Here is a 72,089-nt window from a genome sequence, read left to right on the forward strand (position 1 = left end):
TATCTTCCTTCAGAACTGTGGCCAAAACTTGAAGCAATTTTCTGGAGATCAATCCTCGGCCTCCCAAAATCGACACCCATCACACTAATCAGACGTGAACTCACCCTCTCATCATTAGAAACAACTATTGACTGTAACAGCGTCTTGTTATACCGGAAATGTATACAGAAAGACTCGCCTTACGCTTATCGCCTGATAAACGAAGAAATCCGGCTCTGCACTTGCCAAATGTTGATAAGATAGGAATCCAAGAATCTGTCCATCCTAAACTTAGTAGAAAGTAACGCGGACGAGTTTATAACTAACCCAGTTAGAGTCATCAAAAAGATCAGAGAGCTCGACTGGATTAAGAACATTGAAACCGCAAACAAATACAAATTTACCAGTAATCTTCCTCCGTTTTCCAAGAAATTTGACTTTTTACAACCCTACCTAAAACTTTTTCTGAGTAGGTCAGCGCGTAACTACTTCTTAAAAACCTGCCTGAACCTATTGGAAACAAATGAAGTCTTGGCTATCAGGAAATTATCTTCAACCAACTGTTGCCGAATCTGCTATTCCACCACTGTAAAGGAAACTATTTGTCATCTCCTCCTGAACTGTCCAGCGACGCGAGACATTCGTTTTAGATACCTGAAAGACAGTTTATCTATTTTCACCCTTCAAGATGAGGAAAACTGTTGGATCAAACTGATAGGAGGCGACAAACAGAAATGGCAGTTAGCCACAGTGAACATCATGCAACATATCCTCAAAGTGATGCTCCCCTCACAGATCCTAAATACCGTTTCACCTATACCAACGAACTAACCTTCCTCACTTTTTGTTGTTCTTATACATCAGCATGGCTGCCTTTTACAACTACTACAATTCTTTATTAAAAAATCTGTAAAGATTAAAAAAAAATAAAAAAAAAAAAATTAAAAAAGAAGTACATAACACTCTGTGGGCTTTGTGTTCATTATTTTTTTCAACACTCACCCTAACATTCAAATGTTTGCAACTTTGAACCATTTAAGCTGATATTTGCTCAACCACGGGATGTGGTTATGTTATGTTACTTGGCATTTACATAGCACCTTATATATCATTGGTATAACCTCAAAGCGCTGGTAGGTTGAACGCCCTTGGGAACCGTAGTTAAAGTCAGTAGAGAGAGATAGTGTCATATGGTGCATGGGTGCACTGGATATGTGTGCAGCTGGTGTAGTTGTTGGATGAAAGCTGCTTTCTAGCGATAGGTGTGGTGTTGATGGTATCAGTTGGATGTGTGCAGTCTGGTGGGTGGACACTCAGACTGGGTTCTGGCTGCGCTAGGCCTGAGGAACGCCTATGTGAACAGCTAGGCAGGAATGTGCTCAGCTAGCTGTGTTTTATTAGGGTGATGAGGTGTTCATAGGGTCGCGTTCGTAAGTGAACAGCCAGGCCGAATTATCAGGGTTATAGCTGTGTTCTAGTTGAATGATGGTGTATAGTAGAGAGTAAGCGTAGTGGTGTGATATGGTGGCACGTGGACAGGACAGTGGGGACATACATAGCGACATACGGATAAATAGTGACAGGGGTCAATACAGGTAAGGATAGAATGGCTGTGACATCCATAACTCCACCGGGGTTCAGAGGTTTTGATTTCTTTACCGATGCAGAATTTTCACCCATTTTAGGGTAAAGATGGTTGTGCACTTGCTTGGTTCCCAATACACAGACATCCTTAGAGACACTTTGCCTTTGCACTTTCTATTCCCTATCTGTTTATTTTTGGCAAAGAAGAAGATTCCATGCCCTACACCCCACAGCTGCATAAATGCTTCTGTGCTACCTCTGCAGCGAAATAACGCTAGTATATTGACCAAGGTATGTTGACCCAATTCCCCACCCTCTACATTTTCAGCAGCATGAACTGTACAACAAATGATGTAAATAGCGGAACCAAAGTAGTTGTAACTATCCTTCATTTCTGCAATTTTACTTTTGTCATTGCTACAAATACATATAAATTACAATAGGAAATATAAAAATATATGTTCATCCTTAATTTCCAGGCATTATACATTATTGCTGAATTACTTTTATGTTATAGTCTATGTTTGAAGGCAGGGGCAGGAAGCACGCCTTAATAATTGCATATGCTGCAAAGTTTTACATTGGGTACAATTCAAAATTATATTTGTTTGAAGATTGATATAGTGCACTAATAGGACCTCAGCAATTTCCTGCAATGAAGCTATTGTATGAACTGTACATACCAAACTCTCATCTAATACATAAAGCCAGCTGGGCTCCATAGGGATCTCCAGCATTTGCACCAATGTGAAAATGAATTGCTTGCGCAAATGCTGAGACATTTGCATGACGGAGAGGAAGAGAGGTGGCCGAAACACAAGTTGCCTTACGAAAGTGAGCGCCAAAGGCAAATAATCTGGGAAGAGGGATGCAAATAGGCCCAGGAGATTCGAAATCCAGAGTGGGAGATCTAGAGTCCCAGAGAGAATCCCAAACGCCTGCTGAGTGCTGCTACTCAGTTGCTGGGGAGGACCAACACCCCAGGAAGTAGTAGGGGCATTTGCATGCTGAATACCTTGACTCAGACCCTGATCCATGCAAGAGAGCAAAGGGATGCAATTGAGCTCCTTACAAGTTTACTGGGAGCCGCATCCAAGCCCCCGGCCAGAGTCAGAGACCAGACAAAGAGAGACTGAGCCTGTTTTGGGTTCAAGCCATTGAAAGCTAACCTTGCCTGATGGGTGATATTTCAGCCTGACAACATTTTACATCCAGGAGAGTTAATAATACCTTCAGTGTTTGTTAAGTCCCATCCTACTCACGGTAGCCCAAGGCACATAGGCCATCCTGTTTTCTTTCCAATAGCGACCCCTACACTCACAGGCATTTAAATATCCTAACCAGTTGTTTAATAAATGTGTTGAGCTATATTGTATGTGTGTTGTGTGTTCCGTTGGTCTCACATCATCACATTGGGGACAGGGAGGGGGAGTGCTAAGTACGCTGGCTGTGTGGCCAAAGTTGACATGGGAAACGAGAGAAGAGTGTTCATGGAGTCACAAAAAAGACTTTGGACCTGATCACGAGTTGGGTGGTATCCAGAGGGTAATTGCGTTAGCACCACCTGGTCCAGCACTATTAGCGTCGGATCACGGGTTGGGTGATAACGAGAAATCGCCATTTCCCATTGGGTCCATTGGCAGTATTAGCGTGCAGTAATTGCGCCGAAAATGCCCTACTGGCTATCCAATGGGGCATTTTCTGCACAATTACTGCACGCTAATACCGGTGACAGTAATTGTGCCGAAAACAGGGCGCTAAATGGTATTTTCACCTACAGCAAAACGCTGGAGGTAACACAGCCCTTTTAGCGTCCAACTCGTGATCAGGCCAGACCTAAAATGCAGCGGTATAAGCATTACCGCTGCATTTAAAGGCTACCGCCCAACTCATGATCAGGCTCTTTTAAAAGTAAGAAGACTCAACAACAATGACATTTCCATGATGTTTTGCAAAGCATATACATTTTCATTGTTATTTTGAAATATAAGTGCATGGAGAGGACAAAGCAGATGAGCACAGAGGATCAAGAGAAACAGAACAAACTGCTGTTTTCTGCCATTCAAGGTCAATTTCCCTGCCACATGCCAGCGCCACATGCCAGCTGGCCTATCAGAGTCATTGCACGGCCAATGAGCTTCTAGTTCATTCCGCCTCTGAGTTGACAACACACAAAAGGCCTCACCATTCTATGCTCTAGACCAGTGGTTTTCAAACTTTTTTATGTTAAGCTAAATGCTTATATTTTCTATTAAACACAGTCGCCGTAATCCCATTTTAAAGAGCTTTGCGCCCCCCACCTCGGGCATCCTCTGGGTCCCCCTAGAGGGGCCAACCCCACAGTTTGAAGACCACTGCTCTAGAGACTTCACATAGCTTCCCAAAGTCAGTTGCGCCAAAGCCTCTAATGGCTTCTGAGAGGTATATCCCCGCCCCCCATGCCAGCGGCTGTGGCGCGAGCTTGGAACAGAGGCTAGCGGCCGGGTACAGACTCTAAGCCCATCCTCCATCCCCAATACCATTAGCCAAGGCGGCAATCAAGCCATTTGCTCTTCCCGCTGGCATCTTTGGGCGCCCCTACGCGATCCGACTGCGGTCTGAGCGAAAGCATAGGGGAGGCAGACCAATCTATAACAACACATTTCCCTGGAAGCCCCTCCCCACCGGCAAGGTTATCCGGAATAAGCCGCTAATGGCAGTTTTAGCTTCCATTGTGCATTAAGCTTCTCGTATAAAATACCAGTCTCGGGGCCTCATTAGTAATTACTTTTTTTGTAATAAATACGGATGTTTGCTAGGAGTAAACGCTAATGTAATAAAAGCTTTTGCTTGATGTATAATTAATGAACAAGCAGCTTAATGTAAGAGAAAGCCGCGTCTCTGGGCAAAATAGGAGGCAGCCCTGCACGCTGCACCAGGAGGTCACGCGAGAGGTTGAACGACGGGGGGGACTTGGAGGAGTGGGGAACAGCAAGCACGGGCATAGGGAGGGCGAGGCCTTGGTGTTGGCAAATATTTATCATAGAGCTGCTCACGCAGACCAAACTGTGGGTTGTTGTAAGAAAGACACATTTTGCAAATTAGAACCACACACAGCGGCATGTTTATTTTTCTGGACTATTTCTGTGCCCCAACAATACTGCTTTATTAAAGTGGAACTCCAGCTAATGCTTGCGGGAGGCGAGGGGAATAGGTCAGGCCTGAAGTTGTCCCATCCAAAAATATGCCTAGATTCTTTTTTTTCAATACTCTTTATTGTTTTTTTCCTTTTAACAAAAATGAAACGGCGAAGAAGAAGAATCAAGCAATGTAATATAAAGCATACCCTTTCCTCTCCAAATAACTTTAGTTTTGAATATTAGGTGCCAGTAAACCACCACCTGTGCACCAAAATTATTGCTTTGGCTATTTACCCATACATTGACCTCCGATAGCCATGCAGGTTCCTATGGCTATTTCCACCCAATACCTGTCCGAAGCTCAACCTCTTGTGATTCCATTGAGCTAGCTCTATCATGCAGTAACATCAAACGTTGTGCTGTTTAAGGCCTCTAAGTGGTATGCGCAAGCAGTCTTAATGACTTCATGCAGGTGTAAATGAGCTATAAGGGCAACACACATATAACCAAGTGTGCATTTATCAACAATATGTCTGGCCAAACATCTGTTCTTTGAACTGGAGTCCTATTGAAAAAGAGGATTAAAGAAGGCAACTGTTTTGCCTTGTGTACAGCTAATAGATAGGCATTTTCCTGGCACTGACATCATATGCCCAGCTATTCACATCATTTTCAAGCTGTTGCCATTGTATGGCCAGTTAGTGCCATTATAGAAGGGCCTACCAAAAGACGCCTTTCCCATGCCTATACAAAAATAAAAACTATAGGCTTTGCCAATGGTTGTTGATTTTGGATTGCTACAGGGGCACACCAGGATACCTAGAGACGTACACTTACATCAGTAGAACCAACGCCTCCCTTACCTTCCTGAAGGCAAGTCCTGTTTACTTCACCCTATCCTCCACTGGTAAGGGGAAGGATACATTAAAGAGTGCAAGCCGACACTTTAAGTTTGGTGAATTGATTGTGCTTACATACATTGAACGTAACCCTATTTTATATTTTTATTTATTTTATTGTTTACAGCATGGCTCTTGCTCTAACGCAGCTTTACAGGATGTTGATAGCCAGCATCTTTTGACTGCCATCTTTCAACAGTACCAGAGTACTGCAGTTGTGTCCATTGGCATGAGTCCGTAGTCAAGTGTTGTTGAAAAAGCCACGTTTTGAGAGATTTGCAAAACTGCAGAATTGTGGGTGCCTTTCTAGCTGATACAGGGATGGAGTTCCAGTTGGTGGGTGCGTGATTAGCAAAGATTGTTTGCAGACTTTCTCTTTGCAGAGGAGTTGGGATTAGATCTGGTTGGTTGTTTGCTGTGCAAGGAGCTTGTGCCACCAGATATGTGGATCTTAGCCACCAGTTATGCTACTGTGCTACTTGTGACTGCCTTGTAGATGATACATACAGTCGTGAACAGTATCCGGCTTGGAGAGGAAGCCAATGGGGTTGATTCAGTCGAATTTCCGCACACCTGTAATAAGATGTGCTGCAGCATGGTGGACTGCTTTTAGAGGAGCTAAGTGAGCAGCTGGGGGCCCTGGCAGAAGGGCTTTCCCCCCATTAATGTGTGAGACCAAAAGCACAAGTGCTACAGTCTGGTAGTTCTATGAAGGGTTGAAGCATTTGATTTTACGAAGGGTGGAGATTTGGAGCTAGGCCGTTTGGGCCTTTTTGGCTATGTGTTTCTGAAAGGGCAGGTTGCTGTCAATGGTGAAGCCTAAGGATTTTGCTAATTCCGAGAACTGCGGATAAAATGCTTCTATGAGCACATCACTAGGCTGTTGTTGAACAGGTTGTTGTTTACCGGGGGACTGATGAATTTGGTCTCAGATGGGTTAAGTTTGCGGTAGGAAGTCAACATCCACGACTGGATGATGGCTAGATAATCACAGAGGCGAATGATGTCCTTTGGCTTTTAAGTCTTCAATACAACTGGTATCATCCATGTATTGTTAGATGGCTGATTCGGGATCTTTGAGGAGCATGTCTATTACCAGTTAGAATATGTTATTTGCATATTTCAAGTAACTTTGGGTCTCACCCTAAGTTACTAGGGGAATCCAGACGTGGACCCCTTGCTCACTGTTCTTAGAGAGGCACAGCTACACCCTACTGATGAGGTTCAACCAGACCGAAACACGTGTCTGGGGTTGCTGTTGGCAGTCTTGTTCAGAGGAAATTTGCCTAGCATTGTGGTGCTGGACTGCCCCAGGGCAGAACAAAGACTGATATGTTTAGAATATTTCTCCTCTGTGAAAGATAGTGAGCTAAAGACTCTGGGTAAGGCTCTTGTAACCAGGAGTCATGTCTGGCACAGAGTCTCCCAGGACCCCCCTTGTTATTTGCAGTCAGTTAGAACACATCACATTCATTTGGTTGGCCTGGTGTCTACCCAAGAGGTAGGAGGTAAACCAATTCAGGACAGTGCCAGAGAATCCCATTCTGTCAGTGAGGAGGAAAAGGAGAGTCTGGTGGTCGACGATGTCAAAGATGTCTAGGAGGACAAGGAGGTATGAGTCACCCTTACCCATAATTTGGAGGTCATCGTCCACCACCTGGATGGTGGCTGTCTCGATGCTACACTTGGGGTGGAACCCCGACTGAGAAAGTGTAGTTCTTTGATTCTGACAAGTAGTTGTGTAGCCACTACTTTTCCCAAAATTTTGCCAATAAATGAATGACCCATAATGGGCTGGTAGTTCACCAGGTCATCTGGGTCTAGGGTCGTGTTTTTCAAAAGAGATTGTATGAGACCTGTGTTGGGGATGTCCATGAATGAGCTGTTCTCTAGCACTTTGAAGCATCTCTTGTGCTAGATGGAATTACCAATAAAGATCTCAGACCAAATAACTGGACAGACTCAAAGAATATAGCAAAGGACTACTTTATTCTCAGTTTAATAACGCAGGGTCGACTATCAAATATCAGACGGATGCTTGCACACTCACACACAAACTTGATTACACAGAGGTCTTACACCACAATATGTGTCATCTATGGCGTCATCCCACATGGCAAACTATAAAACTTATTAGCGGGAGGGATTGGTTATTGAATCCAACATTGGAAAGATACACCACATGAATGTGGTTTTTGGGAGTGCAGCTCACACCCATGGGCCTAATTATAGGGCGGTACGGGGTATTTTGTCCCCTCCAATTTATGTGTCATGCCTTTTTGTCCCCCCCATCTTTTGGCAGGAGGGCGGGGGGCCGCATTGTGTCCGCCTGATACTTGATTGGACTTGATAATGAATGCGTAATTTGAGATGTGTGCGTATAAATGTGTTCTTTATAAATGCATTGTTCGGAACCTTTAATAAGCAGATTAGAAATCGCAGTGCGCTGCTTGTTTTTTTCCTTCATTGTATGTAATTGAGTCAGTGCATGTTACTGGTGACGCATCAGTCCTTAGTTTTATGATTAATAGGGAAACAAATTGGTGTTTCCTTGCAGAGAAAAACAGCAAGGGGAGTGCGTTTTCCATACTACCCGTGATAAACCCTAATCGGAGAAAAAACACGTCTGTGCTTGTTGGCCCTCTCTGAGCAGCAGCTGCACTCCATAAAGAAAGTTGCTGCAAACGATCAGTTTTACCCACTGAAGACTGGGAACAAAAGGATAGCTAGGTAAGGGGGGTTTGAGGTGCCGTGTGGAAGAGAAGACCAGGGGAAGGTGAGGTAATGGGAGACAGCGCAAGAGAAGCAGGCACTTGTTCAGAGGGGTGTGAGGTGAAGCGTTGTGATGTGCCACATGGGAGGGGAGACCGGGGGTAGATAGGTAGGTGTAGTGATGGAAGAGGGGCTTCGGTGGGAGGAAGCGAGTCATGGCTAGGGAAGTGTGGGGAATTGCGAGGGCGAGGTGCTGGGTGAAGTGTACGTTCAAATTTGGAAAGAAGGGGGCCGAGCTGCGATGGGGAGTGGGTACATCCATAGGAGAATCTGAGATGGGGCAGATCGGTACTTGAAGATTAGGGACATTCTATGGGGCATGTAAGGGGATAAGAGAAGGGCAGTGATATGCAGAACAGGAAAGCCCAGAGAAAACTAGTGGGCGAGGGTCTAGCGATGCCTCAGGGGTCATTCAGAAGGGGTGGGGGTTGATAAGACGGGTTTAGAGTTAGCAGAGGAGGCCTGCCCATGGTTCAGTGAGGTAATGGGGCAGGGGTTGGGTGAGCAGGGGAATTGCATGGCACAGGAAATGTCAGGTGGCACAGCTGAGTGAGGTGGGGCAGCTGAGTGAGCTCGTGGTGAGTCATGCGCAGGAGGGGGGTGGTAAGGTCAGAGACAGCACATTAAGTGATGTAAGAGAGTGTGGGCTGACCAGAAAGGGCATGCGGGCTGATGTTGGAGGGTCTGGGTGAAAAGCAGGGAGTCTGTAAATTCATAAGTGTCGTGCATTTAATGACCCCGCCCCGAGACTGAGGTGTTCCTGTTTAAGTTGTTGGAGTTTCCATAAGTATATTACGCCTGTTGCGGCACTCTCTCATCTATGCCCCACCCCCAAAACACCCAGAATTCGAGTGTTCTCATTTGGTAGACATGGGATGCGTGTATGTGGGGGGGCAGAGGCCATGTGTGGGGGAATCATGGGATTTGTGTGTGAGGAGGGTATGCATGCATGCATGTATTCGTTTTAATACAGCATGAACCTAGCCAGTGGTACAGATCATATACATGTTATGGATAATAACTATAAAATGGGTGAGTGGGGTGGTGCAGATAGGGCTGGTCCATTTAAAGCACTGGGTGAATGACGATTACCACCTGGTACTGCCCGTTGCGTTGGGGATTTGTCCCAAATTGTACAGTTTTTCTTAAGTTTGTAATATCCATCGTGATTGTTTCCTGGATCCTAATCAAGGTGTACCTTGATTAGGAAGGTAGAGTTCGTTGTCTGTCACCAAGCAGAAGTAGCCAATGGCAAATCAATGCAGTGATATGTTTGCAGCAATGGTTTGTGCACTGCACAAGTCACCACCCAGTTGGTTAATGGAGTCTATGTAGTGCTCCCTTATGTAACAGCACTGTTTTTTTCTGATGTGCCCAATGTCCATACAAGAGCAAACTGGAATTGTTTTGTGTATATGACTCCGACAAGCATGCCATACTGTGCCCACACTTAAACACATAAAGCAAATAAGTTGCCTCAAATTGTTCATCCACTAGGCCAAACACCCTTTCTACACTGCTGCACCAGGATTTTCACTAGCTCTGGGCCAGCACTAATAAGAGATGCTAATGCCAGCTCTGTTAGATAAAGCATGGGCCTGCTCTTTTTGCTGAAATAACCCCTGAGGCCTGCATAATAGTGGGGAGGTAGTGGCTGAGGAACTGTGGACCCTTTACCATGCATTAGAAGGCAGTTTTGTTCAAAACGCTTCATCAGCTTATTACTGGTAAGGCTAATGTTTGAAAAAGCAACCAGCCTTTCTATGAATTGTTTATTCGGTCTCTCTTGTGCAGTATCCTGCTCTGTATGTAGATATAATTCCCTAAAGGTGTTTCTGTATTGGGGTTGGGCATGCCCACATTGAGACCTTGTCCCTCCTCCTCTAAAATTCTTCAGAAGCAATAAGCAAAAGAGCCCTTGTACCCCATTTGAGTGGCTAACGTTGCAACCATTTTATACTTGCATCCCAAAACATAAGCTGTCCAAATAAGCATGCATGGTTCATGGTTACAAACATTTTATTGTTATGGTTTTGTGAACCGTGATGTACGTTTCAGAAGGCTGGCGTGTCTTTAGAATTTCCTTTACCTGTCAGATATGATGAAAGCATTTCTCATCCCAGAGGCTAATCCCGTGAGAGTTAATGGTGTGACTATTGGTTGGCTTGCCTATGCTGACGACCTGCTGTTATTGGATTACACTCCGGCGGGTCTTCAACATATGCTTGACTCCCTGGTCACTTATTCTTCTGAAAATGGATTGACCATTAATATTGACAAGAGTAAGATAATGGTCTTCTCAAATAAACGTAGAACTAAGAAACACTCGTGGAACCTAGCCCTTAAAAAAGTTGAACAGGTAAAATCTTACAAATATTTGGGTGTTATTATTGATGAAAGGTTGAATTGGGATGAACAGTGGTCTACAATCAAAAGCCGTTGCACCGTAGCCGCAAATGCTCTGAGTGTATTTATTGGTAGAAATTGTTGTTTCTCTGCCATTGCAGTTCTTAATATCTACTTGTCAAAAATCAGATCAATGCTCCTCTATGCTGTTGAAATATGGGGCCACAAGTTTGTCAAACGTGGCGTGGTTTTTGAATCCAAACTTTTAAGAAAACTCTTGCGTCTACCCCGAAATGTGAGTGTTGAATACCTATACTTGGAATTTAACATCAGAAGTTATTTGTATGCATATATTTGTCAATGCGTTTTGTCGTATGAGAAAGCTGTGACACTTTCCACTAATACAATTTTTGTCCCATATGTCAAGCCTACCTTAGTCTTGAAGGGAATGTGCTGATTGGTACAATTGGTATTATCCAAAGGCTCCATCGCATATGGTCTAATGGGTCTGTCCCAGGAACTATGTCTCTACTTGCCTTCAAAATGAGACTTAAGAAAAAAGTCCATGATTACTGCCATGAACTTAATACGGTAAATTTAGCATCTAAAAGGTTCAGTGGCTGGTTTTTAGATGAGTATTTGAGTAGAGTTTCGTCTCCTCAATACATTATAGCCTATCCAAACACAGGTACTTTTCGCACTTACCTTATGATGAAATTTAACTCGACTGTTGCATTAGAGACAAATTGTGTCAAAATGGGGTCTCCACCAACGTCAAAGTATTGTCGTCTATGTGGAGTAAATGTTGTTGAGTCCCTTCACCATCTCATTATGTGTTGTGAAAGCTTAAATGAACTACGAACCACGTGTTTTAAATCCTATAATAATGGCATTGTGTTGACTGACATATCTGATCAATGGATGCTTTTTATGAGAGGAAATGATATTAATCTGATATATTTTATTGTTGTTTTTTATCTGAAGATTGTGGCAATTTTAAAATGTATTGTATAGGATATATTGGAAATGCAATATGTTTTTAGATTTTGTGTATATATGTTGTCTGTTTATGTGTTATACAAAGCCTATTGGCTAGATGTATATCTAATTAATAAATAAATTTCATTTTAAAGAATCCCATCAGTCTTATGAAAGTTATATGCAAGCGCGTCAGCAATGGACTCTTGTCGTGTAGTAGTTTAGTCTTATCCATCAATGCAATGTCCGCCCACTCCACCCCGCCCCTTTCTTTCATTTGTCATGATGTCCCCCCCCCAACATTTTCAGCAAAGTTACTCCTCTTCCCAAACCGCTGGCTTCACGGCCAAGATCTCATCTTTGTTAAATCTACGGTGTTGCCTTTGTTGTGTGTGGGGGAGAGCACAATTTGGTCCATGGATTCGGTCAATACAAAAAGCATGCTTAGAATGTGGTTGTTGGCGCGAGACTCAGGGATGTTAAAATCTCTGAGAAAGACATTATTAGTGTGTGCTAATTTGGCAGCACCCCCCTTCCATGTGAAAGGGGGGTGGTGGATGCATCGTAAGCACGTATGAAAACTGGAGATCACAAGGTCTACGACTGACTACAATAAGGGTGCCTGGGACAGTGTTTTACTTGGTATTGAGGCTAATGCAGTAATAACAGTATTTTCTTCCTGCGACACAATATGTATTACTGCTCCATCACTCACCAAGTTAATGCCATTGTCTCCTGGGCCGTCCACACCACAAGACTTATCAATGCCTGCAGACCACTCCTCTCCTAGGAAAGCTGCCTTACCATTGCCCGAGCGATCATTGGCTGAAAACTGGATTACTGCAATGCAGTCTTAACAGGCACCTCAATGCACAATATCCAAAAGATGCTAATCATCCCGAACAATGCTCTCCGTACAACCCTCAACATTGACAGACAAGACCACATCTCTAAAGCAATATGAAATGCCCACTGGCTACCAATATGACGATTGCCTTCAAAACATTGTCTATCACACACAGATACCTCTCGAATACCGCCCCCCTTACCTCACACAGAAATTCACCAAATCCCAGTCAACGAGAGGATAGCTCAGGGGCAACGTGCTTGCCTTGGAAGCAAGACGGCACGGATCGATCAGACCAGGTTCGATCTCCGGGTCTGCACTTAGAAACCTCTGGGTATTGAGCGCATTATAAATAACCCATCATATCATGCCTAAATTTAAATGGGCCAAAGCAGGTGCCTAGAGCTTGCCGGCCATGGCAGTCAAACTTTGGGACAGAGTACCTATTGCCTTGTGAGCCAAGCAATCAGATTAGGCTTTCTGCAAGCTTCTGAAGACCTGACTCTTCACATGGAGCACTAACAGAGCGGTTTAGCTCCCTGTAGACCTTCTGTCAGCTCAAGAACTTTGAGCATGTAAGATTGTGTGTAATTGCACCTTGATGTCCAAAGGTTTAGTGTACAATATAAATGTAGAAATAAATAAATAAATGTGGCCAATGAAAGAACCACACCTGTGCAAATGTCCCCGGCAAAATCTAGTCATGTGAACATGTAGCCAGCAAAAAAGTTGTTGTAAAAAAAAAGTAGTCATTCAATGCAATCAATGCAAAGTGTGAACATATTGCCAGTAATAAGGTCGGCCCACAAGCTATTTTTAAATACACAAAAGTCCAAGCCTGTAATCCTAACAATGACACAAAACTGTAATAAAAACTCCACAATCACCCTAACTCCATCCCTAAAACTTCTCCTAATTCTAATTACTACCCTAAACACTTACAGAACACCACCGCTTCAGCGCATTAAAACAACTACAACATTTTGTTTGCACATTGCCCCATACAAAATCAATGGAAAAATTAACAGTGAACCTAATTCCAACCTCATCACCAGCTCGCCACACATGACATAGCCCTTGCCCTAACCCAAACCCTTGCTCCAATCCTAACCTTAACCTTACCCTAAATGCAACTCAAACACTTACCCTAATGCTTACTTTGCTGTAACCACTATGTTTATCCTAACCCCTATCTTACGTCAACATCACCAGCCCTCCCCAACTTCTCTTTCCCTTTCTTTAACACTTAACCAAACCATTACTCTATTAGCCCTAGCCTTACCCTTACCCCTATCCTTACCCTGACGCTTAATCCTTCTAATGACTAACCAAACCCCAACATTACCAGCCATGCAGCAACCACCCACAGTCGTACCCTAACCCCTATTCTTACCAGAACCCTATTCTCATCCTAAACCAGGCAAGCACAAGACCACAAAACCCTCCTAAACCCTAACAATGACTCCAGGAGCATTATATTTGTGCCTACTTTTCAGCTGCATGCATTGACTACTTATTGTTTGTAAACATTTCACTGCAGTTGTATTTTCACAACGACTTTTTCACTGACTACATTATTGCTGGCAACATTTTCACTGGACACCCACACTTGTGTGGTGGTCTGCAGATGAGGTGGAAAGTGATGGATTCCTTGTGAGATAAAAGGAACCGGGTGGCAAATGATTCATGCAAGCTTGTTCTGGGAGAGTGGATGATAGAGCATGGACAATCTCTCCTGGGAATGATTGCCACTCTGCCTCTCGCCCTTCCTGGCCAGTCAGCATGTTGGATGTAGTAGCCTGGGGGTAGGAGGAAATAAAAACATCGGGGAAGGATGGGGTAAACTATGTTTCTGTGATGAAGAGGATCGCAAGGTTGTTGTAGGAGATAAGGTCAGCGATCTCTGCAGCATGAGGGACTGCTGATTGAGCACTAGTCAGCATAAGGGGTGTGAGGTCCATAGGTGTTTGAATGGGGGCATGGTCGATATTGATAAGGTTCTCAAGGGATGCTTGCCGGGCTGCACAGGGCACTTGGCCATTCAAACCATAGCTAGGGTCGGGAAAGGCTGTGGAGAGAGTAGATACATGGGACATCTTTTGGCAAATAGACGTAGTAGCAACGACTGTGAAGGGAGGAGACACCTGGGGATGTCTTTTTGGCAAATAGTAGCTGTAGTAGCGACTATGTTGTCAGGGAAATGCAGGACGGCGGGCCTGGCCCATTAGCCCTATATGGCCTGAATAGGCACAAACAGGTGAGGTCTTCAACTTTGTCCACCCTTTGCCGAGTCTGCCGGCGATGAGGATGCCTAAGGAGAACTGGTGAAACCCTCTCTTTATCAGATGAAAATAGTGAGTTACCAGCCTATCGGAGCATTTCCCTTCTTTTGGTAAAAAGTCTTGATGAGGTGGTTTCTGAACTCAATAACCTTTATTTTATTAAAAATTATTCTAAAGTGCCAAAATAGACTAAAGTGCATACAAGCGCTGTACAGTAAAATATGTATACAATTGTTAACAGTTCCCTTGTTATCAGTGTTAATCGAACTGCTGAGCAACATTGATGGTTTTCACACCCCTTTGGCCCTGCGGGTGGTTTGTGGTGCTCACTAAGTGGCTCTGCTATTTGGGTCCAGCGCCTGGTCAGTGTTCCCCTGCCTCCCCAAAGATGGCATAGTGTTTGGTTGATGTAACCCCCATGCCTGCTGGCAACAGTGGGCACCAGCTCGGGCTTGCTGCCAGAAATGATGATTGATTGAAAAGTCTCCTGCAGGTCCCATTTCCATTGGTCTCCTATGGCTGGATACTTTAAAAATGAGATTCCCCTTCTTTTGGTAAACACCTTGGTAAGGTGTTGCCAGTCCCCCTCAGTTTCTTTGCGTTTGAAAATCAGATCCTGGCACATGTCAATCTGGCTTCCGCACTGGTTGCAGCAACGAGATGGCAACTCTACAGGTCCATGCACTGGATGATGGGGCACCTGTCTCTAGTTACTGCTGGAAATCTCGATGGTGTTAGATTCCATTGGCTCATTGACTGTTGGGGGCTATTTGGGATTCTTCACCAGTGAGTGGGCTTTGGAGGTCAAGTATTGGACTGGTTCAACGTTTGACCACGACTCAGCAACTCGTCCGAATGCGGGAGTTCCAGTTAGCCCGTCTCCCTGGGTCATAGAGCGTACCCCGCTGTGGGATCATGCAGCGTGCATGGGTGTCCCTTTGCACACGTGTGGAGATCAGGCCCACCTTAAGCTCTGTGTTGCCTCTCAAAGTGATATTCATCTGCCCAAGAGATATCTTCAAGGCAGATGAATATCACCTGGGCCTGGGTGGCTCCTCATTTTTTCATCAGATTTGTATCATTTGCACATGCTAATCCAAACTGTTCATCTTGGTTCCATGATCTCTCTGCTCCTGGTGATCCCCCCCCCCACACACACACTTGCTTTGTCTCCTTAATTATTAGGCTTCATTCCTGACCCCACTTAGACTTTCGCTCTTCATGTAAATGCGCTGGGAAACTTTAGCAATCGTCTTTCATTTTCTATAGAAAGTCTTTTGCTCGTTTCTGATTTTCATCATCTTATTTTCATAATCGGGTAGGGGGGAGTATTCTATTTGATTTCCTGAATCAGCCCTCCCACTCGGAAGGAAGGCAGCTTTGCAAGTCACCCAGGCTCGTTGCTCGGGTTGACAGTACTAGCACACCGCCCCTGTGCTCAAAGAGCTGCACTTGCCCCGCTTGGATGCCAGGATTCGAAGCTCGTCCTTTTTGCATAGACTTGCATAATAGCCTGGCACTTAAGGGGTTAAGAGCTGACTCCTTCATGACAACGGTTCATCGTATTTGGCTGGAAAAGATCAGATCTCAAGGAGACTATGATTTCTGCTGAGTCATAAGGGGTGCTTTAAGTGGGACGCGAAATGGAGGGGGAGGCTCTCGTTAGGGGGCGTGGCCTAAGTATGTCTGTTTAGGCCATGCCTCTAACGAGAGCTCGCCCTCACCTAAGAGGGATAGTGGGCCTGGAGCGCTCTAGCATGAGTACCTTTTGTGCGCCCGGCCCCCCCTTTTAAACTAAAGGAGGGGCTGGGCGCCCCAAAGGTGACACCAGTGCGCCCCAGCTCCCAGGCGCAGCAGGCAACCCTTTCATTCAAGGAGCCGCGTGGTTAAAAACCTGCTGCATGATAACTCTGTACTCAGAAACAGGAGGCGGGCTGGAAGGCCTGCCTCTCCTATTGTTTCTGAGTACAGAGTCATCAGGCAGCCCATGTAGCCGAAGCCATGGTTAGATGGGCTGTCTGATGACTCTGTACTTCAGTTTGGCGATGCCTTTTCTTTTTTCTTAGCCGATGTAATTGTGCAGCGCTTTGGCTACCCAGGCTGCCTGAGATGTTGGCGTGGCTGGGGTTAGTGTGGGGTGGGCCCCAGCAGGACCCCAGCTCAGGAGCCCTTTCTGGAGACTGCCGGGTCTCCAGAAAGGGCTCGGACCGGCCCACTCAACGGCCTGGTCATAAGCCCTAATGTGTAGCTGTAGCACAGCCTGCGCATTCCACTCAGCAGAGAACCTTTTTTGAGCATCTGCCTCAAGACTGCCACCAGTGACCCTTAGACAAATCGCTAGTCTACTTCCTTTTCAATGAAAAAGAGAAAGCCCAAAATTACAACCAAAATGGCTCTACACGTGGTGTGTGATGGGTTAAAATAGCACAGGTTTACAGGGGGCATGTTAGCAATGAGGTAAGGTATATGAGAAGGTGGGTGGGTAAGGGTCTTCGGCCATGAAATAGAGCAGCAATAACAACACCCAAAGCCTTAGTTCAATCTTTATGCACCATTTTATGCACCATTTAATGCACCATTTCCTTAAGGGGGCTACTGTGTGGGTAACACTATGTGCATTAAGTACGACGCGTACAGTTCCTAGAATGATCTGCGCATCTCATTGATCAACTTAAAACCTTCATTTCATTTCTACTGCATGTGTCTGGCTATCCTCTGCTTAGCTGGACTCATTGCACGAATGCAGAATGCTGGGGCACCACAGGAAAGGGCCCACAGTGAGGCACACATCCTCACCAGGATATGTGGTGTATTTATGGTCTGTGTATGCGTTGTGGCAGACATTTTGAATGCAGAATAACTCCTGCCATTGGGGCTGTTGCCGACTTCCCATAGAGCCATACTTTTGGAGGTAAATCACCCAACCTTGATGCTGGTAACAGTAATACTGCCTGCAAAATCATCGCCATTGCTACCACCCATCTCGTAATCCGGGTCATGGTTCTGTGTATGGCCCTTTGGGCTTGGCTTCTCGGTATGTTCTAAAGAGGTCCTCTGACAGTCAAAAGTGCTCAGAGTATCTAAAATAGGTCCTACTGCGAACTCGTCCTCTCCCTTCGTACTTGCCATCACCTGCCAGTCAAGCCTACAGTGTTCATATGCGCTTCTTTTCATTATCCCCGCTCATCCTCCTCACTCCTCAAGGACCCCTGCTCTAGTGCCATTGTAACTCTCCTTGAACCCTCGACTCTCCCTCTATCAGGACCCCTGCTCTAGTGCCATTGTAACTCTCCTTGAACCCTCGACTCTCCCTCTATCAGGACCCCTGCTCTAGTGCCATTGTAACTCTCCTTGAACCCTCGACTCTCCCTCTATCAGGACCCCTGCTCTAGTGCCATTGTAACTCTCCTTGAACCCTCGACTCTCCCTCTATCAGGACCCCTGCTCTAGTGCCATTGTAACTCTCCTTGAGCCCTCGACTCTCCCTCTATCAGGACCCCTGCTCTAGTGCCATTGTAACTCTCCTTGAACCCTCGACTCTCCCTCTATCAGGACCCCTGCTCTAGTGCCATTGTAACTCTCCTTGAACCCTCGACTCTCCCTCTATCAATGTCTACCTTTATCCCTCACTCCTCCTAGTCACATATGTTTGTGTGTGGGAGAGAACACTGAACATTTTTCTGCTGTAGAAAAGCGAAACTACTTTTCTTTGTCAACTCCTTTTCATTTAGGAGTAGATTCTTCCATTCTAAAATGTTGGTGTCAAGAGGCCTAGGTAGTATACACAGAAAACAGACTTGGGGGAGAGTGTTCACAAATATTTTACAATAAATGCATCTTTAGTAAGATGGAAACAATATCACCAAAGCTCAAGTCTTCCACACTTGGTGTGATAACATTTTACCTCCCAGTGGAGTTGGGGTGTCGTCCAAGGATTCCCGAACCTATGTTCTGATCTGTTCTTTAAGAGTGTAACACCTTCTTGGTCTACTATAAAGCCTTTAACACTCTTTTGGTATCCCATGAGTATCTACACCAGGAGGAATTGGGTCACAGGGTCATTGTCTTCACTTGTTCAACTCAAGGTCCTTGTTTCACTTATATCGTATTCCGTCGGGGTTGTGTTCCTTCTCCGGGCTTCTCAGACTTACTTGGGCCAAACTGGACCCTTCGTCCCACACTGTCCTTACTGACTAGATTGTTGCCCTCTTCACTCCTGTCACTCTTGTTCCTTTCATTACCGCCAGCCTCCCTTTGTTGTTACCACCTCAACCTCAGCTATTACTGCTTCCAACTCAGATCGCTGCCCCTCTTGTCTCCAGCACCTCATACCTTCTCCTCCATCACAATACAACATTGGGCCTCATTACAACCCAGGCGGTAAGTTCCCTACTTTACCACCATGGTGTAAACTCTGTTTACACCATGGTGGATGGCGGATTTACCGCCCCATTCCAAGGTGAGTGGGGCGGTAAATCCCCATTCCCCATTTACCCTTCCCCATTCCCATTTTTGCCCCATAGGGCATAATGGGAGTGGGGAAGGCGCTAATTACGGCACCATAAATTACGGTGCCGTAATTAGCACCAAGGCGGGTTAGCGCCTAGCATTTTAACGCCTGCTAAAAGCAGGCGTTAAAATGGTAATCAGGCGTTAAGGGTTAACGCCGCCGACGGCGCCGTTAAACCCTTAACGCCTTGGTTGTAATGAGGCCCATTGTCTCACCGCTCCACACAACCTTCTTCAACAACCTACAAAAAGAAACTAGGCCTTGGCACTTCTATACTGTGTTCTCTTTCCAGCTGGGTGGGATTCCTGGTGAGAATCTGTACCTGTGACTGAGATTTGGATGAAGGCTCTAATCGGCTGTTCTTTCTGAATGCCCATGTGGTTGCTTTGGGCCCATGCATCCGGATAAAGTGTATAGGAGGCTGCTCCTCCATTTTGAATGGTTGTTTCACCACTCTGACCATCCCTGATGCTTTCTCTGCTGAACTGAAGGCTTTGTGTTTCCAGTATGTGAATCAGAAGCTGGAATCCCCCTGGGCAACCTTCTGGAATACTCTGTTTCACATATTCCTTTGTGGGTGCAAGAAAATTGTAGCACTGTACCACCTGACATGAGAATCTCTTGATTGAATGATTTCTTAACTTTGTTTCCCTCGCTAAACCTAAGTCATAATCTGGCATCATTGTGGGAGCAGGGTCGTGGAGTTCCCTGCATGCCGCACACTCTTTGTGAAATGTCTCATTTTAACTGCTGGGTGAAGCTGCAGCTTTAGCAAAAACATGTCCCACCGTTGTCAAGTGAAAAGCTATGATTTTTCCTGTCAGAGGTTTGGGGCGGCTTATTGGGAGCTTTAGGCTCTCTTAATCTGGGAGGGGGTCCACAAATGCTGTGCTGCAGGGTCTCACAAGGGGTTTGGGCAATATCTACATATTCGGGTCGTTATGGCGGGCTGGGGAAGTTCTAGAACCCCAGGACTGATCTGAGGTGCATCTCTGTTATTGTTCCCTAACATGTGAGAAGGCGCAAGGACAAGTCACCAATGGATCCTCCCCATACCAGCCCCGGGACAAACATTCACTTTCTGGGGGTGGCCCCGGCCCCCTGAGCCGCCTCCTTGACCATCCCAGGAACTAGGCATGGGACTTCACCACACTGGTCATTGAGCTTAACATAACCATCCTTCTCAGGTTAGACTTCATGGAAAAGATTCAGACAGAAATGTCCGATAATAGGGTACCACCATATCACAAATAACATTGAAAGGCAATTCCCTAAACTGCCGGAATCCCATTTCAGTAGTATCCACCCCGTCATTCACAGAATCCATGCTGTCAGCAGCCCACGCCAGCCAAGAAGAACCCTTGGCCAGACCACCAGGACCTGCCCCAAACTACCCCCTTAGCAAATCTAAAATATGTCCAGAACCCTGTGGAGAGCTCTGGAGAGGTTGAACTGGAGGTGGCTCCTGTGCAGGAAAGCACGCACCTGATTGGGGGGATGGCGGGGTGGCAAGGAGAGAATACTTAGCAGATGTGTCAGGCTCCTGAAAGGATCTGAATATGGTGGAAGCCTGTCAGGCACAACTGATAGACCATGAGGGCCTCCTCTGTTGTGAAGAGGACTTCCCATAGGCCTCGGCAGACTCCTGCAATGTTGGTAGAGCTTCTTGTAGGGTATGCTGGGTACCTGAGAGGTTGCGAAGGACATTCGATTGGCTGATGTGGGCTACTGGCTCGTTGGGGTGGTCTAGTGGCAGAATTGTATCCTAAAATGATGTGATGAATCTTGCTGGAATGACATTGGGGGCCATTCCGAGTACGGCGGTAGGGGCTTAACGGCACTGTTAAGGATGCCGGTGTGGTTAAGCCCCTACTGCTGCATTCCGAGGTCTCTTTGCGGGTCCCACTAAGGCTGGCTGGTTTTACCAAGGGTAGCGGGTCCCACTAGGGCCGGCTGGTTTTACCAGCCGCCCTTAGCGGGACCCGTTAAGGGACCATGGAGCTAATAACGGGCCCGCTAGCTCCTTCCCCATTCCCATTGAGCCCTATTGGGTCTCAAATGGGAATGGGGAATGTTTTTTCAAATGGGGACTTACCGGGTCCGCATAGGTCGGAATGTCCCGGTAAGTCCCCATTCTGACACCACGGACCCGAACACGGGTTTGGAGGCAGCCATGGTGCTATTTGCACCATGGCTGCCTCCAAACTCGTAATGACCCCCCTGGACTTCTAGCACACTGTGACTGGACCTGATCAGGCTGGGCAAAGGCTCTCATGGTCTGGGGTTGGCGGTGCGGACACAGGGGCAGGCTCCTGATACGCAGCTGAAGTTTCTCTCGGAGCATTGCTTCTTAGAATCTTCATTCAGAAATTCCTAAATTGGTCTACTTTACACTTAGTAGTTAAATTGCAATAAAGCGTCTTGGCCCAGTCATACCCGCCTGAGGTAACGACCAAAGCAAAGTGAGAGCCAATTGCGAGGATCGGCGGCCATTCGCTGGTACGTCATGGCCCTGGGGGAATTATCAGCATCAGCACCAGGAGGTAACATCTGCGTTGCTAGGGGCCCTCTCCCTATAGCAAATACTATAAATAAGAGGGCTTCCTTGGACATGCAGATGGGGGCTCCAGGACCAGACACTCTTCCATTTTCATGGCGGCTAAAAGGAACGAATGCCAGGTGCGCAGAAAGCTTGTGAGGTGATAGTGCAGCAGGCAAGGCAAGTGAGGTTTTTATATTTTATTATGAGCACAATCTCAGGAGCAGGCAGTGGGTGGTGCTAAACAGGAGGTAAACAGGAAGAGGCGTCAAGCAAGCAACAGCTTGCTCGGAACACAGGCTCATACCGTCAAGTAACGTCTGTAAAAGAAAGAGTGGGTCATTGAAAATTTTGAACATGGGAATTTGAAAATGATATTGAGCCCAAAAGAAAATCTGACGTGCTCCCCGCTCAGTTGAGTTTCGTTCTGACGACACTGGACACTTTTGACCGGTAATCGGGAGCAGATTCCATGTGTGGTCTTCCGTTGTTGTGCCGGTGATCACTGCCGGCCCGAGGCATGGGCAGTATGTGCCCTTGCCGTGGGCTCCAGGCCCTTTTAGGGGTCCCTCACTCTGCCAGGCCCCACGCTCTTAGGGGGTCCGCAGCCACCAGCTGCCATGAGAATGCAAAATCATACACATGACTATTAACAGGGACTGCGTGGATTCCAGCCACATGGCTCTTTTTTGTGCCGGCTCCCATCCCCCTGTGACTTTCTTCTAGTGAGAAATACCCCCTCCCGCACAATGCCAGCACCCTCCCAGCAGCCCATCAGACCCAGGGGCCTCACAGTTAGGTCAGTTAGGTTCAAAGGCATGGATTTCTGTGCAGACTGGTGGTTGTGGAGACAACAAACAAATTCAGTGTGCTGGATCAATTTCTCCAAGTGTGTGCACAGGAAGGGGGCAATGGAGACAGGGCGGTAGTTAGCCGGGCTTTTTATGGAGAGGATGCACAAGGGAGTGTTTGAGAGGTAGTAGGAAGGAACCAGTGGCAAAGGGGTGATTGCAGAAATCAGCCAAGACTGGAACAAGAGAGGCAATGTTGTCCTTGATAGTCGGTCAACTGGCACAGCGAGTAGAGCGCTCGCTTTGACATCCGTGCAGAGCCTGCAAACGCTGGTTCGAATCCCGGCAGGGCCAAACTCAGCCTTTCATCCTTCCGAGGTCGATAAATGAGCACCACACACCGTGGGTAATAATAAGCAGCGCTCAGATACCTGAGGGTTCGTAGCGCTATATAAAAAAAAAAAGCTAAATAGTTCTGGAGGAGCAGGGCAGCACCTCTTTGGAGGAGACTTCCACTTAAAGGACTTGTTTAGAGACCTCATCCGGTGCAATAGCCGAGAAGGAGGACAGTAGGAGGGAAGGGGGACCAAGGATGCCTGAGAGCATATGAGGGAGGAGAGAGAGGAGTAGAGGAGAGCGAGGACAGGATGTTCCACAGTTTGGTTGTGAAGTGGAAGGCCAGTGCAATGCAGAGGGTGTGGGATGGCAGAGGAGAAGAAGAGACTGCAGTAGGATTGGTGAGTTCCTTGCAGATATTGAACAGTTCAGCCATGTTGTTGGAGGCCCCAGAGATGCAGGCTTGGATATTGGCTCGCTTCATCGAGCGGATGGAGAGCCTGTCTTGCATTTGGATCAGGCAGCAGGACAGTCAGTCAGTGGATGTTCTAGAAGCCAGTGTAAGGAACTCATGGTGGCAACAGTAAAGACAGACACAAGTGATCACAGTTCAAGGGTGTTTATTAAAACTGTATAATGGGTGAGAAAAACGCCTAATCTAAACCTAAATCTAAAATGGGAGCAAGCTACAACCATCAAATAATAATAAGGCAGTCCTAGTGGCATCTTGTCACTCAGAAAAGGCCTATACTAAAGAAAACTATTGCCAATCCTTACAACTAAGGTAGAGAATAGCGTGGGTTAATGTTCACAAGAAAAGAAAGTGGTGTTCACCAAATGATAAGCCAGGATGGTATGGCTGGGGTCTCCCTTCCCTGTGTTTTTAGCACGGGACAAGGCGGGACCTTTGAGCACAGCAAACTCCTGGGCCGCGCCAGCACAAAGTTACAGTTCATTTCAACGATGCAAGGACCTTCTGGGGCAAGTGTTTTTCCTGTAAAGTCTCCTGCCTTAGAAGGCCTACTGGACCATAAACAATAAACAAATAAAAGTTCCTTTGGTAATCTTTCACGCTGGGCGAATGCTCTTCTCCCCTTGGATCCCCCTCAGCCTGGCTCTGACCCTTTTTGCAAAGTTAGCCTCCCTCAGTCAGGTTCAGTACGGCCTTTCACTCAGAACGTAACATTCAAAAAGTCTCAATGTCTTTGCAGATATCCCTCAGTCAGGTTCACATTTTCCCATATAAAAGTTTCCCATATAAAGGTTTACAATCTCATCAGAAAGCGTGAGTTCCCTTCCGCTAGTTTTCTCTTGGCATCCCTCCGTCGGGTTCACACTTGCCAATTTCACAGTTCATTCAGTTTTCCTCAATGGGTCAAAGACGTTCGAGTGTACGAGCGGTTTTGCTTAACCCTCGTAGGACCATTTCGACACTTCACGCCAGCCTCTCCCAAGGCCTCTTGGTTCTCGTAGTTTCAACAAAACAACACAACAAAAAAGGTCTCCAGGCAGACTCCTTTGAATGAGCGCCCCGGTGGCGCCAGACTACTCTGCTTCTGAACCTTTTACTGCAGTTTGTTTAAAGTTCAATTTGCACAAGTTCTTTGTTCATCTATGTTGCTGCCTGCAACCTTGGGCCCAGCACAGTTCGGTTTACTATCAGTCTTCTCCGACACACTGGATGTGCTGAAGTGTTGGAGCTTCTTGTCTCGGGTGTCAAAAATGGCACCACAGTGGCAGTGCTTCTCCCTGCTTTAGCTTTCAGCACGGGAGGGCCCCGTGTGCCATTGACACCTGTCACACCACACGCCAGCTGGACTTTTCGGTTTTATGATTTCCCTTTCGGAGGCTTCGCAGGTCTGAGTTGCAAAGGGCAAGAGCAATTCCCTCCACCTCATCCCTCCAGGTCTCACCGCCTTTCTCCTCCGTTTGAACTGCCTGTCTGGAATGGCTGTTTCCTCGTGCGTTCGGCCTTGCTTTACTGTGTGCTCTCGTGCTCCACCTTTTATCCCTGTGGGGAAGGAAAAGGCCCATCAGGTGTGTGTAGTTATTGTCAATTGCCTGACTCTGCCTGACCCTTGTGTTGGGACATGTCAGGTACACGGCTCTGGTGTTAGTCCGTTGTCTTTTATGGTTTAAGAAAGTGTTCGTGACAGAAAAGGGGGGATATAGCTTCTAAATATCCTATGGGTAGGATGGGGAAAAGGTGTTGCAAGGAAGGAGGTACCGCATCTCGCCCATTGCTGTCTCACTTCCACTCCCCGAAGATCCCCCATCCAGGTGATCCTCCCCCACTGGTCCACCCTCAGGAACTGGATCCAATAGCAATGGCCATGTCCTGGCCACCTGGATGACAGATCTCCGGGACTAGCGGGTGAGACACCTTCAGGTTTCTCACACCAGACACTTTCGTTCAGCAACTCTGCACTTGTGTTTCAGAGAGGCAAGGTCAGAATCAAACCAGGTATTGCACTTGGAGGCAAGCTTCATGTAAATCCTCATGACAGGGGCAAGGATGTCTATGGTGTTGGAGATAAAGAGATGAAGGTTAGCAAAGGGCTGTGTCCATGTGCGAGTCAGTGGCTGGAGTGGGAGGGGGAATGAAAGTGGCGGCAAAAGCAGCCACTGACACTCGCTTCATCGGTTGAATGATGGAGAAGGAGACTGGCAGTGCGGGCAGAGTGGGACCCAAGAGATCCAGGAGAGTATGGCCAGACCAGGAGAGAGGTGTAATGAGAGGGTAGGAAACTGGGATGTCTACTGAAATTAGAGCATCCAAGGTGTGTCCAGCTGAGTGGGTCAGACCGGTGGGTGGAAAGGTGAGGGTAAGAGAGTCACAGAGACTGCAGAAGAGTCCAGTGGCCACATCAGGAGCGTCAAGGTGATTGTTGAAATCTCAGAGGAGGAGAAGCTTGGAGGTAGAAACCAGGAGAGAAGAGGTGAGGTCAGACGACTCCGAAATGAAGTGGGAGACCAGCCCAGGGGTTCTGTAGATAGTGGGGAGAGTCAGCGAGAGGATACGATACCAAGCCTGCAAACGAGGCATTTTGAAGGAAGAGTAGGACTGAGTAGGTATGATAGCCATAAAGGCACAGCGTTAAGGCTACAACTTCATTCAATCTCTGCCGGTGAAGCCACCTTGCCGCAACGGTATGCTCTTCTTTTGCACTAGCTGACTGTCCAACTAACACAGAGAAGAAGGTAAGCCGTGTATGCCGCCTCTGACAGCGGTATTGGCTTGTCTCAGTTCCACTCCTTTCCGTTCCTGTTTCTGCATTAGCTGTTATCTGGCCCCATTCATTCCTCACACCCAACTTGCCCCGGGCATTGTCCTTTTCCCGCACTCACAGTGAGCCCTATTGCCGTACCAATTGCAAATCTTTATCAGCTACTCCCTTCGCGGATCCACTTTTTTCATCTAAAAGCCTTCTTGCTGCTAATATGACTCCTCGTATCTTGGCCCGCCGCTAGATCCACTCTCGTCAAGGGGATATCAACTGTAACAGATGTGCCCTATACACCCGGCCTGGCTGCGACACCTGGCCTTTCTCATCTTTATCATGGCTGCTTCATTCTCCAATTGTCCTGCAACCCTCACTGCCAAAATAGCCTAACATCAATGTCATGTATTCTATGGTAGACGTGTCCCTGATAGACTCTGATTTGACTTTGCCAGTCCATGCTCACACACCCATTATGTCTCTTACACATGTCTGCATGCCTGAAGTAGCCCCCCGTACCATGAGGTCAGACTATGTCAGTCCATGCTCACCACCTATTTTGTCTCTTATGCATGTCTGTATGCCTGAAGTAGCGCCTTGTACCATGAGGTGAAGCTTTGCCAGTACATGCTTGCACATCTATTTTCTCTCTTATGCATGTCTGTATGCCTGGAGTAGCCCCCCGTACCATGAGGTGAGGCTTTGCCAGTACATGCTCACCACCTATTTTGTCTCTTATGCATGTCTGTATGCCTGAAGTAGCCCCCGTACCATGCGATGAGGCTTTGCCAGTCCATGCTCACACACCTATTTTGTCTCTTATGCATGTCTGTATGCCTGAAGTGCCCCCCCGTACCATGCAGTGAGGCTTTGCCAGTCCATGCTCACCACCTATTTTGTTTCTTATGCATGTCTGCATGCTTGAAGTAGCCCTTGTACCATGAGGTGAGGCTTTGCCAGTCCATGCTCACACACCTATTTTCTCTCTTCTGCATGTCTGTATGCCTGAAGTAGCCCCCCGTACCATGCGATGAGGCTTTGCCAGTCCATGCTCACACACCTATTTTGTCTCTTATGCATGTCTGTATGCCTGAAGTAGCCTCCCGTACCATGCAGCGAGGCTTTGCCACTCCACGCTCACACACCTATTTTGTCCCTTATGCATGTCTGTATGCCTGAAGTAGCTCCCGTACCATGAAGTGAGGCTTTGCCAGTCCATGCACACACACTTATTTTGTCTGTAACCCATATGCGTGCTCTTGCACTTTACAAATTGTACTTTGCACTTTCTCTAACTAGCGCCTAGATGCCTTTGGGTTTTGTGTGCTGATATGAATGTAAAATAAATAAATAGTAGCAGGGACTCATTCACATTCAGGAAAGATCAGGGCCACTCTGCCTCCGAGCCGGTTAGGAAGGAATGTGTAAAGAAAATAAATAAGGAAGTCAAGCCGATAGTTCAACACTATAGAGGGGAACCTTTGAACGTTCAATCACAGGTAGAGGACGAGCTGCAGTCGTTACTTAAACAGAACATAATTGAACATGTAAAAGGGCCGACGCCCTGTGGTTTCCCCAATTGTTCCAGTGGTCAAGAAAGAATACAGCGACAAGATGTGTCTCTGTGTAGACATGCGGATGCCGAATCAGGCCATAGAGAGGGAAAGTCATCTATCCCCCAGAATGACAGCCATGATGCACTTGCTGCATGCAGCAAAAGTATTCTCAAAACTGGACCTTAACAAAGGGTACCACCAGGTTAAACTACATCCGGAGAGCTGATACATCACCACCCTTATGACACATGTAGGATTATTTAGACTAAAAAAAGATTAAGCTTTAGTGTTTCTCTACTGTGGAAATCTTTCAGTATGAAGTACAACAGATAATCTGGCACACTCTTCATTGCTTAAATTATAGTGATGATATTTTGATCTTCGGGCCACCCAAAAGGCTCATGATGACACACTCGAGCGACGGACTTCAGCCTACACCGCGGTCCATTTCAGAGGTGCAGTCGTTTCTGGCAATGGCCAGTTATTGCACAAGATATTTAAAGGATTTTGCATCACTCAGTATACCTTTGAGGCTACTCACAGGAAAAGGACAGGAATTCCACTGGTCCTGTGAGTGCGAGGCTGCATTCCAAGAAAGCAACTCACGCATCTCATCGGCTGAGTGCATGGCCTATTATGACCCTGATCTGGAGATGGAACTAACAGTGGACGCCAGTCGGGTTGGATTAGGAGCCATCCTAGTGCAATTTAATAGAGGATCCAGTTCTCCCAGCACATCATTTCATATTCCAACAGCAGTCTTTCCACAACTGAGTGTGCCTACTCACAGCCGGAAAAGGAAAGTTTGGCTGTGGTGTGGGCCTGCGAACATTACCATCTGTTCTTGTTTGGGAAAAGGTTTACGATAATGACCGACCACCAAAAGCTAAACACGATCTATGGGAAGGTGAATGCAAAATGCCTCTGTGTATTGCCCGCTGTGGTTTATGGCTGCAGGAATACTGTTTCGACACTGTTCACAAGCCGGGGGAAGGAGAACAATCCTGCTGATTTCCTCTGCAGATGTCCAGCCCCGCCAGTAGAAGAGGCACAAACATCTAAAGCTGATCAATACGCGAATTACCTCATTAGCAATGCACTCCCAAAAGCCCTGAAAATGCAGGAGCTGGTACAAGAGTCATGCAAGGATATCCTCCTATCGCAAGTAAAGAGGAAAGTGCTAACAGGCAGATGGCGTGGTCATGAGGGTGGCGGACTGGAAGAGCAACAGAAGGTGATGCAAACGTTTGCTCTCATGAAGGAAGAACAGCCAGTCTCTCCTCAGGGATTACTACTAAAAGAAAACAAAATTGTAATTCCCCCATCGCTGCAAGACAGAGTGATCAGCCTTGCACATGTGGGACATTAAGGTATTGTGTCTACAAAACGACAGCTGCAAATTGATGTATGGTTTCCGAAAATGGACGTCAAGATACAGAAAGCTCTGGGAGAGTGCCTTATTTGCAAGTCAATAGCACCCTGTACATTTCCAGAACCTTTGCAGATGACGGAGATGCCTCTTAAGGTGTGGGACAAGGTTGCAATTGATCTATTCGGACCAATGGCGTATGGCAAATATGTACTGGTTGCTGTAGACGAGATGTTGCAGTACCCGGATGCACATCTAGTGCCACCCACAAGTGCCCATGCCATCCTTCCCGCACTGGACAAGATGTTTGCAGACTACGGAGTCCTCACCATTGTGCAATCCGACAACGGTCCTCCTTTCAGTGTCCATGACTTTGCCATGTTTGTGAAACTCCTTGGTTTTCAGCACAGAAAGATCATTCCACTGTGGCCGCAGACCAAAGGCACTGAGGAACGCTTTATGGCCAACATTAAGCGCACCTTACAAGTAAGCACATTGACCAATTGGTCGTTCATGCAAGCCACATGTACCCTTTGGAGGGATTACCAAAACTACCCACATAGCACTTCCGGTGTATGTCTTTCTGCACTTATGTTTAATCAGCAGATCAAGACTTCTCTACCCCAGGAATATGGAGGGGAAGGAGAGCACTCAGTGACTCAGTGTGCGAGGTAGAGGGACAAAGCCAACAAGCAAAAGATGAAGAGTTATGCAGATGACCTACAAAGGGATAAAGAACCAAATATACATGTAGGTGACACTGTTCTAGTGCATCAAAAACAGGTTCCTAAGGACATGCCCATTTTTCATTCCAGTCCGTTGCGAGTGACTGAGGTCAAGCGTTCCATGATATTTGCAGAAAATCAAGACCATTCCACAACTTCCAACACGTCGTTGTTCGGCAAGATTGGACAAGAGTGTGCAAACACGGTTCTTCCTACGGATGATTCGGACTATTCTAATTCACGCGAGAGGTGCTCTGATTATATGGACGGGAATGTAGACATTACTGACAGCAGTGACATTGAGACAGATGGCGTGCCGGAGAGCCGGAGTCCCTCCGATAGATTGATCAAGAAGCCTGTGTGGTGGATCGAAGAGATGGAGTGACTTCACCACGCATTGATTTAAGCGGGGGCAGAGGGGAGATATAACGTTCTAGCTGATTGTGATGTACAAGTCCCGTTTCCCTGTCTGCAGACGCGCGGACAGGAAACACGTGACCAGACAGAGGAAACGCAGTCTGATGAAGATATTAAAATAAAGAGCACGTAATAGCAGAGCTCCCGTGTCGGTCTGAAGTTATTGAGCCCCGCCGTGAAAGCGCACAATGCACACAGTGCTGGGGCACACCATTAGTGACTGACAGGTGAGGCAAAACGGTGCTGTGGCAATATCTTGCCCTAATTTGATGGTGTATAGAAATCCCCTACGGGAAATTCTGTAGTGTTCACCCCAAAAAATGCCCAATAGCCATCGACACATATCATAGATAAATAGGCATTCCAAACATTGGCAGGGGAATGAAGACAAACGTAACAAGCAACACCTGGCATTGATTGGCTGGAGACCCCAAACTAGGGCCAGGTGCACGGAATCACTTAAAACAGACTGGGGCTGTGTAAGCACCCATGGAGCCACGTGTACAGGCCAGGGGCACTGAAAAGGCAAAATCTTATGATAGACCTTAAGGGATCAGTAGAGCACCAGAGAGAGTAGGTGAGGAGACAGCCGAACCCCATAAAAAGGAGGCAGACCTGGTTGAAGATGTGCGAGGGCCCATTTCAACATGATGGTGAGCCACTCTTGCTTAGAGCGAAAACAGTCTGAGGCACCCGTGGGGTGCATACATTTTATTGGCAACAAAGATAAGGTTAATAGCCTCATGTTATCACGAGACGGCGAGCCATCAGGGAGCTTAAACACTAGATACCCACTGAAAAGCTATACATCCTTCTTTGTCAGCAAGGGACTGATGTGGGGGAGCCAGTGTTAAAAGGCAACAAGGTGATAACACTTCTGTAAACCCAGATGGAAGTGACAGCAAGCACTGCATTTAAGGCCCCAGAACGAAATACATAAAGTAATATATTGTCATGTCATAAAACTGCTGACTGGCAACATGGGGGCAGTTGCTGGGGGCCCCGCTGAGGGCCGAAGCCTCTTTCATTTGAGAAGGTTGAAAGGTTGAAAGGCCCTGATGCTGTCCCCGGAAGCACGACATGGCGGGACCTTTACCGATGGCAAGACTATCTCAGTGTCAGCTCAGCAATGAGCAAATCCTGACATTGTACAGGCTGGGCAGGGTCCAGAGCATCACATTCCTACTCCAGCTCATTGATTTTGAGATAGACAACTTACCCTGAAAATGGACTGCCATGCCCCTCTACACAAGATGCAGGATGTGCCACAGGGGCATTCCAAGCTACAGCTAGACCTTTGCATGGAATGTCATAGCCAACATTCTCTGTGGTCCTAAATCAGGTCCTTGATATGCTCTCACCCCACGCACATACCTACTCATCGCTCCCCACCACAGAGAGCACAGGAGCAGTGCCAAAGCCAACTTTATTGCATGTGCTGACTTTCCCAATGTTCTGATGGCACTGGACTGGCACTGTGCATATAGTCCCTTGACCCCTTCAACCAAGACAGCAGATTTTCAGAAACAACAGGCCACCCAATATCCAGCCCTGATGCGATGCCACCTCGTGCATCACACACTTGAATGCCCGCTACCCTGCCTTGACCATGAATCCATTATCCTGTGGAGCAGCACCCTGCTCAGATTCATGGATCTGCAATGAGTGGTGGAAGATGAAAGGTATTCACAGAGGCTGCATGCACAATGCAGCCCGCATAAGATCACATGTCTGTGTATTGCATCACCATGACCAGATGCATTCGAACCATGCAGGTGACACGCTATGCCCACTCCTGCCATGGCTCCTCATTCATATCCATATGATATGATATGATATGTTATGATTTGGCATTTGTAACGCGCCTATACACAGGTTTTTCAAGGCGCGACGAGGCAGGGAGGGGGGAACAAGGGGAAGACAGACAACGATCCTACTAGGCCAGGTATCATTCAGACCGCGCAAGTGCAGGGGTAGGTGAAGGGAAAAGTGCAAGGGGAAGGGGAGGAGGGAAGTGCAGTACAAGAACCCAGCATGAGGAAAACCACAATCAGACACATACTCGGACCCGCAACCCCGTGGATGGCCATTGGGGCTCCATCAGGCCTGACTTTGGCGCCTTCGTCATGTGGTTAATACACTGCAGTACAGCTCCAAGAAGGCTGGCAGGATTGTCATCCTTTACTGCATGTTACAGAAAAGAGCAATTAGCCTCTAGGCGCCCATACCAGCTCTGGAGCCGCCGCATCCATGCAGTGACCAGGAGGAAGAGAGGGGCACACCTCGCCAAAGAGATGCACACAATGCATCAGGTACTTCTTGCCCTTTTGATTTATAACCACCACAGAAATGCCACACATGACGATATATATCGTATTTTTGTTCAAAATCACCTCCAACATCCCACTTTCCGGTAAATACACCAATCGGCACCTAATTTTGTGATAAGGATATTTATTAAAGTAACAAATGTGCATATCAACCCCTCTCCCTAAAAGCTCCAACACACACCTCCCCCTCCCTAAAATCCAGCACACTCCTTCCCCTCTCCAAAGCAAGCGATACCCATCCTTCCCTAATCACCAACTAGAATCACCCACTCCCCTAGGGCCAAAACTCCATGTGGCCCTAAAACCCATCTGATGTCTCCTTCCCCTCTTCCCTGACCAAGCAGATTTGCAGGGGAAGACCAAAGGTCCAAGACGTACCATGACTGTACTGGTAGCAGTGCACGATTAGCCAATACCAACCAGGAAGAGACCTAAGACCCAGAAATGATCTACAAATAGAAGCAAAATATTATGAAAAAAAAAGAAATTCGGCCAAACAGCTCTCTCACGTCTTGTGTAATTGCTAACCTCTGGAACACCACGCACAAAGAAATTAGTACAACAGAAGATCACATCACCTAGAGGAAACAACTAAAAACCTGGTTATTCAACAGACAATGACAGCCGGAAAGGGACACTGGCAGCAATAGCATCACAAATAAACAACGAAAGAGGAGGCGAGATGAGCCGATGTACCACAACCACGAACCTGGGTAGATACAATCAGGCAGCAAAAACAAGTTACACTAGAAGCGGCAACAAACCAACAGAATTACTAACCCTTCCCCCTACGGCTCTACTGACATAAATAACGCCACTACTCCAGACCTTGGGTTAGCCACACCACACATAAACAAACCAAGGATGAGCTCTAGGTTCACACCCACCATCGCAGAGATGCTGGAAACACACCTACAGTGAACCACTGCACCTAGTCCACAAAATCTTCAACACGCAAGTACACACCAAGACACCAGATAGCCTCACAGCTATGGCCACCCACAACTCTGGATCCCTTATGGACACTATCTACCAGTGCGCACACTCACATTGCACAAAACAGACTGATACCAACACAAACACTAACACACACCAGTGGCACTGAGTCTTACCCATACGGTTACAAGGCACAGGGACTTATGCACTGACTCTCACATTCAAAACAACACTCACAGACACCAGTTCCTCCTGGTTCTGAACCTATCCTCACTAACCTCCCTATCCCCCTTTTCTTGCAGAGCCACGCAAGCACCTGGAGACTGCCCCTGGGTGGTAGTGGTGCACAGTATAACTAAACATAACATTTCTCTGGGGCAGAGACTCGGGAGATGGGAGTAGACTAGTCCTGGGCAGCTTGCTTTGCTACAGAGCCCTTGATCCTCTGCACGTTGTCTGGGAAGACTCCAAAACCAGTGGTCATGACTCCTCTCATTCTAAGGCTCTGGAGAGTAGTCATCAACACCGCTAATTCTGCCACCACCGTTATATGGACATTCGTCATGGGAGGATAGCTCAGGGGCAACGTGCTAGCCTTGGAAGCAAGGCGACACGGAGCACCACAGGTTCGATCCCTGGGTCCGCGCTTAGAAACCTCTTGGTATTAAGCATATTATAAATAACCTATCATATCATTCTCTATCTGCCCTATTCCTTTGCAGATGTTGAGCACTTCCTCCACTGTCCATGTGGCCAACTGTTCCAGTGTGTTCTGCCTCCATTTCACGGCCCACGGACTGCCTGTCCAGTAGTGCCTGGGGTTGGTTATAGGGTGGTTGGCCCCCAGTAGTCTTTTTTTTTTATCTCTGCTCCTGCCCACCACAGTTGATGTGATGAGCAATGTAGGATGGTGCATGTGCCAGGAGTACCCTCCAAGCTCACCCCATCCTCATCATCAGTGTTTGCTTATCCTCATTGTGAGGCTGAAGATAGGATGATATTCGGAGTACTGCGCCCCTCTACATAATTCAAGTCACCTGTGCTTCATTCCTCCGCCCACCCCTCACCACTGGCACAGCATTCCCAGACTACAGGCGACGCAGCACCTCATCTGAGACTACCAGCAGCGGTGTTGACAGTGGAGTAGTTACAGGCAAGCGGGTGCCAGTGGGAAGATCCCCTCTGACAAGATGGCATCCTGGAGCATATCCTGCTGTGTTTTAACCTCTGGCCACAAGACAAGGATGTTCCTACAGGGGGTGGTGACAGAGGCTGGCGTGGCGGCTTGGGTGATGCTAACAGTGACCACGGTCCTGATAGTGGAGTATGTTAGGGTTTTTTGTCATAGGGCTATTACATAACTTGGGTGGTAGTTTAGTATTGTGGTATAAAAATGGTGAGCATATTTATAATACTGCCCTATATAATGAGACCAGCCTTTCCCTCTTTGTATTTATATTCGGTTTTAGGTTTGACTGTAATTACAAATCACCGGACTGTGCACTTATAGGAACATAATGGCACCATTTGTTATGCTGATGACTTATATATGACATCAGCCTAGCGTATTTAACGGTTCTGTTCAGCTCCCAGCATGCACAGCTGAGCACACACACACGTGCATCACAGATTTTCTAGCTTGCTATATAGCTTTCCAGCTTTTATTTTTTACTCTACCACTTGCAGTAAATATTTTACCACTGTGGCATATGCACTAAGGCACTTCCTTGTTACTTCCCCTTATTTAAAAAGAATCATTAGAGACACAATAAAACAATCCCACCAGCTCAGCTTTTGACATTTTTATACATGTGTTAAAATAACACCACTTTCAATAAAACATCTTATTTCGGTTTACAATGAAAGCATTTGTTTGTTCTTATCAACGCCTCAAAACCGACGCGGTTATCTAAGGGAAGAGATATGAAACACAGCACAATACATGGACATTTTTTTCTTTCATCAGCTTTTGTAAGTCCATTAAACATGTGAGAGAAAAAACAGCAAACACTTTGTTTAAAATAAACATTTGTCCTGACTATCTGATGGGAAATGCACATGCAAAATCGTTCATGCTCCTCAATTTCCACAGATACTCACATTAAATTGTGAAGTCTCTGTGCTTTGTCAGGAAATCCCCCTCTCTGCTGTGGGTTATGAGCACAGAAAGCGTTGCAGATTCCGCACTGCTTTCTCCACCCCCAAAGGTCAGCTCCCAGCCCCAGCTGCATCTAATGCCTGGACAGCTTGGCTCTCCCTCTGTCTGTCTCCTGCTCTCCCTCTTTTCTCCGGACAGCCAGAAGCAAAAAAAAGAACCCCACACCCTTTCTGCCTCCTACATTTATAGATCAGCCCTGTCAATCAAAACTACCGCCTGCCTTTTTTCCTGATGTCTTCTATCACACCAGTAAGTTGCTAGAACCATAGCATTTCTCTGTCCAATAACCCAGCGAGGGCTTACATGTATCACTTTGCTTCCTGCACAGGACAATAGCCTTTTCTGAATGGAAAACCAGCAAATGCATCTTGTTGCACGTTTTGCTTCTGCCGAATTAAAAACGGAATTTTCCACCTGAGTCCCTTTCGCATTTCAATGTTAAAAGGGAAGATTAACTAATCAGGGTGCAATGTTGTTTAATAGGGACTAGTTAATGCATTAACCTGGTTTAGTTTGTTCAATGCAACTACACAGATGGCAAATTCACTTATAACATGAATCATTTTTACACGTGCTCAGGCATTTAAATCTGCTGTCTTTGCATCCATTTTAATGACTCCATTGAAAACCTAGTTCACAGCCCCCCAAAGCCACTTGCACTATTTGCACTTATTTCTACTGACTTTCCCCATTGAAATAATGTCATGTACCCCAGTATCCTAGATAATCCTGCAAGTAGACAGTGGAGGCAGGTGCCGACATTAAGGGACAGGTGTTGGCAGTAGCTGCAGTGGGCTCTTATGAGGTGCTGATAGCAGGGCTGGTGGTCCTAGATATTACGCTGTCAGCTGTTGCAGCCATGTTCTGCGTCCTCCTGCTCCAGCTCCTCCCTGTATTATCACTGCCACTTGAAGTGGCTGTGGTCCTATTCATCGTCTGCAGGTCGTCCAGAAAGTATATTTTCTTCCATGGCTGTTCTGTTTAGCTTTTAATGTGCCAGGCCAAATAGGTGTCTCAGCATATTTGTTATGATCAAAGGTTGCTTTTGAGTTAAAATATACATATAAAACATGGTAAACACCTCATGAATATTCTCTCATTGATCACGCAACTGATACCTACTCTGCCACACTGGCACTGCCCTCCTCCCCTACCCATCCCACCTCCTCTGCTGCCCGCATGCCCTTCTGGTAACCCCCTGGGTGCATCACCCATGTAAAGAGCTCTGTTGCTTCTGAGCTAGGTTTGAGTGCTATACATCCCATGCATACATGCATATATACTGAGCTACTGAGCAGTGCATACTAGGTGCAGAGGAACCCCCTGAAGCTACTCCTCTCTGCTCTCCCCCACCTATTCTATCAAATTTTATTTCACAAAAGTCAGCATCCAACATTGGAAGCAAATTTGCAGAAATGCCGTACAATGTCATTCGTAAATTAATTCTAGAGACATCTGTTTTTTAAAAAAAACATAAGAGAAGACAGCAGCAACAAAGGTCTGAGTCAAAGGGCCAGCAGAATGTTGACTACCTAACTTGGTGAACAAAGAAATCAAACTAATGGCTTAGCAGTAAGCAGCATGTGCACTGCCTGACCTAGTAAATATAGCAAATAGACTAACAGTAAGTGAACAGGTAGTCCAGTAGACCAATTTATTGAAGATATCATAATCAAGGAATCGTTAGCGATGTATAGTTGGGATACCGGGGATGCAAAAGGTCGAGTAGAGATAGACAAAGAAAAACGACTCCACATATGGTTCCGGCTGGATTCCTGGAGGAAAGACTGCCATTTAAGCATCCTCTCACCACACTTCATGGATTTGTAATTAGTTAATTACAACGGCTTAACACCCAGAGGTTTCTAAGCACGGAGCCAGGGATCGAACTTGTGTTGCACTTGCTTCCATGGCTAGCGCGATGCCCCTGAACTATCCTACTGAGTCAAGGATACTAGGCATTCCCCAGAGGTATAAGTTATGTTATTGGGTTATTTATTGCACAGCATCTTCAATAAGCATGGACTCACTGCACACCCAACACACGAGTAGAACTTCCACCGACAAGGCTGTCTGTACACTGCAAGCCAGGCGAGGGAAACTGAGTGAGGAAAAAGGGTGGTGCTTTGGTAACGCTGTCTGTCAGAAGCCAACGGGTATGCCAGGCAGGCCCCTGGGCATTCAGAGCCACATTATAAAGTTTGCATCTCTTAAATCAGGATGGACAAGTCAAAAAGAGGACCGGGACACGGCATGCTGCTCAGAGCTCTGGTCACACAACCAGCAACCAACAATCATCAACCGCTTCAATAGGCAATTGCTCACATTCACAGCCTTTTTGAAGAATGCCACAGAAGAAATGCAGAATATCCCAAAGTTTTGGATTCAAGTTTGGTTAGTTTTAGTTAATTGTTATTATAAGTATTATACAATTTGAATGCATATCTCTGGTGTAAAGGATATGTACATGTTACTTTTCTCTTGTATGTTTTACTTTTAAAATGATAAATAAAGTGAATTTAAAAAAAAGAAATGCAGAAGAGGCTCATGCGCCCCTTAAAGAGAAGACCACGCCAGTGCCACAGAATGTACTGAACCCTTTGCTTGGAAGCGAGGGAAGGAGACATGCTTTAGCTCAACAAAACAAATAAATAATTAAGGGCCGAACCCTTGGACGCTCAGAAGAGGATTGATATCCAACATGGGTGAGAGTTATTCTCCCATGGATTTGCTTTTGAGTGTTGTCGCTTACCATGTGTAATGGCTCTTGAGCATAAGAACGCAAATGATAATGCCAAGAGAAGCATGAGGGTGCTGCTCTCCTTTTTTTTAACCACTCTATTCAAAATGTTTCCATAAAGAATAACAAATAGGAACAACCATATGCTAATATAAATCCTCACTACCCCCTTTCATAAAATTAATACAGTTTCAGAATACATTTTTTTAAAAATGAAAGGGAAATGTATCCATCTCCAACCATCCAGGAAAAAATATGCAGTTGCCTGCTCAGCGATTCTGAAAGAGGAAATGACTGAAGAAAGATGGGTAGATCTTTGTAGTAACATCTAAAGATGTCACTGAACATAGGGGAGCGGGCTCGTCAAGTTAAAATCCTCAACCGAGTATTTTTGACGCCAGTTCGTTTGTTCAAGCAAGGCCTAATTCACTCGGGCATTTGTTGGGCGCTGCTCTCCTGGCAGTAGGTTCTAAGCACTTCCAATTACCCACTGGACCATCATAAAAAAACAAGAAATCAGAGCCAACCTAACAAATGAAATGGCGTCAGTGAACACGTTTGTTTATTCAGGAAACGAACATGTGCTGGAATTTTCAGTACTTTTAGGGGTTGTCCATTCTGTGTAAAAATGGGGATACATTACAGGTACTATGACAGGGTCCTGGGTTCAATTAGGACGTTCAGACCGCATGTCAGTTTCCACGACCTTTTATTAAAGGCGTGTTACAAGGTATGACAACTCAAAGTAATATGTAGGCTACTCACCAAACAAAATAAAAGTCAGGGTGCCTTTCTTCTTAACAGGGGTGGACGGGGAACCTCCTACTCATGATCTTCTCTCCACAGCCTTTTCACTGTCTTTCTCTCCCCCTGATGTTGCTTCCTGCATGTCACTACCATTCTCTGATGTTGGTATCGCATTCTTCTTTCTCCTTGGGTTGTGTCCCCTCCTCTTGCACCCGGGCTCCTAGCACATCCTCTTGACGTCCACTCCTCTGTCCTGATCTAGTCCTCAGCGGCGGCCATCTTTGCTGAGGTAACCACCTCCTCTTCTTTCACATTGATTAACATTACCTCCATCTTCCATCTTTCTCCCTCTGTTGTTAGCAACCCCTCTCTAGTTTAACTTGCCCACTCTTACCTTCTAATGTTATCATCTACTCCTTCACCTTCTCAACTCCCACCACCTTCTTCTGTTCACGTTCACCCTCAATGTTATTACCTCCTCATTCCCCTTCTCAACTCCCACCACCTTCTTCTATTCACTCTCATCCTCTGATGTTACCACCTCTTTGCCGATCCCCATGGTAGCTCTTTTCACCTCTTCCTGCCCTCAACTGCTGCCACGTCATTTGTCTCTGCTGGCTGGACTTCTTTCACTTCATTCCAGCCTTCTCCAAACACAAGCCTGCTGCTTCCACAACCTGCACTTCCAGAGTGGAGCTGGATTGTTTTTTAGTGTTCTTCCACCCTCCACCGTGGGTGAGTTTCTAGTGAGGGTCTGCACCTGTGGCTGCTATTCTGGTGAGGGCTGTGATTGACTGTCCTTCCTGTGGGCACAAGGAGCTGTTTTTGACTGAAGAGGTTAGGCCAAGGCTATAATTGGTCTGTCCACCATTTTAGGTATTACTCCTTCGTTCCTGACCCTCCCATGTGCTTCCTAATCAGTGCTGACTTCTTTGGTGTTTCCAGTGCGAGTTGTACAAGCCGGGAACACTCTGAGTAAATGTGGGGAATACCTTCTTTCACTGAGCTTGTGGGGTATTTGCCACATTTACCCCAGCTGCAGAATATCTTGCCTGGGAACATTGTTGCTGAAATTCTACTTCCCGTGGAACGCCGGAGCATACTAATGTTACTCTGCAGTGTCTCACCAGGAGTTTACACAGGGAGAGAGCTGTCAGGACTGGGCTTTCATGTTGTGCCAGGGAACCGGGGAAGTTCTAGCCTATCCGGACTGGCCAGAGGTGTAGTACTGTGATTGTCCCCTGCCATGTGGGGAGGACCAAGTTGCAGTGACTTAAGGATCCTCCCGATATTGTCCCACACCCAAAATGCACTGGATGAAGGTGGCACCCTGCACCTGACGGCCTACCTTGCCAGTACCCCGAACCAGGCAATGAACTTAATCAAAGTACCCTGAACACTCCAACTCCTGCCCTTCACTCTTTACATTACATTTTTAATGTCTGAATCACAATATTGTCAACTGCACTGAAATGAATAATGACACTTTTGCAAATTTTTGTTAAATAAGTGGTTCACTTTCTGCCAATATTTGCTTTATTTGGAGTGCTCTTAATCCATTGAATGGTGTTGTTTTAGTGGTCGGCGAGGCCGGCGACTCTCAGACCGGCTCGGGGCAAGTGGCGGGCTTGAGCTCAGCTTGAGTTTCGAGCCCTTGACTCCTCTACATTTGAGCTGAGCGCTGCCTGCTCAGCACTGGAAAAAGGTTTCAAAATAAAATCTTGCCTCGGCCTGGCGTCTTCTGCCGGGCATCCTGCTTTCCCCCTCGCCTAAAGCCTCGCTGCTTGAGAACGCATAGCTCTGCTCGCCTCCAGAAGTACCATCCTTTAGCAGGAAGTCGCCCAGAGAAGTGGGCTTTTCAAACATGTTTTAACATGTCTCAGTAGTATTAGCTTCACATGTAAAGGCAGCAGAAGCAGTGATCAAGGCATGCACAATTATTAATGAAAAACATCTTTTCCCAGGGTCTCTCCTCTGGGCTTCTCCTCTTGTTCCAGCTACCTTAGCTCTTCTCTCCAGCCATCTCCAAATGAGCTTCTCCTCCAATCTTCCACTACCCTCTTCTGGTCAAAATGACTTTCTGTATAGGGTCTTCACCTCACCTCCCAGACTTTCCCTCACATAAAGGGGCTCAGTATCCGTATAAATGGTCGAATAGAAAAAATCGTAAGGAGAAATGACCGAATTGTCTTAGCAAAATGTGTTGAAATTTTGGGTCGTTTTTGTTAACATAAAGGTGTGCGGTGGGGCAAGGGTATTAGTTAAGGTATGGTTGTTAGGGTGAGAATTGCAGGGGTTGGGCAGGCGGGGGCTCTCCCGCATTATTAGAAAAAAAAACAATTTTTCCAACGATTTTTTACATTCAATCATTTCATGAACATCCAAGGGGCTCAGGTATATATGTTTGCTATGAGGAACTTCGAAGTTCAGACTGTGGTGGGTGGTGGTACTCAGGCCCCATATTCCATAGTTGCCAACATGACCCGTTCCAATCCAGGTGCTTATCCAATCCTGTTTTTATTTTTGCATTCTGGGACTTGTAATCCGAGTTTTATAATGGGAAAAGTGGAACTACAAGTCCCAGAATACAAAGAAAGAAACCAGAACCGGTTAAGCACCTATAGATTGGAATAGCTCATCTTAGCCAGTATGATATTGAGCACTGGAATAATTCCGGCACCTTGTTCGAGATTTAGAATCTTCTTGAACTCGTCTCGAGCCTTACTTGTGGGTCAGACTATTGAGAGCACATTGCACTGGAAGTCAGTTTTAATATTGTAATAATTGTTTCTCCTGATGAAGACGTTGTTCCAATTGTTTTCAAACGTCGAAACCAGTGGAGAAGAATATCCGGGGATGGGACCTGTCATTTTTTATTGAATGCACCCACTCCGTGGAATAGAGCACATCTTGGACAATTATTGTGTTAATACATACCCAATGTGGATGAAATGAAATGACAAAGACTATGTGGGGCTAACTAATGAAGTGCTACTACATATATATTGCACCAATAGTTTGGTCCAATTTTTACTGTGAATGAATGAGGTTGATTGATTTGAGTTGCAAATGATGGTTTGATTGTTGAAGAATGATGGGCGTGTTAGGTTTTATAATCTGGTTTATTATGCTCTCCTGCAATATCTGTGTAATTTAATGTGTACATTAATTGGTGATTAATTCATTGTGAAAAATAATGTATCTTGGTAAATACATTTTGATACCTTTTATAAATTAAAAAAAACAACCTCTGGACATTTTTCAGTATATCCTGATATTCACCCCCACCACAAAAGGCTAAGGCAGTGTTCTTCAATCTGTAGGGAATGACTCCATGGTGGGGCTCAGTGTTATGCCCCGGGGAGAATGTCACAGAATGAGAACAACTAACAGCTTCTCAGAAAGTATGGCTCAGGGGCAGGTGCAGCCTTTTGCCCAGAGGGCTCCTATTAGGATCTTTGATGGGAGGACAACGTGTGAGTTTCAGGAAATAAACACAGATTGGAAGAGCATCCATGCTATGTTCATTTTCTGTGTCTTTGGAGTTTGTAGAATATTGCTGATGAGGAGACAGACACTGTGGCTTCTGCTCCCTTTCTGCACCAGGAATTGGTGAGGCCTCCTTCTTCTGAGGAATGGTGAGAGTGAAAAAGAGGCGGAAAAGTGAGCGTGAGTGATTGCCAGGGGGAGAGAGGTAGAGAATCGGCAGCAGGGAGGAAAGAAGAGTGAAAAGGAGGCAGAATAGAGGTTGCTAGATCATGGAAATAAAGAAGAATGTGAGACAGAACAGGATGGGAGGAGGAGGCAGAATGAGACTGAGGGACTTGGTGGGCGAAAAGAGACCGAGCTAGAGGGAGAGATAAGGAGGTGAGTAGATGGTGAGAAGAAAGAAGGACACCCCAGGGGAGAAAGCGACCATCAGAACAAAAGTGGATGGGCACACAACGAGAAGAGATACACATAGAGAGAGGGGCATGATGGGGCATGGGTGAAAGTAGTGGTGAAAGGGGACATAAGAATGAGAGAGAAAACAGAAAGTTGGAAGAAGTGAAAGAAGAGACAGAACATAAGGAGACGAGTGATAGAAGAGACAGTACAGGAAGAGAAATCGTGGCATGTGAGAGAAGCTCAAATAAAACATAGAACAGAAATGGAAAGAAAACAAGTGGAGGAAGAACAAACACAACACAAGGGGGAGAAAGAGACGAGACAGATCAAGAGTCAAAAAGAGCTTGGAGTTGATGAGAGCCAATAGACAAATGCCAGCGGGAGGGCAAAATTAAATTAAAGACCGGTTGGAATGGAGAGAAGTGGCAGAATGGGATAGTTTGAGAGAAAAAACAACAATACACAAAGAACAGAACAGGAGAAAGGGGAGAGACATGGCAGGACAAAGAAAGAAGCGACATAAGTATCCGGTTGCACAAGGAAACTGAAAAGATGGAATGTGAGGAGATGAAAAAGAAGAGAGTACAAGAGGAAAGGTGATGATACAAAAGAAAGTGAAGGCATGAGACACAACAGGTGCAAGAGTACCAAGGGGAAGAAATAACAGGGGAGCTAGAGTGAAGAATGGAATGAATGGAGAAGGATGGAGGGAGGGGCAGAGTGGAGTATTAATTCAAAACAGAATTCGTCTGGTTAGGCACAGTCTGGTAACATGACCCAATTCCCCATTTTAACACTAACACTATCATAACATTAGATTGGGAAATTGTTCTGGTCAATCGTGTGGCCTTCCTTCGGCTCCTCTGCCACCACTACCGGTTCCCTTCTGGGTCAGCTGCTTATTGCCTTTCTAGCCTACCTCAAAGGGGGCCCCATTCCTGGGCAGTTTGGTGGCCAACTGGATTACCATTTTCAGATTGTGGCTGGGAAGCTATCAGTTGGCTCACAGTAAATATGGTAGGCGGGAATTTAAAAAATGCTCTACGCTTGGTTGGCCCTTAATGTTGATGGTGCTTAGGCTTTCGCAGCCAGTTTTCTAACTAGAAACAGATTTGGTAGGCCACCTGCTGAGGAGTTTCATGTGTTTGCATCCTTACTTTCCGCATCTGCCCATGATAATACTTCTGGGTGTGACCTTGCGGCTCACGGTTGACATCTGAAAGGGTCTCATATTGGGCCTGTCCATCTTCATTGAGAACTTGATGAGCTGCTTGTAGGTCCCCTATCAATAACTGGTCATATATAGAGAGCAATGGACTTTATCTCAGTTTGCTGATTCTGCTATTATCTCACAATTTCTGTAGAATACCTTAGGGTCTTCTCCTGATGAAAACTTCTGCAAAAGTGAAACAGGTGGAAAGGGGCTGCAGATCAGTTGATTCAGTTATCCCAGTACTGGCAGCTGCCCGTCACCAATTGCGCGAGTCTACTTTCCATGGAGACAGATTCGGTGGCCTTTGCTGCTGCATCAGCTTCTGAGATTGAAGGTTCTTGATTCAGCAAGTCAATCCTTACCAACTCCTTTTATGGAGAATCTGGGAGACAAATGTCCTCTTCCCGTTGGTCGGCGGGGCTCAGTTGAGGCATGGTGACTGCTGAAGTGATGAGGCCCAAGTTTCGATATTCCCCAAATTGTTTCAAGCTGACGGAAATGGGTCTCACCGGGTTGCACCAAGTGGGTTGCGATTTTTGAGGGAGCTGGGTCTCCTTCTTTGTCACTGTCTGGATCCTCGGTTCTAGACATCACTCTTTTGACATCTGATCCTGTGCTAGGAGAGTCATCACTTTTTTTCTTAATGTCCCAGAGCCAATGACAATACTTTTTCCATTTGTTGTCCCAAATTCACTCAAGCGTCTCTAAGTCATCCAGGTACTCACTAGATTTGGTGGCAGAAAATGCTTCAACTTCAGGGGTTTCCCCACCAGGATTTGCCTGAGCAGGAATATAACTTCTAAGGCATGAAAAGGTTAGTAGCAGTGAGGGGGGAAAAGGGGACGTCCCTCTCCCCTCCTTAGCTTTTGGGTAGGTGTTTGTTTTCCCTGATTCCTCCATCCACTATCCCAGTCTATGTCTTCTAATACCACTTCTGACAGCAAATCTCACCACATGCGCATGTGTCAATGAGAGTAGACCACACTACTTTATTCTTGGTTGCAAGGTTTGTTCAGGGTTTTTTGCTACCAGGGTTAGAATGGGTCAGAGCAGTTCTAACCAACAACAAAACATAAATCTGAATGACTACTCCTAGTGGTAGGAAATCTCTTCTTATTCACTAAAGTATTAGCCATTCTTTACATCCTGGTTTCATCCTTTAACAGGTTTGACTGTTTCTGGGGTAAATGTTCCAGCACAAAAGCCAGAATGGCAGTCTTTCCATTGCCTCTGGATTTCACAACAACAAAATAAAGGAAGGACTTTCATAAGTCTCCCTTGATGTCTCCCCGGTGTCACTCATAGTTCTTAGGAAAGAAGTATTATGTTCTCCAATTCTCCGGTCACTAGGTCTTGTGTTTGTGGGTCCTAGTAAGGATGTCATCCTCGGTCCCTTGATGGTTTTCTTTAATGAAAGGGGTACATGAAGCTGTGCGCAGTGTCTCTACATCAGGCTTCTTTCCAGAAAGAATGTCAGTCCTAAAGATCCAATGTTTAGGTGGCTGGGATAGAGGCAACCGGGGCTAGTGGTACTGAAGGTTGCCATCTGGGGTCCTGATGGGCCCCTTGCTCAAGGGTCCTGAACCTAGGGGTCTTGCTATCCTTCCTGTTATCCAGCTGTCTGTCTGTACCAAAGAGACCTGTGTCTAGTTTTCCTTTCAGTTCCTTGAGTCTAGAAAACTCCTGCCAGGCCTTCTCAATGCCCCGCCATGTGCTCATTCCTCATCCTGCCTCCTTCATGCCCCCCCATAGGAGTTGGTGTGTGTGTGTGTGCCCATCTCTGTACTCTACTCCTTTCTTACGGTCCTTCCTCGACTTCTCTTTCTCTCAAGCCTCCTGTTTCACCAGCTCTTTGGGTGATTCTGATATTACTTCTTCCTCCTTCTCTCCTCTCCACCCCCTCCTTCACTCTCTTTTTGGCCACCTCATCCTTTTTTCACCTCTTCACCCCTTCTCTTCTGCTCATCTGTCCTGCACTTCCACCTCAGAATATTACTCGTTCCATCACCTCCTTTGGTCTTCCTGTCACCGCCTCATCCTTAACTTTTTACTTTCTCCACCACCTCATTTCCTCTGCCTGCCATCTCCATCTTCCTGTCTCCAGCCTCTCTTTCCACTACCAGCCTCCAAATTTGCACTGAACCACTTTCGCAAAAAACACACCCAGGCGCTCTATTGGCTTTCTGTTGTGTGCCGCAGACCCTTCCCCTTGGGTCCAGGCTCCCGTAAGTGCCGGCACATGTGAATGATTTCTCTTGTTTCTGTGGGATTCCACCCAAAGGCACCTCAGGTGCATGTATTTGATTAGCAAGGGCCTCTCCATCTGCCTGGCCGAGACTAGTGAAGGCTAGTCCTCCAACTTGAGTTCACTGAAAGTCTCACTAATGCATGCGCAAATGGGGGCTCCAGGTCGGGCAATCAGAGCCATTGTTGCTCTTGTGGCAAGTGCTTTGCACATTGCTCTCTGTTCACATGCTGATAGGCGGTGATGCCTTTCTATTTGCAGTACAGTTCTCAGTAGCAAAATCTGAAGTATTTTCCAAGCGTGGGCATGTCTTGAAGGGCCTGGAGGCTCCGAAATTGACTAACATAATAAGCAATGCTCTGTATTTCCCTTAATGTACCGGATGTAACTCCATGGGAGCAGGGGATCCATTACCATGCCAACACTGACCCTGCATCAAAGAGAGGTAGGTGGCCCGACACCATGATCACCACCCACACACCTCAAGGATCCAGCAGAGATATCATCATAGGAGGCAGGACATCAGGCCTGAGCTCTGTATTTTGGGGATGGGTATGCAGGATGCCCTATGTGGAGACAAGATGGCATGTGTCATGGGTCTTTTACCTGCCTATCTGTATTCTGGCCTCTAGAGCTATGCCAGAAGCTTTGGCTCAACTCTATCAGGACGTTATCCATATATTATCTTGCTTCCTCTCCTCTGTTGTATTCATATCCAGTGTTTTCAATGACCACAGAAATTGTCTGGTACATCTGGTATAAAGGTCATGGGATAACGCAATGTAATGTAATATGTAGTACTTTTGTTTGGCGCCCTTCTACAATCTTGATGACTTTGCCGTGCGTGGTTCTGTAAGAAAAAGAGGCATGGGGTTGTTTGTGGGATAGAGGGAGCAACAGGTGCGAACCCTGTGGTGTTGATGGGTGCAGACTGGCAGTACCCACATCCCGAGTGTTACTCTGGTTCAGTGGGTTTGGTGGTGATACTTTCATATGTATTTATCAATAGGAACAAGGTCACAATATGGTCAATTACAGTGTTCAGGGTTTGGGTTAGAGGGTAATGCTGAGGCGTGTGGAGGAGCTAAAGAAGTGAGCCTCGATATTGCATGTGGGGCGGTTTGTGTGTGTGTTGTAAGGCAGCAGGAGATTTTAGAGGTAATTCTGTTAGTCAGAGATGAAAAAGGAGTAAACAAATGAGAGGTATAAGTAGTGGAGAGAATAAATGGGTAGGGCATTAGCCGAGAGCAAGGTAATTGGGCAGCACCCAGGAAACATTTCAGGAAGGCTCTTTGATGTATGTGGTAGTGTTGGTTTGAGTTCCATTACGATTGCATTGAGTCTGACCCAAAAGAGTCTGCTCTTTGATAATCCTTTGCAAATAGGTTTTGTGTGGATGTGTGCTATGTTTGTAAATAGCGTTGCATTGATTCCATTAAGGTCACTTGGAGCATGACCCGAAAGAGTCTGTGCTGCAATAGTCCTTGGTCGGCAAGTGGAATGTTCATATCATTTTATGGGTGGCCTCCCTTGGGCTGAAGTTGCCATGAGTAGGTGTAAGTTGATTGACACTTCAATGCTGGTCTCAAGCTGGTGTAAGTATAGCAGCCAAGTGTGTAGCTCTTTTCTGAAGGTTGGGTGGTCTTCTTCTGTGTGCAGGTGTGTGGGCAGAGAATTCAGGAGTTTGGTTGCAAGGAAGGAGAAGGAAGAACATCAGTGGGGTTTGCGGTGAAGCTTCGCACAATTACGAAGGCATTGTTGTTTGATTGAAGCCAACTCGATGGTTGGTGGCAGGCACAGTGGGAGTTTTGAGGTATAACCTCTGTTTTGTCAGGGCCAGTGGAGTGTACTGTCGGCTTGGGCGATAGGTTAATATCTTTCAATCTCAAGAACTGTTTGGCTGCAACCCATTTTACTCTTTGTTGCTTTTTGAGTGAGTAATCTGGGAGTCCCAGGTGGAGGCTGTTGGCGTGCTATCGTTTTGAGAGTACAAGTTCTATACGTGACATGGCCCTGTGCATGAACGTCAGGTAGGGAATCTCGTTGTGATACATGTAACTAATGGTTTATGTGCATCACAATTTTGAGGCATTTTCTCCTGTTGGGTTGGAAGTGGTTTGTTGGTGTTTTCCTATCCAGCTGGTCTTGGAATTGGAGGTCTTTGTTGTGATGAAGTCGCAGAGTTGTGGAGATGGTGTTAGTGGCGTTTTGCAGGCTGCAGAGTTTTTGAATTTGTGGATGATTTAAAAGACGTTCTTCTGTTCGTGATGTGCAGATTCTATTTGATGTGCCTTGTTGGCTTCCTTTGCTTTGATGGGGTTCTCCTTTGTAGAGCCAACGCTGTCGGTTGTGGGCCAATTGGTTTGCGGGAGGTTAATTTCCACTTTGGATTTTGTCGATCCTTCATTTTATTTTATAGTTTTAAATTTGGGGGTTAACCATTTGGTGACTTGTTTCTTTTGTGAGGACTTGAATGCTTTTTGTTGCTATGCTGTTAAAAGCATTGCTTATCCAGTTCCAGATGTTGTTAAATCAGGGGTTTGGAGGTTTTAATTTTTTCCAGTAGGATTCCTAGTAGGAAGTCTTTTCAGAGTCTGATTCCCAGCCCCTGGGAAGACTGTTAGTATGAGGAGATGTTGGAAGTCTAGGAGAGGTTAGCCAGTGCATCAGCTAAAGTTGCCTGTGAAAGAGGTGTAGAGGAGGAGCCAAGTGCCTCTACCAGAAATCCTGCCCCCGTCATGTCTACATGTTGGGAACCAGAAATTGTGACAAGCAAAACACCAGTAATGGTGCCTGTAACACGAAAAGCGTTTGAGACAAGGTATCCATTGAGAAAACGGTGCTTCATGTATCCACACAGAGCTGACGTCCTCTTAGGAGAGGTCCCGGAATCAGTGTAAAGATGAATGAAAGAGGAAATTGGTGACGTCACATGTAGCAAAGACGATGCGTCAAGAAGCGATGCCAAGAGAGAAGGCGAATGGACCTTATAGAATCTGATGGATGAAAATTGCACCTGCGTAGAAGACTGAAGAAAATATTAGTTGCTTTATAACTGTACAGATGCTGCAATGCAAGTAGACTAAGTAGCCATGAATTCTGGCTATACGTAGTGAATAGACTGCAAGTGGTGCTGCAAATATATATATGTATATAGAATCAAGATGTTCCACGTCGCATTTCACCATATCAGGACCTCAGTAGCAAAAGGCCTGAAAGTGTGGCGCAGCAGAGAAAAGCAGCTGAAGATGGACGAAGAATCGAGAAGGCTTGTCTGGCCCACTGTCAAGGGTTGAGGCAGCCAAGAAACTGGTTGTTCAAGAATATTCAATGAACTTGAGAAGCAAAGCGAGCTCCTGTTGAGGTGCAATGGAAAAACACTATGAGTGCCAAGTCTTATTCATATAATAGTATTAAATGCGAAAAAGGAGCTAAAACACGGTCTTCTGTCACATGGTGTAGATGAAAATAGACTTTGGCCAAGCTACATTGAGACTGAAGATAAGAATGTGCTCATACTCCCTTCTATTCTCAGGCGCGGTGATACTTTGCAAGCCCGAGTTCAAAGACAATTCCAATGGCAGACAGCAGGAGTGATGATGGATGATGGGCTAATTGGGTTGTAAGGGTTCAAGTCCACCCACAAGTACCTGGGATACCAGCTTGCGTGCCGCTAGCGAGTGGAACATTCCAGAAGGGTACATGTGTGCCAACCAATTATAGAGGGCCACATAGCAAAGAGCGCTAGAGTCTTAGAGCCAATGAAGCATTTTGTATTTGATGACAATGAAGATAACTTGCACTAGGGGAGGGCATAGTTGTCCACCTGACTATAGAGACCCATTATTATTGGTGTAAGAGTAAATTCTGCATCCCCATCCATCCAATAAAGCATTACCTCATTAAAAGGACATACGGGTTCAGAAGGGTTGCAGGAAGTTGGTCGGCAGAAGAGAAGGAAGCTTAATGTCAACATGTATTAGGTGGATCAGTTTGGGGGAATTATTTCTTTTCCAGAATGTTGTACACGTGCAATTGACTGTTTGTTCACTCGTTTCATCTTGTAGCCTGTGGGGATGGTTTCATGTATAACCACTGAGTTGTCCTGAAAGAGGCAGGTTTATGTAATGAAATCTAGGTCTATTTTGTTCTCAGAGAGGATATCATAGATGCTAGAGCAATGTTTGGCAAAGGAGCAGGTTTGGCAAAGGAGCAGGTTTGGCAAAGGAGCGGGTTTGGAAAGAGGTCACTGATCAATGTCACAAATTAATCTAATGGTAAAACAGTCTGTCTAGTGGGAAAAAAGTTTGTTGAATGGGACAAAATTAATGAAGCAGTGAAACTAACTGGGGCAACCAAGTAGTGCAGTACAATTGTGCAGACGTTCATATAGTAGTGCAACATTTAATCTAGCATTGCAGCCATTAATCTAACAATCCAAAACATTTAATCTTGGGAAATCAAGGAGTGAAGTGGGGTTGGGCATCAGTTAATCTAGCAAGCCAAAGGTTAAAGCAGTGTAACAATTGATCGCTGTAACAGATAATCTAACTATGCAACAACTTCTCCAGGGTAAACAAGTAGATGAATACAGATGGGCAACATTTAATCTGTAAATGCAACAGTCAATTTGGAAATGCAACAACTAATCAAGCATTGCAAATAATTAACCTAGGGCAAGCAAGGAGCAAAGCACGGTTGAGAAACCGATAATCTAGTAATGCAAAAGTTAATCTAGCAATATAACAATTAATCTAGCAATGTCATTACTCTGTGGTAATGAAAGAACAAAGTACAGTTAGGCAACAGCTAACCGGGGAAAGGAACAGTTAATCTAGCAATGCAACAATTAATCTAGCAATATGAATCATTAATCTGGCCCAACCAAAGGGCAAGGTCCAATTGGGTAGGAGCTAATCTAGCAATACAACATTTAATCTAGCAATGTTACAAACTAGTACTGCAAACGTTAATCTAGTAATCTAACAATGAATCTAGTAATGTAGCAGTTAATCTAGCAATGCAGCATTTAATCTAGCAGTGCAACCAATTGATCTGGGGCGATCATTGGGGTGAATCACAGCTGGTAACCACTAATCTAGCAATGCAACAGTGATTCTAGCAATGATACAATTAATATAGGAATGTAAGAGTTAATTCAGCACAACAAACACTACTCTGGGGAAAACAAGGAGTTAGGTACAGACGAACGACAATTAATCAAGCAGTGCAACAGTTAAACTGTCAATTCAGCAATCAATCTAGCAATGCAAATAATTAATCTGGGGCAATCAATGAGTGATGTACAGTTGGGCAACAGTAAATCTAGCAGTGGAAAAATAATCTACCAATGTAAAATACCAGTACCACAAAGGTAATCTAACAAATTAACAATGCATCTAGTAATATAGCATTTCATATAACATTGGAACAATGAATCTAGCAAAGTAACTGATTTCTTTGGGACAATCATGGAACAGTTGGAAAACAGCTCCTCCAGCAATGCACAATTAGTCTAGCAATGCAACAATCTAGCCATGCAAAAAAATGCTCTAGCAATGTTACAATTAATCTGGCAATGTAACAGCAATGTACCAGTTAATCTAGCAATGCAAACATTATCTTTACCCCAAAATGTCTTCCCTTCAAGCCAATCTATTTGTGTTAGTTCTGATTTTACAAATAGGTGATCCCTCTATGTGTGCAACAGGCCCACAAGCAGTTCCTTTGCAGGATCGTGGATACAGGTTTCATTGAATGAAAGAGATAGGACTGGTTGTCTCCATTTAAGAAGCATCAGCAGTGATTGCTCGTCTTCGGCCACATGTCACCTTCACAGCATTGGGTAAGTACATTGTGAGAGATCAAGATACTAATGAAGATGAATGTGTCTTGAATGGATTTGTGATTTTACTTCGTGGAGGCCGTTCATTGTCTGAGGATGCAGGAAGCTACGCCTAACTGCCCAGGTCTCTGCATCTTGAAGAACTTCCTAAAATACCAGCAGGGACTAAACATGTTAGGCTGAAATTGGGGGCGATACAAGATTTGTGAAGATTGGATTAATCCTACAATGAACGCTCCTTTCAGTAAATGGAAATGATTGTCATGACTTGTATTCACAAGAAAATAATTGTATAGACATATGCAATGCTTGGTATTTCGTTACGGGTTGCCTAGTCTGAAGCCTCTTGCCTCTTCTGAAAAAGATACCTTGGTTTCAACTGTAGCTGGTGTTCCCGCATCACTGGACGGTGAAGACTCCACATCCGATGATGCTGCTGCCGAGGATGTTGGGGCGTCGCAGACAGTCGGCTTTGTTGTTTTGACAGGAATATTATCTAATTTCTAATTTAAAGGGTGTATACAGGATAGTTTATAGTCTAGCTCATCACGCCTAAACTTGATGGCCTTTCGTACATTCAGTTTCTTCTCAGCAGTCTTGTGGCCGTTGTCATGTTTTCATAGTTTTTTCACCGCAGTCACTCCGGGAGTAGAATCATGATGTCTCTCTCAGAAGAACGATTTCCTTTTGATAATGATTGAGACAGATTTCTGAGTATTGTATGTGCACCATCAACAATCACTCTGAGGCAGCACATACGTGCTTTTCCCCGGTATGAATTGGCGTGATCCAAGTTAAATCTGACATGGTGAATATGAGGTATTACCCAAATTGTTCGTTTACAATTGTTCGAATGAACAATTGACCGAATTTAAAGGGTCACAATTGACCTTTTCACAAGTGACCATATATATATATATATATATATATATATATATCGCTTTGCTAATATATATATATATATATATATATATATATATATATATATATCATAAGGGGTTTTGGGCGAGTTTGGGAGTTTGGGTTGGGTGGGGGGTGCGGGGGGATTCCCCCCTGCATATATGTTACAATTGACCTTCACAATTCGGTCAATTGTAAAAAGGTCAATTGTCATTTGAACAGTTGTAATACAAACAATTTGTATACAACCGAATATGAAGCAGTGCAAAAGGTAATTAACAATATAACAATGAATCTAATAAGGCAAATTATAATCTACTGAAGCAGCTACTACCCTGGGGCAATCAAGGAGCAGGGATGCGTGGGTTGTGTTATCCCTTTCCTGATTGCATTATGGTATGCTGCACCTGGAGGGGTGGCAGGAGCATGGATTGGGCAACACAGCCAACAGACAAAGAGGCGACACCCATTGACTTTGTCTTTCACCAGCTGCACTAACAAGGATGTTCTGTAGCTGTAGGATTTGGGGAAGAGTCAGGTCATCTGATCCATTTCACAGCAAATACGAAGGCCCTTTGGCAAAGGGGGAAAGGATAGCCTTGGGGAGGGCCTGAGAGAAACAAGAGGTGTGGGAGGGTGACAAAGGCTGACCAAAATCACTCAATTACAGAGACATTTCTGCAGCAGCAGCCATACACCTGGGTCTTTGGAGGACAGATGCGGTCTTGTTGCACCGAGACCTGCTTCCCAGGTATCCTTATTTGATTCACAGCCAATCAGAAATCCCAGCTGGTGAAGGGAAGAGGGAAAGCCTAGGAGAGGGAAGAGATAAGTTAGTGGCGAGGTAGAGCGGTGCAAATCACTCGGAAAATGGCTTTAGGTGCAGGGGAAAATGTGCAATAACAGCTACTCACCTGGATATTTGGAAGACACAGGCAGGCTTGTTGCCTCGGGACCTGCCTCACAGGCTTCCTTGTTTGGATCACGTGACCTGTTTCAGAGTCAATCAGGAGGCAAGCTGGCAAATGAAGGTGGGAAAACCTTCGGGAGGGCTGAGAGCAGCTGGAGGTGCAGAATGGGGACAACTGCCAGCAGTTACGAAACGCATGTTGGCAAATTCAGGGGAAATGCCGCAAAAACAGCTGCTCCTCTGGGTATTTGGAAGACAACATCTAAGCTCCTCGTAAGTGGGGCAATATTCATAGGTGTTATTGCGGCGCATAGACCTTAACGAAATCCGACATGAAGCACTGTATGCACATGTGAGATTGTTATTAGCGTTCAAACGATCGACTGGGCCACACTTTGAAATCTAAAATGGTGCAGTAAGACCATACACAGAATACATGGACTGGCCCACCCTGTCCCACACCAACTAGTCTATGAATCATTGTGTAAAATGAATATCAAAGAAACATGCCCCCACCACCTTTGCAAGCCACCCAGGCTGGCATGTAGGGAAACAGGGCAATGCCCGAAGTGCCAGCCCATGATTCTAGTTTGAGCCAATTTTTGTTTGCCAGAAAGGACCACGTTTTGGGCCATAGTTAACAATTACTACACTAGTTTTAACCAATGTTACTAAGGAAATCTGCTTTCAAATGCATTATTTGCAACGTACTTGACCACAAACACCCCCCTGAGTAGTACTCAAAAGGTCTGTTGAAAGGTAACAAATAATGTGTCATTGTGGCCCACTTTTTCGTTGGTGCCTGGAATGATTTTATTTCCCAGTCCGACCCTGAACCCACCCAATGACCCACTCCCACCCCAAAACTTGAACCCATTTATAATTGCCCGATGCTTATCATTACATTGTTCAATCAGCAAGTGCATTACTGCTATCCCCACTGTACTTAACCTCACTCTATCACACCGCCAACATCTAGTGCAACTGCTGCTGCTCCCTACCTCTCAGGGTTTTCCTGGTTTGTGCGGGTCGATTCACGGCCTCACCTTTCCCCTTTCCGGCCTGATTGACTTGGTCCCAGCAAGCGGAGACTGAAAGTAAACCATCTCCATTGCTGGACAACCTCTTCTTTCACAATCTCTAATCTATTCAATGTTAATCTGTTACTACATAGCTACTACTCCGCCTCTCTCTTCCTGAGGTGCAGTTTGCCCAGTCTGTGTACACACCCTGAAGACGGAGGCCCAGGTATGGTCCTCATGACCCCCACACTTCTCTCAGTCCGAAGGCATAGACACGACACATGCACCTCACGCTAATTTTTGATGAGCCCAAGTGTCTCTCTGCTGGTCATTGGGGTGACTGCTATAGGGCCACTGCTGCTCCTTGACAATGGTAGCAGAGGGATGGTCACTAAGACCTTTTGTCAGTAAGCCACCTCATCCCACTGCATGCCAGAGGGGGTGCACAGCGACACGTGGAAATCGACGCCTAAATCCAAGTGGGGGCAAAAAGAGAAGAAGCTGGTCAGCTTAGCTTGCGGATGAAAAAACGTTGAAAAAGAAAGAAAAAAAAGAATAATAGTTTCCCTGTGAGTTAGGCAATTTAGCTTGGTTTGTGGATGATTACGTATGGTTTACCTGTGTAAAGGTGTTTGTGGGAGAAGCTAGCTTATCAGAGAAGGTGGTTTCCTAACTCATCTCTCTGAGATGTATTCCTATATGGTGATGCTATAGAAGAGGGACCACATGATTTAATGTTTTAACCTATTAGTGAGACAGGAAGATGGCTGTGTGTGTGTTACATTATGTTTCACGTTGTGTTTGGGTAATTAATACGTGGACACATATGCTGAAGGGTCAGGCATCAAGAATCTTTCCTCTAGGGTATTGATGACATCACCTGTGAGGCTGAGGCTGTTTAATAGGACCTTTAGTCTACTGGAAGTGGTGGATTTCAGTGGTTAGATTGTTAATTGAGTTTACGAACCAGTGTTGTGACATTGGGGGGGAGCTTTGCACGAGTGTAGTTGTGATTTGAGCCTTCAGGGCGTAGGGCTGCAGTGGGTGGTGCACAGAGCATGCCAGCATTGATGTTGGCGAGCCGGAGAAGCTAAGGAAAAGATTTCATTGCACTGTTATGATTTGGAGACATGGTATTTGAGAGACAGTACTGAGATTGTGAATTGCAAAATTGTAAGGTAAAGTGGGGGTATCGATATCCTGATATGAGTTCAAGTAAGTAGCGACAAGTGTTACATAAGGTGACGGAATGAGGGATACACCTCTTCAACACTTATGTAAGTCCCTCCCACGGTATCAAGACAAAATATGCAAGTATAGCGTGGAATGGACTTGCAATACTGAGGGCAAGTTGGCAAAGCCACGACCCAAAGACAGGAGCTTTTCCAAATCTGTGCAGCAACAATTGACCATTTATTTACATGCAGCCTACAAGGCGAACAAAGTGAGCAAGCGACTGGCCATGTTAGAGTTATGGAATACGTTTCAGTACGAGGAAGGGGACTCAATCCAGCGGCATTGGTTGCTGAGTCAACGGGATATGGAAGGCGAGCGGCCCTCGGCTCCCCCTCCTTCTCCTCAAACTGCAGACATAGATGCAGCAGCAGAAAGCATGGGATTTTACACCGCAAGGGAGCTAAAAGCAGCAGTGGAATGCACCAATCCCACTTTCGCACCTCCAGCGTATAATGGCATAGATGCACATAGTGCCGCAAGCAAGCAGGTAAGGTAACGCAAGATATCAGCAGCAAATGTAAGGAACACATCGAGTTGCAAGAGAAGCTAAAGGGGAATGACTTGTGGAAGACAGGTGTTAGCGAGGGACAGGAATTGATAGGTCTGAAGTAATGGGTAGGCAGACAGATATTTCTTGAATTGGACTGGAAAGCCACAGGTGAGACAGGGCACATGGCGAAGGAACTACCGAGTAGTAAAGACATGGCCGAGGAAGCTAAAGAATGAGCAGAAATAATGTAGTCAGTACTTGGAAGGGAAAGGTAAGGGAAGGAGGAAAGTGAAAGGTTGCAAAAAGAGAGCGAGCAGAAGCATGAGAAAGAAAAGCAGAAGAGAAAACAGATAAAGCTAGAGGACATAGCAAGGAGGAAAGCAGAAGTAGAGCGAGAAAAGCAATTGCAAATAAGTAAAGAAAATGATGTTAGAAGTCGAGCAGCTCATTAAAGAACGCTGGCAAAAGGAAGAAGAGGAGCGAAGACGTGAGTGGGACAGAGACGAGAGCAGAGAGAGACGCTCTTTAAAGGCAGTGTAGATTAAGATGGATTTGGAACGTTTAGTTGATGAGGATGGGGAACAGATACTAAGATGTTTAGGGGAATTCTACTGGCGCACGAGAAACAGCAAGGATGCCCCACGGGCCTTTAGGAGTGCTACTTGTCCCTCAATGAGGGGGGAATTTAGAATTACAGTTCGAGCCAAGGGAAAGCAGCAGGAAGACCCAATAGTAAGGAGGCTTAGCTTTGAGGATGAGAGAGAAGGGGACAGTGACAGTAGTATCAGGACCATGGGCTCAGACGAGGATCAACAGGGGAGTGATGATGGCAAAGAGGAAAGACCCTCTTGCTGCTCCAGGGAAGCTAGCCCTGATAGAGACACAGTATGGGGAGGTGAAGAAGACATGGAAAGAGGAGAGGAGGACATTGAAGGGTGACTGCTGCGTCCTAGGGGTGGATTGCACAGTGTGGATGAAATGACTCCATATGTGCAGAGGCCCAGGGCCCTGCCAGGACCGAAACGGAAAGAGATGGCGAGGGGATTCACTGCCACTAAAGACATGCGGAGACAGGACGAAGGGATGAGACCGACACAGTTACAATTATTGGAGAAGGGTGGTGGGCACATAAGTATATTTCATGGCAGCAAATGGATAAGGACAATTTAAGATGCAAGCTACCTTTGTTGACTTCTGGGGCTAGAAAATGGATTTATGAGCTGGAAAGACTGACAGCAGGGATGACCTTAGCGGTGGGTGACATGAAAAGTTTACTCTCAGCCATTCTTGGGGAGGTAACAAATGATGGAAAAGAGCAGGGTATCCCGGAGTGACTGCACAGAGCATGGCACACGATGGAGCGCTGTTCAATAACTGCCAAGCAGCCTTATGACAAGCTCTAAGGGTGCAATACCTAGACGCCTCGGATATAAGCACAATTATGGCACGCAAAATGCAGGAGGAAGAAGATCTACTTCAATATATTCAAGAAATTCAAGAGCAATTGTGTCTAGAGACGAGAGAGCCATGGGACAAAATAGTGGGTTATTTTACCACATATTGGGCCTCATTACAACCTGGCAGCTTCGGATCGCGGTGATTCTGTAACGGCGGTAATAAGGTTTCCATGTCCGCAAGGTTGCGGAAAGACCGTCTAATTACGTGCTGTCGGTCGCGCGCACCACACGGACGCGGAAATGTTGTTACCGCCGTCACGGAAAAAGCCACGGAAATGGACATAGCGCTGCCACAAGTAGCGCAAAACCCGTGTCCGCCTCCATCGCCATGGAAACGGATCCGGAAATACCATGATCGCCAAAAACCGGAAACAGAGAGGCGGCCATCATATAAAGCACAATCCATTGCCATCCAGAGTCAGCACAAGCACAATCCATACTGTGAGAAGGCAAAAGGGACCACCAGCATGTCTGCCAGGATTCCAGAGCAGAGGCAGCGCAAACAGCGCTTCAGTGAGGCGGAGCTAACTGTGCTCGTGGAGCACATAGTGGAGCATGCAGAGATGCTGTTCAGTGCCGATCAACGGCGTGCCACACAGCACCGGAGGAAGGAAGTGTGGGCAGAAGCAGCACGCAAGTGCACCGCTGTGGGTGTGACAGTGAGGAGCGTCAAGGACTGCCACAAGCGGTGGCACAACCTCAGGCTGAGGGTTCGTAACCTCATCTCTACACACCGCCAACGCAGCAGTGGGACAGGTGGAGGACCCCCTTCCCCACTGAGGCTACAAGCATGGGAGGAGCGATGCAGCAGTGTCCTCCACCTTGAGGGCATTCATGGGATCGGGGAGGCTGAGGCAGGAGTGAGCCCACCTGCAGATGCTGGTAAGTGGTCAAACATGAATGCCATAAAAGAATATGTTGATGGCATTACAGTGCCAAAGGACCTATTAATAACCCCCCCCCAACCCAGGCAGTGCATGACTGGCCCAAAGGACCCATTAATAACCCCCCCCCAGGCAGTGCATGACTGGCCCAAAGGACCCATTAATACCCCCCCCCAGGCAGTGCATGACTGGCCCAAATGACCCATTAATAACCCCCCCTCCAGGCTGTGCATGACTGGCCCAAAAGACCCATTAATAACCTCCCCCCCCCCAGGCAGTGCATGACTGGCCCAAAGGACCCATTAATAATCCCCACCCCCAGGCAGTGCATGACTGGCCCAAAGGACCCATTAATAATCCCCCCCCCCCAGGCAGTGCATGACTGGCCCAAAGGACCCATTAATAACCGCCCCCCAGGCAGTCCCAAAGGACCCATTAATAACCCCCCCCAGGCAGTGCATGACTGGCCCAAAGGACCCATTAATAACCCTCCCCCCCAGGCAGTGCAATATCACAACAATGCATACCCCAAGCAATCAGATGCATGTAATGAACACCATACAATGACCAACCTGTATGATGCATGTGATGCACCCATCAGCCATCACCACAACACTAATTGCATGTCCTCTGTGTCCCCACAGCCGTATCCAGTGACAGTGACACTGCACAACAGGCCAGGCAATCAGCACCGGCACGTGCCCAAGCCACCGCCCCCACACAAGAGGATGCTGCCAGCAGTTCGGCATCTCAGCCCCCACTACCAACTGCAACAGATGTGCCGGCCACCACCACAGACATCCCCACTGTCTCCACGCTGCCTGAGGCAAGACAGGTGCCACGGGAACCCACCATGCCCACCCAAACCAACACAGAAGGCAGCTGCACTGCAGAGGAGGCGGCCTGTAGTGACAACAGTGCCCCGGTAGAGCACTCTGATACTGGGCCACAGGGGGCGACGCCCACATTTGATGACCTGGGTTCCTTCCATCAGCTGGAGTTTAGCCCCACTTCACTCAGAAGTCCCATGAGGTCACCCACCCCATCCATGGCAGAGCTGAATTCCCGCATGCAGCGGATGGAGGAGCAGCAGGCAACCCTCACCCAGCTGGTGGAGAGGCAGCTTGAAGAGTCTAGGCTGCAGAGGGAGTGCTATAGCACGTTAGTGCGTCGCCTCTCAAGGTCTATTGGACGCTTTGCAAGCACAATAGTCACCATGGCACGCCATGTGCGTGAGGGTAACGACAACACCTCCAGGCTCATTGAGGCCATGTTGATTGGGCAACAGGCAAATCTTGCATGGAAGCCATCCATACCGGATTCTGTGCCATCAAATACCACCACCCCATCAAGCTCCACTACTGCCAGTCCAAGGAGACGCTCAAGTCGGCTAACGGGGCTCTCGGGCAAGGATGTACAGGCACAGAAGCGCACACGGAAGTGATGATATGTGTGTGGGGCACTGCAGGACACACGTGGACTTGAAAGGTGTGAGGGGTGGGTACGTTTGGGTGGTGGGGGAGGTTGTTTTGGGTGTTTGAACATTGGGGCCTGGCAGGGGGTGGGTACGTTTGGGTGGTGGGGGAGGTTGTTTTAGGTGTTTTAACATTGGGGCCTGGGTGGGGGTGGGTACGTTTGGGTGGTGGGTGGGCTCGGGTGTACAGCTTCCCTAACCATTTCACCTCCTTCCCTGTTTTACCCGTCTTCACTGGGCTGTACAGCAGGGATCCGCCAGATCTGCTCAAGCAGCGGAACCGGGCCTTCAGCAGTTCGAATGTCCTCTCAATCATGCCACGTGTGCGGACATGTGCCCTATTGTATGCCTCTTCATGCCTGTTCCTTGGTCTCCGTACAGGTGTCATCATCCATGCCGTGAGTGCATATCCAGCATCACCTACATGGGATGAAGATGGGGGGACATGTCAGTGTTTGTGGTATCATGTCTTAATCTGATGCTGTGCTATCTTGTATCATTGTTCATTCATGCATATGTGCCATGCAGTGGTTTGAAGTGTTCATTGGGTATCACAGTGGATGTCCCCAACTGGATATTGGCCTACACATTTATGTGCATGTGTACTGTGCCCTGCGGGTGACATTGGATTGTGAGTATGTCATAGTGCAGTGATGTGCACACATGGCAGAGTGACTCCACTGTACTGAAGTAGTCAATGCACGACGTCTCATTTACAGGCATCTCGTGCATTGGGAGGGCAGTGTTCCATTTGTGGGTGGGTGTCTGCAGTGGCACAAGGTGTATGGGACAGTGACAGGATGGGCTGTGGCAGGGTGTGTACAGGCACACTGTGGTGACCTGTCATGTCTTCCTTTGTGATGTTTGGTATCCGCTGTCTATTTGGTAGATGGGAGGAGGGGTGATGCATGTGCGGTCCAGCGGCACACTCACATTGCTCATTGGCCTGGACACATACATAACGCTTCAATGGGGTCAGAGCATTGTCAACTGTACTCACCCAATAGCCATGTGCTTTGTCCGGCATAGCGTTCCATGTACCGTGGCAACGTGGAATTCCGCAGTACCATTGAGTCATGGGTTGAGCCTGGGAAACATGCGTAGCAGTGTGTAATCAGTAGCATAACATCACATACCATCTGTACATTCAGTGAGTGATACTGTTTCCTATTGCGGAACACCATCTCAATTGCACGTGGTACTGTCAGCTCAATGTGGGTGCAGTCAAGTGCACCTATGCAATTTGGCATGCCTGCTATGGCATGGAAGGCCAACTTTGTGGCAATGACCTCGGGGAGGGTACGGGGTAGGGCTATGTGTTCCGACACATGGCGCAAAAGGGCATCCAGTACCTGTACCAGGATTTTCGAGAAACAGGGTTGTGATATGCCGTGCAGCTCACCGACCGTGTGTTGATAGGTGCCAGTGCCAAGGAAATGCAGCACAGAGACAACCTTCAGGAGAGGGGGGTGGCAGGGGGGTGTCTATGTGGCTGCTGATGTCATCCTCAATCATGGCAGTGATGTACAGGATTGTTGGGCGGTCCAGGCGGTATAGTGTGTGGATCTGTCCTGGGGTAAGGTTCCAGGGTGAGGCCCTGATGTGTGGTATTGCAGGCTGCCTGCGGGGTAGTGGTGGCTGCACAATGGGGTTTGCCATAGGTGCAGGGTTGGCTGGTTGGCGCCTGCACCTCCTCCGCCTCCTCCTCTGCACCATTACTGCCATCATGTGCAGTGCTGCCTGTTGGTTAAATAGGCCCAGTCCAAGTGCTACTAGAGCTGCTGCCTGCATGGTTCTGTGTTGTGTTGGGCTGGGTGTGGCCCTTTTGTGGGCTCCCAGTGTGCTGCTGTGTCCACCTGGGCTGATTTGGTGCACCTGTGCCCTGATTCTGTTCAGCAGGCACTGTTTAACGTCATGTTCATGGTGGCGGCGGTACCGCCACCGTGATCACGGTTTTAACGCCATTTTTCTGGCAGTGTTTCCATGTCCGTGCTAGTTGTGAGGCTCGCGGTCTTTCGTGTTGCCGGTAACGGAGGGGTTTCTGTACAGGTGGACTTTACGGGACCCTTAACTCCAAGGTGGCGGTTTGAGGAGGTGCTATTTCCGGGGCAGCGGGTCATGATTGGGCGGACGTGGAAATGGTGCCGGTATGGTTTTACCGCCGGCGTTAACTCCGGACCGGTGTACTTGTAATGAGGCCCATTATGTCCGGAGTTCCCCGAGCAGCTGCAAAAACAGCTTAAGAAGCTAGTGGGGATGGAGCCTAAGCGGGGGTCAGAAATTCAGATAACCATAGTGCACTATTGTAGGCTAATGCAAGAGAATACGAGAAAGAAGCGTGAGGGGAGAAAACAGGAAGAAGCGAAGTTAGTGCAGAATAAATTACCCAAGTATACAAAGGGGCAATGCTAATGAGTGGGGAAGGAGAAGTTACTCAGCATACGCAGAACAGACCACAAATAGCAGGGGAGGCTTCCCAAGGCGAGGGGATATGAATCAGTGGTCAAGGGGCCAAGAAGAGGCACCTCTGGGAAGAGGGTTTGGGTACCAAATGCAACAGGATGCAGAGTGGTTTCATGGGTTACAGCAAAGATTGACTGGGCTCCCATACAATGTTGGGTGTGTGGGCGAATGAGCCAAATACCTCGAGTGTGTAGGGACAGGGGTGGGATGCACCAGAATGGGGGAATACAGTACCAACCCACATATCAGACAGAGCAGACTTACTATTATGCCCAGGATGACACACAAAAGCAGACATACGCTCCACGACAGATGCACATACAGGACATGCAAATGCAGCCATATTAGCCCGTGACACATGCATTGGAGATGCAGGGACACATGCAGCCATCACAACCAGTACAGAAGGCACCAGCACAGCAGAGCATCATAACCACGGCACATGCAGACTCTGCAAATCTAACTCCCGGGCAAAAGCTGGGGAGAGCGACTGTTGTAGGGGGCAATCCATTCAAATGATAGGAATGTCATTATTTTTTAACCTTTTTTTGTATTTTTCTTTCGGTTTGCTAGAAACTTTTACGAAGTTAAAAAAATTGACAATCTAATACAATTTTGCTTTTTAAATTATTCAGTAAAATTACAATTACATTTCTTTTTTTACAATAAAACAATTTCCTCCTTGACCAATCCATTAATAACAACATTTGTCAAATAGAACATTATCTTCATTCCTTCAATTTCAGATCCACTAACAGATTTTACATACATTTTTTTAAAACATTATCACTGACAAGCTTAAGCTAACTGATTTTTCATGCAGAATATTCAGCCAGAGTAGATCCAAACAAACATATTCAGTATTTGGCACAAACTTGCTAAAGTATTTCATTCTAAATGGTCTCAATACAGAACAGCATAACACTATGTGATACAAAGTTTCCGCTGTATGCAACTTAAGTCCCCTTCAATCCCTCTAATATTTAGGATCTCTCTGATTGGTAAAGTCATTTCTCATATATTTGCTCGGAAAACATGTTAGATACGGTTCCATGGTGCTCTTTAATATGCAAAACCACCTCGGCATACAATCTTGTTTCCAATGTTTTTGCCGTACCATTTCCCCAATCTCTCATTTGTAAGATTTTCTTAACTTTTTGAGGTTGCTAAATAAATAAATTCAGAGATATTCCCACAGAGGATGATACCTCTGATGATTTATTTCAAATCATGAATAATGCCCTTCTTTGGTTCCCAACTATGACTTCCAAGCTCATCTTGTAATATAATGTATTATCCTTATTAGTATAAGATTTTCTGAACAAGTTGAGTCTCTTCCATTCAATGATCCTATGGATGGAGAATAATCCCATGTCATAACGTATAGCTATGTACGTGACACTTTTGGGGATATAGAATAACACTGAGCTCCATATGAACGCTTCATATAGGCCAATCTCTTCCCGTTCCCAAGAAGGAAAAATCTCAAGACAATAACAACCTTTTTTTATTTATTTTAGCAGTGTATAGCTTGATGGCTGGAGCCACTGAGAACTTTCCAAATCTTCTGTCCACATGTCTTAACTGGGTTGCTAGTTTATAGGTTTTACCCCTCAGGTAGTTTCTATAAAAAGCCTTCTATGGGTTTGCTAGGATCAGATACCCCAAATATATCATATTAGATTAAGTTGAGATCCTGACATCACATACCTTCCAGACAAATCTTTTTTTATTTATTTGGATTTTGAGAGTCTGAGAATGACTGTTTTTGCATGGTTAGTTTTCAAATCATTACATGTCATATATTTATCAAAAGCACCAACCATTTTTTGCAGTCCAACTGGAGTATGGCCAATTAGAACAAAGTCATCTGCATATGCAATCCATGCCATTCTCAGACCTCCAATCTTAGGAGGGACAAAAGAAACTTCAGCTAATGCCCTGCCCAAGTCTGACACATAAAGGTTATATAAACTTGGGGCCAGTATGCATCCCTGCTGCAGTCCATTAGATGTTATCATTTGTCTAGTTAAGTGCCCTTCTTTGCTGACCCTCACCTGTAGTTGTGATTTATCATGCAAGTGAATGAGCATACTTAGGCGTACTCCCGGAATACCCAGAACATCAAGTTTTTGCCATAAGTTGCATCTGTCCACTCTATCAAAAGCCATCCATAATTCCATAGAAGCTACATAGAGAGGGCAAGCATTCGTTTCCCAAGCCATCTACTGCAAACTACACATTAGCAAACCCCCACAATCAGTCCCCATTTGTCTCCTGAAGCCAATCTGTCAAAAATCCAAGATATTGTTTTCTAAGCACCAGGCCTCAATATGTTCTAGCAATAGTGCAGCGAAAATCTTGCAGTCTGTGTCCATAATTGCAATCGGCCTATAGTTGTAGGGGAGATTCTGTTATCCTTTTTATATATTGGTATCACATACAATATGTTTCAGCTTCCGGAGTTTCCTTTGAAATAACAATATCCCAAAAGAGCACACATATGACCTTAGCCCATAAATCTGGACTATCCTTAAACCAAACTTTTGAGAGTTGGTTTCGGTTGCTGTTCTAGATGAACTCTACTTCAGTATCAATCCATGTATGTTCTCAATTGATCTCCTCTGCAACCATTTCTCGTTGGATATGTCTCTGCCACGGTATTCCAGTTATCCTTTGATGTAAATTTTCTGGAAATAATCAATCCAAGTTTCATCTGAGATGGGTTTGCCTGGAGGGGACACTGGCCATTCCCAATTCATTGATTTTTGCACAAAATGCCCTCACTGAATTATCTCTGATATCCGCCATCATGATCTCACAGTCTTGTTGATGAAGCTGGTGGTGGAAGGATATCAGCCAGTTCTTGTAGTGCAATTTTGCTTTTTTAATCATGGTTTACCTACTAAACTCCTTGTGAAGTCTCTATTAATTACTCAAAATATTCCCCGAAGAGCTTTTTTATTTAACTGAACCATATAATTAAACGTGTGAATATGAGACTTTACATTTGTAGCTTTATTCGAATTAGCTTTCGCAGTCATGTGTTTTTGCATAGGTCCGTCCATATTATCTTTGTATTTAAATGAAAGTAACTCTTAATCTGGTTATCCATGCTACGGTTTTCAAAGTCCTGAAGCATGACAGAGTTGAATTTACACATCACCCAGAATTTTACTAGTGAATATATAATCTATCGTTGATGAGAGTCCCCTAGCATGCCAGTTTGGAAATCCCAACCAAATATTTGAGAGTCCTCAATTTTCCATAGCGGCTCTCCATTTTGCCCCTTGTACCTTTTTACGAGAATAAGTTGGTTCTTTGGGGTCACCAACCCCAACCGCTGGATTAGCTTCTAAAGATAGCATATCAATGTCTGTTATGACCTCAGAGAGACAATCTGAAATGAAATCCCCTGTACTATTATATGCCCCCCACTATGAGCACCCAGCCACTCACCCATTAATCCCCCCAACTTCTCCAATATCTCATCCATGTTATTCTTCGGGGGCCAATATTTATTTATTAATTGTAGCCATTTCCTGTTTTTTTGTACAGTCCTCTCTAGGAATATAACCAGAATGCAGCTAGAGATCTTCCATTCAGCATGTTTATGCAAACACAAACCATTTTTTACAGCAACCTCTAAACCCTCGGCAGGTCTCCCGGCGGTCCCCTGTGTCGCATGCAGGGTAGTTCATTCATAACCGTCAAATGTCAGAGTGCCGATATGCCACGTTTCTTGTAAGAAAATTACAGAAAAAGTTTGGGGGTAACCACACAATTCAGGTAAAGAATTTAGCCTGGATAGACCCCTAACATTCCAAGATATAAAAGTAAGATAGTCTTCAAAGCTAAAGATTTTGCTTCAAGTGCTTTAATTGTGTGATAGATTCCTTCAGCATTAATGTGCGCCATCTACAATTGATTTCCTCATGTTTGTTCTTTATTTTAATTGCATTATCTCTGATTGGCGGGTCTAATCTAGATGGCTTTGGGGAATTTATTTAATCTGTATTGTTCACTCCTTTTTTGCTAGCTTGGGAAAACAGGAATATATCATAACCAAACCTTTGTAGATTTTCGGTTTCACTCATTAATAGATTATAACCCAATCTAGAAGGTATCACCAATCTAACGAAATTGTATTGTGTGCTTATGGATATAATTAATTAGCGTGATGCCTTTAGAGAATATCAGCTGTTGCCCCGGAATCTCATTAAATAGGCTCAGGATTCAACAGTGATTAAGAGACGACAGACCTCCCCTTTCAAACATATAGGTCAGAATTAGGCTATAATCCTCCACAAAGATTAGTTCTCTCAGGTTCAACATTTTGCTACCTTTCTCCATATAGAAAGTTAGTCACAGACCCGGGGTAGAGTATTATTTTTGGGGCTCTAAATGTGGTTTATCATAGCAATTAGCTTGTTTCTCCATCAGGCTACGGGCCCTCTTCCCAGCGTGACAATAAGTAACATTTAGTGTTATAGTTCTAGTTGTTCTAGGGCTCATGTCCTTCTCTTTGGACTTAAGTGAGTCCCTACCCTCGGTTAGGAGCCCAACATTTGCTCCTTGCAGGGCTCTAGAGTTTGGCTGATTCTACATCCCTCCCCCTCCATCATACCTCCCTGGTATTCATGCTTTATAATATGCCTGATTAGGTCATTTATTTCCCTTTTAGAGAAGTTTACTGGGAGATTTTACTCAGCCATTGTTTTAGAGTTCATATGTGGTTACAAGCCGTTTAGGGAGGAAGTATTGATGGCTGTCTCAGAGAGGGCATTATAGGTCAGTTTGCCTATATTTTCATCCAATTTCATAGTTGGAATGGTCTTAATACCAATCTCTTTCTCTCAGGTTTTAGCCTTGAATATATTGTATATAATATTCTCTTTATCGGGTAGCTTTTTTCTTTCATTGTTATTTTTAGATTCTCTCTGACATTGATTTTGTTTAAGGGAGTCTCACACAGTAACATTAGTTTCTTCATATGTTTCTTCATTGATCAAATCATCATCAATCATGCACACATCTAAGCTTGGCCCCACCATTGAATCAATCAAATCCTCCACATTCAATTGTGGTTCAATCACACTCCCACAATCCGTCTTTGCTTCTGTTCCTCTCTAGGTTGAGGATCTCTCTCTGTTTGTCTGAAAATCCTCTATTTCATGACGAGCCAGTGTGCAGAGATATTTACGGATTTACTTTTAGATATCCTCAACTCTGGGAAAGGTGCCTGATAGAGTTTTTCATCATTATTGTTTTGTTTTATTTGTTTTTGACATGGGAGTTTCACTCTCAATTTTATTTGGTTCTTTGGTCATCGAGGTACCCACCACCCCATTGCCCAAAGGCACCTCCAGTGGTACCTTGCAAGGAGCCATCTTTGCCACATTCTCTTTCGTCCTTCCTGCTACAATTAAGGTAGAGGCAATCTCTTTAGGTTGGAATGTTTGTAGTTTTCGTTCGTTATGAATAGAATCCTGAAGATTATTAATTTGCCAATTAGGACTTGGAGAGTTGCAGCTGGAATAACTATGGGGTTTCCCCCAGAGAGTTCTGATTCCGGGAGTTTATCACTCTCCTCCCCATAGGGATATTCAGAGAAGGTCAGCAGAGAGATCTCCCCCGCAGCGAATATCGGAGGCAGGTCTAACATAGATTTATCTGCAATCTGCTTGTCATTGGTCTCCGACCCTTCATCTTCTCAAATTACTTTTTTTGGAGGCTTCTAAAGCCTGAGTGTCCACTTCCTCTTGAAATTACAACTGTGAAGAGTCTAGCGGTATCTGAGTATAACTTATAACCTCATCAGGGTCTTCCCATGAGTCTCCCTCTTATGGGTCTCCCATGGGCTCTGTAAGTGGAGAATCCAGCAAGGGCATAGCTAGCGCCCGCGGGAAGCTATCCCGCCTTTTTGTAAATACTAAAGGGCCGATAAGTGAATCCTTCCTGAGGCACATGGTTCTTTCTTTCCCCTTCATATTATGGACTGGTCCTAGTTGCATCCACAGTTATTTTACTAATTACCATTCACGGTTCTATGACTACAAGTATGTTGAAATCACCTTCTATCTTCACCCTTTAGTTGGTACCAACACTTTGGGGAATAATTCCAGGATAGCCCTGCACCACGAGCCAACGAGTCAGCAGACAGCGACAGCACTCACAAAGGCACTCCCGAATGCGCAACTGCGAATGCGTGCACATCTGATATTATATAGAGAGTCACTGAGATAGTGGATGGGGCTTCTGTGCATATTTGCAGTATCTAAATCAAAATCAGAGAAACAAAGTTATTGTCCATTTGTAGCAGTTTCCTTTTCCAAGGTGGACACGATCTTGTAGTCCCGCAGGTCAAGTCAGTTTCAGGCATACATGCGGTCATAGATATACCTCAGATGAAATGATGAAAATGTCCTGGCCAACACAGCCTACAGCACTCACAAAGGCATTCCTGAATGCACGTGTGCAAATGCACCCGCACCGGATATTATATAGAGAGTCACTGATATAGTGGGTGGCACTTCTGTGTGTATTCACAGTAATCTAAATCAAAAGCAGAGAAACAAAGTTAGCAACCGTTTTTTGCAGTTTCCTTTTCCGAGGCAGACACAATCTTGTAGCCCTTCAGGTCAATCAGTTTCAGGTGTACATGCGGTCATAGATATACCTCAGATGAAATGAAAAGAAGACTTTGGCAGTCCAACAGCGTATCCAGCAGCGTATCCTGGTGACACAGCCGCAGCACTCACGTAGGCACTCCTGAATGCGTGAATGAGGGAATGTCATTATACCCACAATAGGACAGCCCACAGACAGACCTGATGTGTTCAATCCTATCCATTCCACCCAATCCAGCTGAGGGACCATGTATAGGTGTGACGACAGGTGACAAGACCTTTTCTTTTCTCGTGGATACAGGGGCGACTTGGCCCTGTATTAGGGAAGGAAGATACTCAATGTCAGGCATTGCCATGAATGTGCAGGGATTCTCTGGGGCTACGGGCTTGGTTCCTTTAGCGCCCACTCAACTGACTACCTAGCCCATAGAAACACCGATAGACCCAAGCGGGACCACCTTAGCATGAGGCCATCATGCCCCGCTCATGGCTACAGCCCTATCAGAACTATTGTCCAAACAGACACACAAACTACCATTCTCGACCACACTGAGCGCAATAACAGACTAGGCACCAGATTCCTCCATAAGAATAACATCCATCTAGCTAAACCACCCATTAAGACCAACTACCAGAAAGAAGTTTCTAATAATTCCAACCCACTCCTGCTAAAAGGAGCACTTCTAAACGTTAGATCCTTAGTCGCCCACTCCGTAGAGATGTCCGACATCATTCTAACCAACAACCTGGACTTCCTTGCTGTGACTGAAACATGGCTGCATGACGCTGCGGGACCTTCCCTTACCCTAGCCATCCCGGATAATTATGCGATCCTCAGAGCAGATAGACCTAACGCTCGAGGAGGCGGTGTAGCTATCATCTTTAAATCCTCACTTGACATTAGACTAGCCACCTCTCCTACACTAAACTCATGTGAGCATCTCACAGTCAAACTACAAACGTCCCCTAAGAGTATAATCACAATGCATCTAATAAATAGGCCCCCAGGGCCACATGGCTCATTCGAGGAAGATATTGCATCCCTAGTAGCCGAAAACTCGAAACCTTCAGCTCAAACCATCATACTTGGTGACTTCAATCTTGGGTTTAACGACCCTCATGACACCTCAGCCACTTCCCTGGCTACTGCACTAGCTGAGCATGGCCTCCCACAACTCTGTTCCCACCCTACCCATTCAAAAGGCAGGACTCTCGACTGGGTAGCTGCTCTCAACTGCATCATTACCCTTAAGGACCCTACACCTCTCGTCTGGACAGATCACCATTTCCTCCCATTAGATATTAATATCAGTAACCTAGTCCCCAAAAAGCCTCCTATGGCACCAGTATGCCCAACTAGGAATAAGAGTAACATCACAGCCGAAACATTAATACCCTTAGTAGTCCCCACCCTAAATGCACTACCAGCCACAGCTGACCTGAACCTGTTGGTCAACACATACAATGAATCCATGTCTAAAGCTATTGACAGTATTGCCCCATTAAAAATACGCAAAGAGAAACAGAAAGCTCACCTGAACTCTTGGCACACCCCAGAGCTGAAACTACTTAGACAACAAAAAATCAAACATGAAACACTGTGGAATACAGCTCCCTCACCAGAAAATAGAACTAACCTTACTAATATCACCACTCTCTACAAAAATGAGATTATACGTGCTAAAAAAAGAATACTTCAACTCCAGGATAACTCAGGCAGGTTCTAGCACGAGAGAGCTATTTAAAGTTTTAAAGGAATTAGAAAACCCTAATCCTCCCACAGACACCTGTTCCAAGGATAAACCCTGGTGCACATGTATCCAGAATGCCCTCGCCAACAAAATCAAGGGACTCCAAACCAAAATTGAAAATACAAGACAACAACTCACCCATGGCACTACCTCCAGTCCAACTGTACCCTCGCCCATTGCCAATAACTCAGGTTTCACCTTCAAAAAGGTAACTATACCAGAAGTACAAAAAATGATAGCCTCCTTGTCCTGCCCAGGTCATAAAAGACGCAGCCAGGGATCTCTCCCCTTTTATTACCAAACTAATTAACCTATCATTCACTAGCAATGCAGTCCCAAGCAACTTGAAACAATCCTGGGTTCTATCATTGTTAAAAAAACAAACACTTGACCCGTCTATACCAGCCAATTATAGACCTATCACCACTGTACTGTTCCTACTAGAAATTCTTGACAGAGTAGCCTATGTACAAATTCAAGACTGCCTCGAGACTAACCAAC

This window comes from Ambystoma mexicanum, chromosome 1q (genome assembly GCF_040938575.1).
Source record: "Ambystoma mexicanum isolate Mex_15411 chromosome 1q, UKY_AmexF1_1, whole genome shotgun sequence".
In the NCBI taxonomy this organism is placed as follows: Eukaryota; Metazoa; Chordata; class Amphibia; order Caudata; family Ambystomatidae; genus Ambystoma; species Ambystoma mexicanum.